A 72,089-nucleotide genomic window follows, 5' to 3' on the forward strand; every position below is an offset into this window, starting at 1 on the left:
ATCATCCTCGATGATCTGAGCGAGATGTCCTGGGAGACGGAGATGGAGGGAAATGAGGATGACCTGCACTGAAGGGTGCCAAGCAGCAGGCCGTGGATCTAACGGCACCACTGAGGGTGAGAATAACGGGGTCTTTGTTTTTGTCCCATTGACTTTACTAAACCCGAAACTTAAGAGGTTTATACACGCCCGGCCCTAATTGACTCGGGGTGTACGAGGGAGATAATTACTCCTAAGTTGGTGGAGGCCCTTGGACTCATACGAACCCCACTGCCCCATCCCATTCAATTCAAACAGATGGATGGGACTGTAATGAGGGGTGAACCATGTGTGGAGCAAACCCAAAGGGTGCCTGTGGGCATAGAGGACCATTGGGACACGGAACTATTTGTAATTGCCCCCTTGGCTTCCTTTGATATAGTCTTGGGTGTAGGCTGGCTAGCTAAACACGAGCCGGACATTAAATGGGAAGAGCAAACCATTGACTTTACAGACAACAAGTGCAAACACCACCAATGGGTGGGATCGTGGGGACCCGAAACCCCCCCCCCCCCCCCAGGAATGAGAAGATGTGTGTGGCGGTGGAGGAGGTCTGAGCCATCCCCAGGGAATACAGAGACTTAAGGAAAGTATTCAGTGAGGAGGAAGCTAACGAACTCCCTCCTCACCGGAGCACGGACTGTGCAATTGAACTCATTCCCGGGCAAGAACTGCCCTAGGCGAAACTATACTCCATGGGGTGGGCGGAAAAAGCAGAATGAGAAAGTTCATAGAGAAAAATCTCAAAAGGGGATTCATCCACCCCACAACCGCCCCACAAGCAGCGCCCATGCTTTTTCGGAAAAAGAAGGACGGGAGTCTTAGACTTTGCACGGATTTTCGGGGGATAAACGGGATTTCGACCTCCAATGCCTACCCCATTCCCCTGATCCAAGACCTATTAAGTACAGTCTCCGAAGGGACAATATTTGCCAAACTGGACTTGAGAGATGCGTATTTCAGAGTGCGGATTGAGAAGGGAGACGAGTGGAAAACAGCGTTTAACACCCCGATGGGCCAATTTGAGTACTTGGTGATGCCATTTGGGTTACAAGGGGCGCCCGGGGTGTTTATGAACTTCATCAATGAGGTCTTGAGGGAGTACCTATATCAAGGGGTGGTGGTGTACCTGGATGACATCATTATTTATTCAAATGATATGCAGTCACATGTGAAACTAGTGAGAAAAATTCTTTCTACTCTGTACGAACATAAACTGTATGCTAAACTGTTGAAATGTGAGTTCTACAAAACCGAGTTGGACTACCTGGGGTTTACAATGTCGGGGAAGGGACTGGCTATGGATCCAGTCAAAATACAAGCAGTGCCAGATTGGGCACCCCCGAGATCACGTAGACAGTTACAATCATTTATCGGATTCGCAATTTTTTATCAGACCTTCATTCAGGGGTTCGCCCAAGTCATGTTGCCCCTGATGGATCTCTTAAAGACCAAGGGGATGGAGCCAGAAGTGAAAAAAAACGGGGGCCAAACTAAAATGGAGTCCCGCATGCCAGCAAGTGTTCGATAAACTGAAGCGATTGTTCACGAGTGAACCCGTGCTGAGCCACCCCGATGAGCTCCGGCCCTTTGTGGTACAATGTGACACTTCCGATGTGGCCGTAGGAGCAATACTTATGCAAGCTGACAAAGAGGGAAGATTACACCCCTGCGCTTACATCTCTAAAAATTTCTCTCAAAAGCAGCGAAACCCGTCTGTGTGGGACAAAGAGGCGTTCGCAGTGACTTTTGTTTTAAAAACATGGTGATCCTGGCTGGAAGGGGCGAGGGTACCATTTGAAATTTGGACTGATCACAAAAACTTAGAAGCGCTAACAGGGCACCGAAAACTAACTGAGAAACAGATCCGGTGGGCCAAATTCGATTTCACTCTCAAGCACATCCCGGGCTCAAAAAACTTTTTAGCGGACGCCCTGTCCCGGCTGCCCCAGCATGACAGCCAAAAAGAGGAGGTGGTAGACTCGATAATCTCCCCCAATCACATAGTCGGAGTAGTCACCACTCGCTCGAGGAAGAAAAAGGAGCCAGCAGAGCCTTGGGGGGGGGGGAACCGACTAATAGAGGCGACCGAATTGGAAGGAGGAGAGAGACCAGAAGGGATTAGTAAAGGACCAGGTGGTTTCTGGTACCACGAAGGGAAGCTCTACGTGCCTAAGAGTCTCAGAAGGGAAGTGCTACAGCACTGCCACAATAGCAAACTCTCAGGCCATTTTGGGTATGTGAAAACCCTGCACTTGGTTAATAGGCAATTCTGGTGGCCACAAATGAAAAAAGACATTTCTGAATATGTTTCTGCATGCCCCGTGTGTATCATGGCTAAGAGAAGGGGGGGGACCTCCTGGGCTGCTGCAACCAACTGAAACCGCGGAGCGCCCCTGGTCCGTTGTCTCCATGGATTTTATTGTAGAGTTACCCGCTTCCCAAGGCAAAACAGTGATCCTGGTAATCGTGGACACTTTTTCAAAGCAGGCTCACTTCATCCAATGTAAAAAATTACCCAATGCAAAGAAATTGGCGTATTTATTTTTCCAACACGTGGTTAAGGTACACTAATTCCCTGACAAGGTCATTAGTGACAGGGGCCCACAGTTCGTTGCCAACTTCTGGCGGGAGTTCTGTAAATTATCTGGTATAGAACAGGGGTTGAGCTCTGCCTACCATCCTCAAACGGACGGACAGATGGAACGTGTGAACGCTTTGTTGGAACAGTATTTACGGTGCTATGTAAACTACCAGCAAACGAACTGGGTAGAGCTGTTACTTTTTGCAGAATATGGTACAATAATAGCAGTCCAACTGGGTGGATCTTTTGCCATTTGCAGAGCATGGTTACAACAACAGCATGCACAGCTCAACCAAGGCTTCCCCTTTTCAGATCGTGAATGGATATGAGGGGAAGCCTGTTCCTCTCCTGCCAAGGGGCGAACGAACCCGCGACCCTACATCATTTGAACAATGATGGGGAAAGCTAGGGAGTGGCTGGAAAGTGATCCAAGAGAATCTGGAGGTGGTGAAGGCAGCGTATAAAAGCAGTATGACAAGTCTCATGTACCGGTGTGGAATTTTAAGGTGGGGGATTCTGTATTTGTGTCAACCAAAAACCTCCCCTTGAACCAACCATCAAAGAAATTGGCCTATAGATTCTTGGGTCCTTTCAAGATCAAACGGGACCAGGGCTTGAACTCCGCCTACCATCCGCAGACGGACGGGCAGACGGAAAGGGTTAATGCGCTTCTAGAACAGTATTTACGGTGGTATGTAAACTACCAGCAAACGAACTGGGTAGAGCTGTTACTTTTCGCAGAATATGGTACAATAATAGCATTCACAGTTCCACTAAAACCTTCCTGTTCAAGGTCATGAATGGGTATGAAGGGAAGCCCTTTCCGCTACTATCGGGGGGGCAGTAACAATCTAACCCCTTCCTCGTTTGAACAATGGTGGGGGGCTTTGGGAAAAGAGTGGAAAGTGATTCAAGAGAATCTAGAAACTGCCAAAGAGGAATACAACAAAACAGTATGATAAAAAGCATGTGCCAGAGTGGGACTTCAAAGTAGGAGAGACTGTTTTCCTGTCAACAAAAAACTTGCCATTACCGCAAACCTCGGGAAAACTGGCATTCAAATATTTGAGACCTTTTAAAATAAAGAGAGTAATAAACAAGGTGACTGTGGAACTGAAACTACCCAAACTATTTAGTAAAATACATCCTGTTTTCCATTGCAGCCTTCTACAGCGAGATCCGGGGGCTACGAGCTGGCACCCCCGCCCGCTGGCGCCCAGTCCGATTCAAGTGAATGGTCAGAGTCACCATGAGGTGCAAGAGATATTGGATGCTAAAATAAAGAGAGGATTGCTTTACTTTCTGGTATAGTGGAAATACTTTCCCCCGAGCTGTGATGAGTGGGTGGAAGCAACCAATGTCCAGGCCCGGATATTGGTGAAAAGATTTTACCTACTGCACCCAGACAAACCCTGGGAAAGAACTTAGGGGGGGGGCAGTATGTCAAGCATTTTGTTTCTTTGTTGCGTCTTTATTACTATGCCTGTATTAATGACTGTTATTGTAATGTAGTGCACATCAAAGCCATGTAACCTTCCTTTAGTTCTCACTAGCAGCAAATGCAGGAATGTCCACTTTGAAGATAAGGCCTCCGGGAATACTTTCTCAGGCTCATGTTGGGAGTCTGAAACCCAGGATGTAGCAAACTGCAATGGTAGATAAAGTAGCAATTCCTAAGGTATCTTTGATGTGCCCCTTAAAGCTAGTATTCTGGAGTTACCTTGTATCACTTCCAATCTTGTGCCTATTCGAGCAACATGGATTATCAATAAACCAATACTTTGTTTCAAAATCAAGGACTGGTTATTTTGAAATCTAATGCTTGACACTAACATTAATGAGACCTTGTTGAGGCGGGCTATGTTGGGCTGGGCCATGTAAGATTAGGTAGCAGAGATATAAACTTTATAAAGGACACAGACAAACACAATTTAAAAAAAACATTAAAATAAAGCTGTGCAATTGAGAGAGCATGGCGAAGCAAGCTCTGCCCCCCTTCCTCTCCAAGGAAGGAGCCTCAGCCAATAGAGAAAATAAAGACTTTGCTCTGTAGCTGCTATGCTGTTGAGCAAACCTGGAAGGCAAGCTGTGATGGAGAAGGAAGCAAGAGAGAGGGAGAAGGAAGTAGATGACAGTGAGTTGCTCAGGGGCCTGATAGGAGCCCTCTGGGGGCCTGATTTGGCCCCCAGGCCATATGTTTGACACCCCTGCTGTAACATCTTCAACACGAATTACTTTTGAGCATTTGTGCATGAGTGAAGTAGAAATCTATTACAGGGAAGGGACAAGGATGCTGTGACGCTGTCTGAGAACCCATTCTCTTTCATCAGGCTGCAAAAGTATAGAGTAAGCAATGTGTATATCTAAAAATACAGACAAATCTGTATCAGAGTCTTGGGTCATATTTAAAAGAATAAATTATATCCTGTAAATGTTACAGTAAATGGCTCCTTCCAGATACCATAAGAGGGCACAAATGAATTTTGAATCTGTATAAAGTAAGGGGTCCCCTGCTGATGCCTTTGCTGGTGCCTGCCAACTGTTTTTGGAAAATTGGTGAGGACACGTTGGATTTTTGCTCAGCAAGGGTTCTGATAGCCATTGGAGATTAGCTTGGCTGTGCAGATTTGCTTTTTTCTTTTTTTTAATGTTGCTTTGGTAGCCATTCCACCAAAGCCTAAGGATCTTCACTATGTTACTGAAAGTAAACTGGAACAGCCATTTTGTGGCTGGACCCACCCCCCCCATGCCAAAAGAGTCCACAGGCTCAACAAAAGTTGGGAAACCTGCTACAAAGCAACAGTATTGTACCTTTATATGGACCAAGTAAAATGTCACTTCTATATCTAGAAGAAAGGCAAGGTTTTGCTCACAAATGTGCTGTCAGTGAAGGGGATGTCTTACATTTGTATACAAGTTACCAGTTACAATAATTTTAAAAAGCTTTTGGTATGTAACTTTTTAAAGGGGAAATCATCTTACATTCAGTTATCCTCTTATACAATGTTGTGTCTTGCATTTCAGTCCTGAAATTACAACACAGCAGACACTACGGAGGTGACCAGTGGAAGTCCACTGGTCCCCGGATGCAGCTCTGCAAATATGCTCCACCAATCAAGATCTGTGGCGAGAAGTTTAACTGGCAGGATTGGGCCTGAGGGTTGTTCCGGGGTATGTATATAATCAGGACCCGGGCCACGTTGCCTCACCTTGTGATGTACTCACTAATAAAGCATGTTGCCTTCAACACGTCTCATCACTCAGTACATTACAGTAGCGACGAAGGTGGGATTCTAGCCAGGTAACTCCCCAAGCGGGACTTCGCTGACCTGGCCGGAGACAAGGAAGGCACGCATTTGAGGGAGATGGAAGCACCCGCTGCCGCCATGGCTAACCCAAGTGGGACGACAGGCCACATTGCAGAGTTCGACCTCGCCAACCCTGATAGGTGGGAGACCTACACGGAGCGGGTCAACTGCTACCTACAAGCGAACATGATTACAGACGATAGCAGTAAGAGAGACATGCTCCTGAGTGTCTGTGGGGAGGCCACATTTGAGATCGCAAAGGGTCTCTCGGCTCCTGCAAAGATCACGGAGAAAATGTACGAGGAGATAGTGAGACTCCTGACCAGGCACTTCTTGCCCCAGCTTTCCATCATCGCCCGCCGATTCCTCTTCCACGAGGGATCAAGGGGCAGGAGAGACAGCCGCCGTCTACCTGGCCGCCCTCCGCCAAATTGCAGAGAACTGCAGCTTCGACAAGCTAGATGAAGCCCTGAGGGATTGCTTCGTCTGGGGCCTCCGAGATGAAAGACTGCAGCTAAAACTCTTCGCAAAGGAAGAGCTCACCCTCCTCACCTTCAACGAAGCCACCGTGTTCAAGAGAGAAACCAAAGCTTACAACAGCCCATGAGCGGAAGCCGTCCACCGGGAGAAGATGGCACTGAGCAACCCAAAGGAGGAGGAGGCAAACCAGCTACGTCGCCAACCAGGAATGGGGCCAAGAGCGCCCACGTGGCCACGAGCAACAGAGAGACCAGCCAACACCAAGTGCGCCAGCTGTGGGGATCCACACGAGCGCCGGGACTGCCCCTACTGCAATGTGATTGCAGGAACTGCGGAAGAGTGGGCCACATAGCGCAGGCTTGCCGGGCCAAGGCCACCCACATACGCCAGTGTCAGAACTTGTAACTTTCCTATACGCTGTTAGTCTAACCGACTCCATATTGAGAAGATTCCAGAACAGCAACAGGCAACGGACAGCCCATACCATACCAAACCTTTAACAACGGACAGCCCTTTTCCAGCGTCACCCCACCACGAGGAACCAGCCACCCCGCCAGCCACGGCGGCCGCTCCAACTCCCCAAATAACCCAGAGGGAACGCAGGGCACCAACCTACTTGAAAGGCTTCATGTCTTGAACTAGGGGGGGGGAGGAGTGTTGTGTCTTGCATTTCAGTCCCAAATTACAACACAGCGGACGCCCCAGATGTAGCTCTGCAAATACGCTCCGCCAATCAAGATCTGTGGCGGGAAGTTTAACTGGCCAGGATTGGACCTGGCCAGACTGAGGGTTGTTCTGGGGTATGTATATAATCGGGACCCGGCCTGAGTTGCCTCGCCTTGTGATGTACTCGCTAATAAAGCATGTTGCCTTCAACACGTCTTGTCACTCAGTACATTACATACAATAAGTTGCATATTGTAGAATTTTTCAGGCTGTTTAACAAAATAAGACAGATATTATGGATGGGGTTGCCAGCTTCTAGGTGGTGGCTGAAGATCTCCCACTGCAACAGAGATCAGTTCCCCTGGAGAAAATGGCTGTTTTGGAAGATTGATTCTATGGCATTATACCCCACTGAAGTCCCTCCCCTCCCCAAACCCTGCCCTCCTCTCACTCCATCCCCAAAGTCTCCAGGTATTGGCCAACCTGTACCCAAGGCTGGCCCCAGGGCACATGGTGGCCCAGGCAGACTTACTGCCCATGTGCCCCCAGGCTGCCCCCTCTCCCCTCTTCTCCGCACCACTCTGCCTGCCCCGCTGGCATGCTCCGCTCTGCCCCCCGTGCTCTTAGGAGAGTAATGCCAGCTTCAGTGGGCATCAGTAGAGCGCTCTCTTTTAATAGAGAGCAGAACGAGGCTTCGTTCCCCCCTCCCTTCCTGTTCCGGAAAGGAGGGGTGAGCAAAGCCTCTTCCTGCTCTCTATTAAGAGAAGGGTCTATTGCGATGCCCGCTGAAGTGGGTAAGGACAAGACTAGCATCACTCCTCTGAGTGCGCTGGGGGAAGGGCAGAAGGTGGCCCACTGCCCCCTCTCCCCAGCGCACTCAGAAGAGCGACACTAGTCTCGTCCTTGCCCACTTTGGTGGGCATCGCAATAAACCCTTCTCTTAATAGAGAGCAGGAAGAGGCTTCGCCCACCCCTCCCTTCCAGAGCAGGAAGGAGAGGGGGAGCGAAGCCTCGTTCTGCTCTCTATTCGTTCCCCCCTCCGTTCCTGAGACCTCCCTGCTGCACGCAGACCACAGCTGGAGGCTTCTGTTGCCAGGCAGCTGAAACCACCTGAGAATGGAAGCTAGCCCTGGGATCTATGTGCAGCAGGGAGATCTCTCCCTACTGTACATAGACCCCAGCTGGAGGCTTCTGTTACCGGTTGGCTGAAACTGCCTGACAACAGACGCTGGCCCTGGGCTTTGTGCACAGCAGGGAGGTTTCTCCCCACTGAATGCTGAGTGGCTGAATGGGGAGGGCAGAAGTCAGGAGGGCTGAGTGAGGAGGCAGGGGCGGGTGCTGCAGGTTTAGGAACTGTGCTCTGGGGTGCTCCTGCTCAATCTGACCCCTGGTCACTACTACCCAGGGTGCCCACTGCTTTTACCTCATTAACCAGTTCTTCTCTGTTGGTGAGAATTAAGTCCAAGATAGCAGATTCACTTATTTTCCTCTGCACTTTCTGGGAAATGAAATTGTCAGCAAGACAAGTCAGGAATTTGTTTGATTTTTCATTGTTTGCAGAATTGGACTTCCAACTGCTATCTGGGTAATTCAAGTCTCCCGTGATCATCATGTTCTGTCTCTTTGTAATCTGTTCTAGGAGTCTCATCAAGTCCTCTGCCTGGCTTGGTGGTCTATAGCAGAACCCCACCATAATGTCACTATTATTTCTTACTCCTTATATTTTTACTCAGAGACTCTCGACTGAACCTCCACACTCAGATTCATGTAGTCATGTAATGTGACTCCTCTGCTCTTTAGGGTTGCCAGGTCCAACTCAGGAATTGTATGGAGACATTGGGGGTGGAACTGAAAGACTTTCCCATTCCCTAAAAATAAATAAATACATAAATAAAAATACAACAATGCAGTTCCCCTGAATACAGTCTTCATTTCCTCCTCCTCTTGTTTGTATTCAATGCGTTCCACAGCAGCTGCACTTCAACTAAAATGAAAGTGAACTCACACACACACTCACAAAATAGCCAAAATAAACAGTTTGCATGCCCACATTTTTGTGATCTCCCTGGGCAATGGCATAGACAGGGCTTTTTTGAGCAGGAACACCTAGGAATGCAGTTCCGACTGGCTTGGTGTCTGGGAGTGTGGCCTAATATGCAAATGAGTCCCTGTTGGGCTTTTTCTACAAAAAGCCCTGTGTGAAACAATGGTGATGCCAGGGGTGTGTGGCCTAATCTGCAAATGAGTTTCTGTTGGGCATAGATATCTACTCTTTACTTACCAGAATTGCAGAATGTAACAATCTTCTGTATTTCAACCAATTTACAGAAAGAGAGGCCTAGAGGGTGGAGATTATCCCACACAGGTTCTAGTTAACTCTTTGCTATCCCTTTTACTACACAAACAGCTTCTAAAAGGAATGTAAACCAAACAGTGGGATCTCTCTCTCTCTCTCATATGTGGCTCTTTCTGCTCACTGCTCCCGCAACTTCAGTCTCGCCATGATTCAAATGTACACACACACCCTCCAAAATAGAAGCCGCTGCAACTTTCTGAACCCACCTGAGATCTAACAGCACTTCCTGGCTGTTGGGGCAGGGTTTCCCCCTTCCAGCCACCTGGCTGGCAGCAGGGTGGAGCCTGCAACACCATGGAAATTCCCCTCCGAAACCTGGGGACTGGCAAGTCTACTGCCCTTCCTTATTTGTCTGTCCCTTTTAAATAAGCTATATCCCTCAATCCTAATATTCCAATTGTGAGTGCCATCCCACCAAGTTTCAGTAATACCTATAGTCCCCTTCCTTTATTAGGACTTCCACCATGAGCCTTGAGCAAAGCAACATGAATTGGGTTGCCAGAAGAGGAGCATTCTTAACAAAGAGCAAAGTGGTAACAGACTGGGCGGGCCTGAGATGTGGTGTCTTCTTATTTCCTCCCCATAAACTATAATTAAGTACCATGATGACCCATCTGCCTTCTCTGTCTCTCGGTACCTCCTCTTTTATCTGATCTGGCTGACTGGTGAGCTTGACAAATGTAGGCTTGGGCCCAGCTTGGGTGGGAGGAATGAGGAATAAGAGAAACTTGGCAGGTAAAGCCAAAGGTGGGGCTTTCAGCACCAAAACTACTGCAGGTATGTAATAAGTGAAGATGGGCACAGTAGACAGAGGAAAAAAGAGTCATAGGCTGCATTTCTGAGCATACTGACTTGGGAGCAAACATGGACTACTGGCAATAGAAAGGAGGTGCTTGTGGAATTACTTGCTGCAATTTCAGCAGTGGATTTACAGCAGCTTGCCTAAACCAGGGACATTAGAATTTCAAATAGTGGGGAAACCCACTTGAAGTAACATGTATTTAACCATCCTTCTCTGTGTGAACTGGGAGGGTGTGGAGGAGCATGTGTGAACCCAACAACAAGCCAAGTTTGTGCATTTTTTTTAAAGCTTGGTTGCATGTGATGTCTGAATGCAGCCACAGCCCTCCTATTTGGTTTTTAGTTGTCTTGGGAAATGCAGTTGTAATTCTAATTTATTTTCATTTTTTTTTCATTTCCATTTTATTTAGTTTATATCCCGCCCTTCCCACCAAAGCAGCTCAGGGCGGCTCACAACACAAACGTTTTAACATAGGATTAAGTTTTAAAATACATCAATTTACAACATTTAAACAATAAACCAGTAAAACCAGTAAAACAGTAAAACAAAGTGGTGGTCCCCCCCCCCCCCCAATCTTTAGTGGAAGAAGCTGGAAGATACAAAGAGTGACAGACAGGCAGCAGCGTGAGGCCATGGGAGAGATGTGAGATCTCAGTCCATCCATCCATCACTGGAGAAGAGCCTTGATCACCTGATTGTCAGTCGCTTCCAAGGCAGTGAGTCCGTCTGGTCCTCTCACCGTCTTATCCGCACCCTTTGAGAGGAGTAGCTTCACACAAGACATGTGGTCTTCTCGACTTGGCTGCGGCCTGTGATGAGGGCGGCGGTCACAATGTCGGACAAAGAGTTCATGTGGGCCCTCAAGAACGGCGACCTGGATGAGGTGAAGGACTACGTGGCCAAGGGTGAAGACGTGAATCGAACTCTGGAAAATGGGTGGAAGCCTCTTCACTACATGGCGGATTGCAGGCAGCTTGAGATCCTGGAGTTCCTTCTGCTAAAAGGAGCAGATGTTAATGCTAGAAGGTAGCCCTGACCTGGAGCTGATGTTAATGTTAGAAGGTAGCTCTGACCTGGATGGCCCATCTCATCAGATCTTGAAAGCTAAGCAGTGTCTACCCTGGTTGGTATTTGGATGGGAGACCACCAAGGAATACCAGGGTTGTGATATGGACAGCAGCATACCACCTCTGAATGTCTCTTGCTGAAAACCCTATAGGTTTGCCGTTAATCGGTTGTGTCTTGACTTGATGGCACTTCCCACCACCACCTCCAATTTAACAGTTTCCTACTCGAGTGTTCCATTAATGTTCTTTTGGGAAGAATGGTGGTGATTAGGTCAGCAGCAGAGTGATCTGAGAGACTGCATATTCTCCCACTGATTTCTAAATATTGCCCCCTTTTTTTAGTTGTTTTTTCCTGACTTATCTGTTTGTCCTGTTTAGGTGCAGAAGGGCACTGTTTGTTTATTTTATGTTACTGAGCATATTTGTTGGTCACTTTTCCATTCCAAAGTACAGAAGCGGGTTTAGCACAGTATATTTACATTATAAAATTAATACAGAATAATATAAAATCACCATTCCAATATCGGTCTCATGAAAAGAAAGATCTTAACTTTAATCCAGAAAAACCTCAGGGTTGGTGCCAATCTCACCCGCAGGGTAGCCTCCCAATTTGGAGGGCCCGTATCATCTAGCAAGTGACTCCCCTGCTCCCCCTCCCCATTTGTCCTGTAAGGTAGAATGAGGTGAGTTACAGTGCCTTTCTACCCACACATGGGTACGTGGCAGACCCAGATGGTAATCTTTACAACACCCCTGGTAGGTGGTTTTCTTTTATTATCCAATGTGAAATGGACTCAGGCTCATTGGGGAAATCCATACATACATTCTTATGGGCTTTCCAACAGACCAAATAATGCCACCCAGGACCAGTTCATTCTCTTTGGGCTAAGTATTCTGTCCTCTACATCCCATGGGCTCTTGTACTGGATTTTATTCTAGGGTTGCCTGAATTGCCTGGATACACTGTCGAGGGTTGCCTGGATACACTTTCCAGGATTGCCTGGATACACTTTTAGTGCAACCAGAGTCAGAGGTGAATGCTAGAGTGCCATCCTGGAGTGATTATGTCGTTTCTGGATTATACTGGAAGTGACATCATGGCACCAGGACACTTCTAATCGCCCCAGCCCCATTTCTCCCCATGTTTTCCCCTCACAGAAGAAGCGAGAACAACCTGCAGGGGACAAGAGGACTCCCATTTGTTGCCCCCCACTCCCCTCCCCTCCCTATCAACTCATAGTAGAATACAGGAACTGGAAGAATGCTTGCATTGACAGAGATATAAAAGAATTACTTTTGTTTCCAGGCAGAACTAAAAGAGGCACAATGCTCAAGCAGGGATTTCTGTTTAGCAAGTGTTTGTGTTGGCTTAGAGACATGGTGTTTTGGAATTTTCAGTCTGAAGGAATAAAGGAATGGGAAGTCTTGGGGGAGGGGTCACAAAGAGAGAGAGAACATTAAATTTTAACCACTCTTTCAACAGAGACTTTAGAAAATCAATAGTGTATGTCCTGAGCCTTCACTGTCTGTCTCACTCAATTTCATTGCAAATGGCTGCGGTTATGAAGTTTTTCCTTGTAATCGGTATCATATCCATCTTCATTCAAAGGCAGTATGTCTCCGCTTTTGAAAGGTAGGCACTTATTTTCTTGGGGGGGGAAAGCTTTTCACTGCATGAATGTGTCCTCCCAAACGGCATCTGAACCAAACATAATACTGCTATATCCAAGTAAACTTACTGCTTTCAAACTAGATGTACACTCACTAATCTAAAAGATGTGGGGGACCTGCTGCTATGTAGATTAAAAATACCTTGGGGGTGGGGTCAGAAATAAAATGTACGTTTCTGCAAACCTGGGGGGGGGGGGTTTGTGAGCATGGGAGGGGAAATATGGAAACTTCATGTAAGCTTTGTTCAAACATTAAATATTTTTAAAGAAAAATTTGCACGAACCTGGCTGGTTGCTGGGGTCAGGCACACACTGTGTTCCTTCCCCTTTTCTACTTGCTTGCTTCTTTCCTTAAAAAAAAAGGTTAAATACTAACCCTTTTCCCATGATGTACAAATGCAGGTATGTGGTTAGCCAGAGGTTTTTCCCTCCCAATAATTGGGGTGCTAAATAAGTGTTTAATCCAAGCTTTAAATTCCAGCAAGTGGAAGGGGACTGACTAACTGCAATTAACCTACAGTTTTGCGTTTGTACATGACAGGTAACTGGGCAAGCATTTAACCACAGTTCTCAAACCCTGCTTACGTGAACACATGGACATTGTGCATGTTTGTAAGAAAGTGTCAGGCATAGGTTCATTGAAGCTCACAAGTAAGCAGACTTTGGTATTTTGAAACAAAGTTGTCTTTATTGGATACTTCAGAGTTACTCCAGCATGGCAGTTATTGGAACTGATGGAGATCAGCTCGAACTATTGGCATTTAATCTTCTACATCAAAGAAATGGTTTCTACCCCCTGATTACCAAAACAAAAGGTTGCTTTGCATGTGAGACTTTTCCCAACGCTTCCCCCCCCCTTATCTTGTCCGTTGGTGGTTACAATTCTCAGAGGCAATGTCCTTGGGCCTCCGGAGAGGAGGTGAGAATTTGGCACATACTGTATGCTTCAAAGGGATCTTGGCAACCTTTGATATTCATGGGAAGCGGCCTCTACTCTTCCCCCCTCCCTCCTGGTTGTTCCCAGCTTCTATTTTAGTTAGCATTTCTATGCAGCATTGAATATGGTTAGTAACAGCATTTCTTAATATCATAAATGAACAGAGCCTGACAGAAAGAGGCAACATGTGTTAACTTGACATATGAGACCGGGGACCAATACCAAGATAAATGTATGATTTCAATCACACATCCCCTGTACAGGCATTTCACTTAACATGAGAATTACTCAACACATGTGAAAGGAAAAATCAAGCATGCACTGTACATGGATTGTGCATGGGTTCACCGTAACTTGTGAACTGGGCTTCAAGGTAAGAGGGAAAAGTATGCCTGCAACTGGAGGCTGAACGCACGTTTCTTGAATCAGGGCTGTGTGTATTATTTGAATGTAGCCATAATGCATAACTTGGCCAGATTTAGATGAGATAGTACATCTCAGACCACTAATATATCTGTTACAACTGAATGCTCACCATGCCTACTACTGAAGCTGCAGGTTTCAAGTTCTTTGTGTGTATCTGTGTGTTTGTGTGTGTGTGTTTAGATCAAAAATATTAACCCAATCATCAGTTTTCTCAGCAACCTGGGCATTTATGTAATAGTAGTAGTAGTAGTTGTTGTTGTTTTAAAAACTTAATTGGTTAAGAGTAGGGAAGAAAACTCCAAATTCATAGTTTCTTGGGAAATGTAATTACATTGCTCTTGCAGCAATTCTCTATCATTGCTGCTATTCCAATATTAAGAGTGTTCATACCCTTCAAGGGAAAAGTGCCATCATCACAGGCAACTTATGCCAACCTCATAGGGTTTTTAAGGCAATATACAAACAGAGATGCATTTCTCCTCAAAAGTGAAATAAAGTAATTTGTTAATTTTGAATTATTATTATTATTTATTTATTATTCTCATTCTCTTGTACACTATTAACAGACAAGGACAAAAGGATTTTAGTCAGTTCCCTAGACTGGGTCAGCATATATCTATATACATTTAAACAACTGGGTGGGACAGGCAAAGGTCGTTTGACCACAGCCTTCATGGTGTAAGGTTTTGCCCAGAATCTATCACAAGACTTGAGAAAATGCAGAAGAAGCTTTAATGTGGAAACATATAGCAAATACTTGTACCATATATACGCAAGGCTACTGCCTTGCCAGACTGATATAAAACAAAACTTACAATCCAAATACAGGTTAACAGCCCATCACACCTCTCACCTAATTCTCCCACTTAAAAGTCTCTGAATTATTTCTAAAGCTGCAGTGTTACTTTCTCCAAGGTCACATTCCAGCTTACAGACATCTTCCATTGGTACCTATCTTTCATTACTAGGGAGACGAGATTAGGCTGTGGTTTACCCTACACAGTGGCCTCCCTTGTTACCATACTATTCTACATCAAACCTTAAAAGAATACAAGGAGTATCTCTCTATCAGTGAATACTGATATTCTAATACATGAGTTAGTACATATATGTTGTATATATACATGTAGTTATGCATATATAACTGCAAACAATACAGTTGTGGATATATGTATGAGTATACTTTGAATAAATTGCTCTTCATCGGCAGTTAGGAAAATCAGCAACCACAAGCTTGAAACAAATCCTTTTCAGGGACTTGTACCTGACACATGGGGAGGAATGGGGAACCAAACTCGGTTCCCCAAATTAGAGTCTGCTACTCTTAACCATTATACCATGCTGGTAAGTAATACTAAAAGGGTAGCAAAATAAAGACGAAGTCCAGTGGCACATTAAGGACTAATGAAGGAACCATTTTCTCCGGGGGGAACTGATCTTTGTAACCTGGAGACCAGTTGTAATGCCGGGAAATCTCTAGGTCCCACCTAGAGACTGGCAACCCCATTCTGAAGTCTGCAAAGATGTTAGACTTTCCCGCCTTTCTTCTTCAATCAGCGGCCATTTCTTTTTTATTCTCTTTTTTAAAAAATTAAACTTTTAAAAACGATATACGTGCGGTGAAATATTCACAAAATACTTAACCCTTGAAATCGCCCCTCCCCCCCAGACAAAAACCTATTAACAACACACCTATACCATTATCCTAGAATCCGAAGTTCAAGAGGTAGATACAACAACAGGTGAAGTTCAAGAGGTAGATACAACAACAAGACAATATGATCAGAATAAAAAGCTGCATAATAAACTCGCTATACGGAGCATGCACACTGGCAGAGTTTAAAAGAGCTCCGCTTATAGAATGCACTGGCCCTGGGAAAGAAGCTGGTGACATTATCACAGCTGAGCAGAGCTACAGTGAAAGTATTTTCTACCCTTGCCCTCATGGCCGGCCCTAGACTATCTGGCACCCCAGGCAAGGCTACCTTCTGGCACACACACACACCCCTCCTGCACTGATAACCAGTTTTCAAAAACAGATGAATTGTGGGAGAAACAAAAAGCACAAAACTTGAAACTGCTCCCTGACCTGGATAGCCCAGGCAAGCCTGACCTTGTCAGATCTCGGAAGTTGAGCAGGGCCAACTCTGGCAAGTATTTGGGTGGGAGACTTCCTTAAAATAACAAAGTTGGGAGGGCAGGCATTTAAAGGAATACAGAAGTTGTTAACAAAAAGCACATACAGATGAATTGTCCAGCTTCATGTCTGTCTGTTCCTATTGCATTAAACAAGCATTCACTTTTGATGCTTAAAGGAGTCACAGAGAGATCATCATCTTCATCAAGTATAATTAGCAAACCTGCAAATCATTAATAGAAGTGCAGAGGTCTTATTGGACTTCAAGCACCAATTGCTCTTCTAGGACCTCACAGAGCATTTTCAAAGGAGCAGCAGTGAAGTGTAGCAAACATGTGACAAATACAGCTATGTTTCCACTCAGCTTATTTCATTGAGCTTGGCACTGAAATAACTGGGATAACCACATATATACTGTCTGTTATAGTTACCAGTATCCATAGGGAGTCACTACAAAAGAAAATATTGTGAGGCTTTTCAATTGAAAAAAATCATAACAGCAGTTACTTGTAGTTAAGTAATTATGTTTCAATAAATCTGCCAAGCTATCCAAGCATCAGGCCACTATTCACAACAAAAGAAACCTCATTAGCACCTGCCAGACCCTCACAGCAAGATGGAGTCTGGCAACTTGCTATTCTTTTAATCTGCTAAAGCAATTTTCACTATTTTGCATACTAGTTCATTGCCCATTCTCTATAAATGTAGGACTGCTAATTCTATCCCATATTGTTGTCTGATGAAGTGGGCTTTTAGCACATGAAAGCTTACATTCTGAACAAAACTTTGTCAGTGCTGCTGGACGCCAACTTTGTTCTATTGCTTCAGACTGACATGGCTGCCCATCTGGATCTATGCCCTTGGAAGTATTTGATCTTTGGCACAGAGCAAATGGCACAAACACACACTCACCTTAGATTGACCCAACAATAGAGGCAAAGGCAAGAACTATGGTGAGATGAAAAAGCGGAGACAGTATCTTACCAGGGACATATCTAAAATAACATGTTCCCAGCATGACGTCTAGGGCTAAAGAGATATCAGCATATAAGGCTGCAATCCCATGAACGCCTCCTAGAACGTAAGCCCTCTTGATCTTGCACTTCCGAACAGGGCAAAAATCTTTAAAGCAATCTGCACCCTTTCTCTTTTTCAGTCTTTCCTTTCTCCCTTTCCTCCTCAGCCTTCCTCCCTCTGTTCTCAGATCTCTTCATCTCCCCTCCCTCGTCCCTCCTTGCTTATTTCTACATGGAGCTGAGGTGTCATGATTCAACACCCCAGCAGAGGATTTACCTGCAAAAGCAGTAAAGGGAAAGGTCTGATTCTGATTGGTCTTAAAGTGCCACTGGACTCTTAAGTTTATTTTATTGCTCCAGACTAACATGGCTTCCTCCCTTGATCTCCTTTTTGTGTGCATGCATGTGTGTGTGTTTGTAAAAGCCAACAGCTACTGACAATATCAAAAGTGAAGTTCCACTTGCTGGGGAGGTGGGGGGGGAGGCAAACATAGAACAACAAGACCCTGCTTCTCCCTTGGAAGATGATCTGCCTGGTAACAACTAACACATGGTAGCAAACCTCCTTGATCTATGCTGTTCAAATTGACAAAGGACCACAAATCATTCCCCCTCCCTCTGGTTTTAAAAGTGCTATTCCCCCTCCTCCCACCTTGAAAATTTCACAGAGGGAAGGTGGACTCTGGAAAGGCAAAGCAATGCCTCTCCAGCATTCTGCCCACTGCACTTCTTGGCCAATGACCAGTGTTGGGTATAGGGATGAGCTTGGCCCACCCTCTGGCAACAGCAGCTGTGGGGGGCAAGCAATCTGGGGGAGGCCTTGGCCTCTTGGGAGGGGAATGCAGCCCTGAGACCTCAAGCCAACCTGGGGAAAGTAGAGCTCCACAGGCCTCTTCCGACTGCCTGCTGCCCCACTGGAGAGTCCTGCTGCTGCTCAGGGCTTGCAGCAGGACTGGGCTCCAGCAGACGGGGAGGGACCAGAATTGCCTACCTCAGCCCCACACCAAGCACATGCGGGAGCTGCCAGCGCTCTCTTCCAAAGCCAGGAGGGAGGGGACACTCTGCTGGCTGAGGGTTGGAGTCTGCCCCCTCGTTAACACAGGCTGGGCGGTCCATTGGCACCTCGTGGTAGAGTCTCCTCCTCATCTCAGAAGAGGCTGGCTCCCTCCCATCCACCCACCACCTGAGCAAGAAGCCATGGGCTAGCTGCCCCCTCTCTCCACCTCCCAGAGATACTTCTCAAGCTGGAGGAGGTGCTGCCGCCATCATCAGAAGGGCCCAACCAGAGACCCACTTGCTTGGCCAATGATGCCCCCACCCCGGATCTTCTAACCCAAGTGGCAGCAGCCCGGCCTCTGCACAGCTGGCCATGGCACCCCTCACGGTGGAAGGCCCCCACCCACCTGTCAGCCAATGTAACTTTGCTGGATGAAATGCTTAGCTGAACTGTAGCCATCTTTAAACTCTGTTACTAACCATGAGAAAAGACCTTGCATATCAAAGTAGAAAATGCAGATGTTACCAATGCTCAGTGTGAACCTTTCTTTCCCTTGATACTAACAAAGGCAGAAATTCCCTTCTTTGAAGATAAGGCACCTCCAGGGACAGCTGCTTGGCTATCCCCAAAAGACTAGCAGCAACAATGAGATAAGAGGAAGAGACCGTGTGAATCTTTGCACCTCACCTCGACAATGTTTAGAATTGTGGCTCTGTATAATTCCCTTTGATGTATCCCAATATAGCCAGCCTCCTAATGCTACAATGTATCAGTCTCAATCTTCCTTCGTTCAGATACTTATGGATTATTGAATAAAGCCTAACTTTGCAACAATTCAAAGACTGGTTGATTTGAGATCCCATCGTCTGACACTTTGAGACTGATCCCTTTGAAGGCTTATCTGAACCGGCCACTTTTAAGTCGGATGGCTGAAAAAGTTCCGGATAACAGAGAACCTGCTGAACCTTTAGGGAAAGTTAAAACTCCCCCATGGCACATCACTGGGGCTCGGGGAACCGGAGGGTCCCCCCTCCACATCCAGATGTTGTTCATCACCCCGCAGAAGTGGCAGCTGAGAACGTCGACCACCCTGATGGATGAGGCCCCAGGGCTCCACGAGAACTTACTGACCAGACCCGGCCAGGGCGGGAACCTGGGGAGCAGAGACAACCCGAACCGCGACAACGGGGAAAAGATCCCCGTCGGGTTGGACGAGGAGCGGGGTAAAGGAACCGACTCGGAGGGGAAAAATGGAAGTCCCCTGAAGGGGGAAGAAATCATGGAGAAAATGAGAAAGGAGATGAGAGCGGTGCAAAGGGACCTCGGGAACGAGATCCACGCGAACACCGCTTTCGTGACCCGGGAGGTGCAGAGGCAGATCGACTGACTGCTGCTCCGCGACTTCGGGCGAGGCAAGCCATGCTGCTCCAGTACGAGGACCCTCTACAGGAGGCTCTGGCCCTCACCGCCCTGCGCGACATGCAACAAGGGTCGAAATCGGTGAGGGAGTACACAGCGGATTTTAGGGCTCACTGCGCAAAAGTAAGGGGCTGGAGCGAGATGATGAAAATTGAGGCTTAGCAGCGGGGCCTGAATGCCAGCCTCCTGGATAGGGCATTCCACCAGGCCCGCCCCACCACACTATTGGGGTGGATGCAGCTGGCAGGAGAGGTCAAGACCAACATGAAGCGCATAGCCCTGCAACGGCAACAGCAGCAAGGGGGGAAGGGGGGGACGTGAGGCTCAGTCAGGCACCAAGACTGAAGTGAAAAAGGCCCCTGCCCAGGGTGGGACCCCCAAAGTCACCACGGGTCAGAAGTGCTTCAGATGCGGCGACCCTGGGCACCTGGTGGCCAACTGCCCGGAAAAACCTTGAGCCCCCCCCCGAACCTGAAACCGACGGTGGTGTGAGGAAAAGCCCCCTACTTTTCATACATGTGAACATCATGATCACCAGCATGGTTGCCAGGGTGCCTGGAGATTTGACTCTCACACCTCTGCTCTAAGAAGTGGACTTTGCTTGCAGTTTCTGGCTTATGTGGATACCATAAGCCTCAGCTTTGCATTCTACGTCTCTGAAGACATGCTCCAGCTGCTCCTTGTGTGCCCAGTCTTGGCCACTGCCGTGGAAGAAGCAAGGCCACCATGTTTCCAGCCTGCCTTCATGAATCTAAGGCTAACAACAAGCAGAATCCATCTTGCTTTCCTGATTCCATCTCAAGCATCTGCTTAAGCTTTTGCATAAGGCAATCAAGCTTGTCCAAGCACACCCTAGCCTGCAAGCAACCCATTAACTCATGAATGGATTAATAGCTCAACTGTTGATCCTAATTGCTCAGCAATACCAGAACAATTACTCTTGCCCAGCAGAAGATGAGAAAAGAGGAAGGACATCTCCTGTCTTCATCAAGTCTTTTGTCTACACCGGGTGGTACCTAGGCCATGTATTTTATTTCCTATTGTCACCCTCCTAGTTAATCCCATTTAAACTTAAGTACCCAGCCATTCCCATTCTCACTCCAGCCTAAGTACCCTGGGGCCAACCCAGGCAATATTGCAGCCTGGAAATTTCCAGGTCCACTGGACTAAGGTGAAGTTCATTGGCCAAAGCAGGCATCCAATTAGGTGTCAGTAAGGAATGTCCAGCCCTCTTGAACCTCCCATCTCTCCTCCCTTGGACCTCCCAGTCCCAAGGGTCTGAGGAAGCCTATTTAACCTCTGACCCAACTCCACTCATGTGTGCTTTCTATTCAGCAACCCCTATTACCCGCTGTCTAGATCCATCCCCAATTCTGGCCACAGTTTTGGGTCCATTTCCCCTGTCCTCTCATGTCGCCATTGGAACCTTCCTGGAAGAACTACGATGGTAAATATTACCCTGTCTGTTTATCCATATATGTTCCCCTATTGATCTATCTATATTTCCTAGACCTGTGTGAATGTGTGAGTGTTTTGTATTTTTACCTTGTATGAAAGAAATATTATTCTAAATAAATTACAATTGATTTTTACTAAATTAGAGTCTCTTATTGAGCATTGACTCTCTGAACGGTTGAGCCTGGTATACAATTGATAACAAAGATTCCGTTGTGGGGCTAGCTGTCTCTCACTCTAATTCCCCAACTTTATTTTGAGAGCAGTTTCCCTAACAGAAATTGGTGGAGAAAGCGTTGGCATTATCCTGTTTGTGTGAACACACGCGTGTCTTCATACAAACAGACGTAAGGTTGCACCGTTCAAACAGTCTTGCTAGGGAGGCTATTGTGTGAGTGATTGAGTGAATGAGTTCTGTGTGAACGGCTCTAGCGAGCATCTCTATATAATTGTGGGTTGGGCTACTCCCATTTCTATCATTCAGCGTTGGACTTCTCAGCCGCCCCGAGGAGGCCAGACACCTCGCAAGAGGACTGAGCCCGATCGAATGCAAGGGGGAAGTCCCGTGAAGCCTGGCCGCCGTCCCGAGGCCTTTCTAAACGCGTCTATCGTGGGAGGGAATGTCAGGATAGGTCAGAGCTGTTAAGATCTGGATAGAGCACCCTTCCCTTCTCCCTGTTCTTTAGAGCGTAGTGCACACACACTACATACACACTCAGACACTTGCACACACACACCCAAGTCCTTACACGAGTCTAGGCCAAGGCTAGTCTAAGGCACCCGACAGTCAAGAAGGCAGGCGGGTCGTAGGACCGCTGCAATCTGACTGCTGGGCAACTTTTTATTTTGTTCGCCCGAAGACGCGATCGTTGGGTCGGCTCGTGGCTCCCTTCTGCCCGAAGACGCGACCGTTGGGTCGGCTCGTGGCTCCCTTCTGCCCGAAGACGCGACCGTTGGGTCGGCTCGTGGCTCCCTTTTGCCCGAAGACGCGACCGTTGGGTCGGCTCGTGGCTCCCTTTTGCCCGAAGACGCGACCGTTGGGTCGGCTCGTGGCTCCCTTTTGCCCGAAGACGCGATCGTTGGGTCGGCCCGTGGCTCCCCTTTTCTGGCCGAGACGCAATCATAGGATTGGCTCGCTGCCCCCTAAACCCAAGCCGAAGTGCAATCAGAGATTGGCAGTAGGCAAAACAAAAAAAGGGAACATAAGTAAAGTTGCCAGCCCAGGTGTAAAATAGCACATAGGAGCCAGGAAGCATCTGGAAATATGCTGCTAGTTCTTACACTTGGCTGTGCCTTTAAGAGAATTTAGTGGAAGGAGCAAGAAGCTCTCCCTGGGGGTTAAAAATTTCTCCCGGGTCTGAGGAGGTAGGAACTCTTCTCAGCCGAAGAATTTCCCTTTTGCTTAGGGCCAACTGAGGAAAAAGTTCAGGCTCTGAGACTTTTAAAACCTTTTGGTGAACTCAGAACTGCCCCACTAAGGAAAGGTGCAGGCCAGTAACTTTTGATTTGTTTGGAGGCAGAGGCTAGAGAAAAGCCCCTCCTGAGGAGCTCAACAATGTGTGCAAGGCCATAAGCCCATGCCACAAACATTTGTTAGTGTTGCAGAGAACTAAGGAAGGTCCTGCAACTCCCTCCTTTACTTGTGAGGCACACAGAGGTGTCCTGCAAGTTCTTTGCTCCCCAATAAGCAGGAAAAGTGCCAGGGAAAGCCCCTGCATCAGTTAATTTTGGTGGCCTGTGGTTAGGCACCTAACAGTGCAGGAAAACCAGCCCTGCAAGTAAAGTTAGAACTTTGAGAGGAACTAAATTGTAAGCTATGGCCTTATTTGCCAAGAAAGAGCAGGAACTAGAACAAACTCTTAAAAACCATGCATCAGTGCTGGAGCAGGAGTTTCAAAGCCATGTGGCAGAGAAGAAACTCGTGCTCCAGGCTCATGCAGCAGAATTGGAGCAACCCCTTCAAAGCCATGTGGCAGAGAAAGAGCAGATCCTCATGAGTCACGAGGCAAAAGTAAAGCAAATGCTAGAGACTCATGAGAAAGAAAGGACAAGATTGAGTGCAGAACATGAAATACATGTCAGGAGGATTATGAAGGAGAATAATAGTCTGAGATGGGAGATCCAAAATTTAAAGGCAAAGGTGGACGATCTTAGAGTGGAGAAGCATGCTCTAGCTTTAGCACAGCAAGACACGCTACCTGCCCTAAAAAAGTCCCAAATGCAAGTAGCCACCTTGGAAAAAGAATTAGAACAAGCAAAAGCCCAGAATAATAAATTGCAAAGTGCCATGGAATACATTTCCGAGAAAACCCGGAAGGAACACGAAGCAGCTAACCATGATTTGTGCCAAAGAAAAATAGCTGCTCTTAAAAAGAAATTAGAAATTAAAAAGACACTGATAGCAACTGTGTCGGCCTCCGCTCTCTGTGACTTCTCCTCAGACGAAGAGAGTGAGGACGAGGCAGTTGGGAAGTTCAGAGCAGAACAGCCAGCCCCAGTCCGTCCTGTGGTCACTAAAAAGACCACAGCCAGAAAACAGAATGGAGCTGAATCTGTAAAGGTGGTGAAGGAAACCAGATCTTGGGAAGCAGAGGACATTAAAATGGCTGCCAGCTTCCTTGGCCCCTATAACATAGACACCTCAGTGTTGTGGATGGCCAGCGCTAGAATTCACTACAAAGAAGCCTCCTTAACTGAATTAAACCATGTGCTGAGATTATGCGCCTCAGGCCCTGAACTAGACAAAGTAAGAAATGTAATGTATTGCCTGAACCCTTCTAGTGCCACCATCTTAGAATGGATGGCTGAGGTACTATCTTACACGTGGGATGGAGAGGATATAAAAGATCTCTACCATCAGACCTTACAAGGTCATGATGAGCATCCAGTGAACTATCTAATAAGGAAGAAATTCCTAGCAGAAGCAGCTAAAGTAGTATTACCCAAAGACAATGGGGAACCAGACTATGAGAATCAAAATTTCATATCTGATGTGATCAGAGGTCTCAATATACCCACCGTGAAGTGCTATGGCATAACAATCATGGCAAAAACCACCTGGAAAGATCTAGAGGCTAATCTCTACAACGTTGGCAAATTTATGGTAAGAGAGAGTAGAATGAAAGCTGACTATGCAAAAAGGGAAATAGTTCATGAAGACTACACAGCTAGATTAAGTGCTCATGAGAAGGAGATAGCAAATTTAACCCACTCTCTCCATGAGGTCAAATGGAGACTGGAGAATGTTTTAAAGCATGCCCAAGTCTCTGAACAAAGAGTGGCTGTTTTAGAAACACAGCTCACTCAGGCACAATATAATCAAGAGCAAGATGGGCATGGAAAAGAAAGCCAGAACTGGAAGTTCCAAAACAATGGCCTTGGTTCCAGCTCTTCTTGCCATCCCCAGCTTGTCCCAAAGGTTCCCCTTCACAAGCAGGCTTATGCTCCTAGGCAGAGACAGTCAGCCCCTGAGCAACCCTGTCCTCCCGCGGCCCAGCGGACCCCTCGAGACAAGGTCAGAATGGCAGCTTGGTCCCAGCTTAGAGCCACTGGAGCAGACATGAAGCAATTTGATAAGAAGCCCACACATGTGCTACTCGCTGCACTTTCAGAAGCCATGAAGCCACCAGGGCACATGGCTCCCAGAGCCACAGAGTGTGCAGAAAATGGAGATAGCTTCCCCAAAGCTACTGCTGTGGAAGATTTCCCTAATAAGGAAAGGGTAGGGAAACTTACAAATCCTACTCATGAAAAGGATTTAGAAATCCAAAAGCTTGCTGAGAAAAATCAGGAACTTCAGCAAAAGTTAGAAGCTAGTAGGAAAGAAAAGGAAACTGCCAGTCTCCTGCAACATGTCCTGGAGTCTTGCAGGGCCACAGAGAGGAGATTGGAAATTCTGGAAGTGCAGGATAAAAGGAAACATGGCAGGGCAAACCCAGCTGTGCAGCCCCAGACTTCTTTCCCCCATGAAAATGAGAAAACAGTCCCTATTTCAGTTCTCTCACCCCAGAATCATGAAGGAGATGTGGTCTCTGAGCCTATGCAGAGTTCCACAATCATGGCACAAGGTATTCATTTTAGCAAGGACTTGCTCCAGACCCTCCTACATGAGCAAGCCTCAGCCCTTTACGCCAGAAATTTTCTGTCTTTAGCTCATCCCATTTGGGGAATTTGAAAGCCAGAATTCTGTGGAACTCAGAGAATGGTAATCCCACATGGGCAGGCAAGGTTCCTTTGTCTCTGAACCTCCCCCCACCCAAAGGAAAATCTAACTCCTAGACTTGAATGTCTCTTAAAACAGAGAGATCTGGCCTTATTTAGGTTTAAAGGTAACAAGGGCACCCTTTCCCTTGACTAAATAAGAAAACATACAAGCAATGACTTGGACTACAATTAGACCAGGCCATTTCTCCAGGTGAGGCCTGGAGATCTCCTGGAATCCCAGCAAGGGTTCCAGCCTGCAGTTAGTTTCTCTGCAGGGTAATGGGAGCTTGATGTAGTATATATATTTAGTTTAACCCTTTAAAGATGCCAGCATCAAGTACCTGAGAAAGAGAGACTGCACTAGTTTTTGTTAATTCAAAACAATCAGAGCAAAATGTAAGAAACTGACTGTTTTAGCTTTCAAATTGGCTGAATGAAAATCTGTGAAACTCCCAAGTTCATCTTCCTCTCTCTTGCTTATAAAGTCAGAAAATATTTATTGCCTCAGTTCTATGAATTTTAAATGGTATAGCCTCTGAGCTTGTACAGAGTGCCTGCAGATTGGCCCGAATAGAGCTGGCTAAAGTATTGCAAATGCTCAGCACTCTTGCTATCAGGAAGAAATGCTAATTGTTCTCCCTCTTGCTCAATGGAAATCTATAGCAGTAAAGATTTGATAAGTAACTAAGGCAAAGGAATAGAGTTTTAAATGCATTGCCCTGAGAAATTAAATTTTTGTTTATCTCAGGTCTTCTTAAGGTACAAGCAACTCAGTGTCTTTGAGAGAAAGCCTCATTTTCTTATAGACCTATAACTAGCCAGTGGCAAGAGGAACCACAGTTTTTGTTTGCCACCATTCTTGTAAAGAACTTTTTGTCCCAGTATCTTCCAGTGGATGGCTGGCTAGGAAAGTTTTCTTGCAGAGCCTCAGAAGAGATCAAATTCAGTGTTTGTAATATAAGAGGTGTTGCCTCTCCTTCTCAAAGGTCACAGCAACACAAGACAGCTAACCTCAAATGGGCAAGTCTGTCATTTAAATTTGAAAGTACAGAAAGGAGAACCTCCAGCAACAACTAATGTAGTACTGATTGGCAAATCTCATGCAGACCCTCTTGAAATAAACTCAGCCAAATTCAGCTTGAGTTAAAGAAACTGGAAAAGAGTTACAATTTTGAGCCCCACCCAGGCAGAAAGCTCATTATTTTCCTCCTCCACCTTTCTTTGTAAAAACTTATCAGGGTCAGATAAGAGAGTACTGGCCAGATCCATTGTGTCTGTTTTAGCCTTTTGTTAAGCTAAACTTCATGCAAGAGGGAAGGAATTTTTGGTTTGTCTGTTAAAACCCTCCCCGCCTTCTTCATCTAGGGGGGGTGGAAATACAGTTGAGGTATTTTTTTTGTGCTGTTTTGAATTCTCATCTCCTGATTTTGGGTCTAAAAAGATATAATTTCAAAAGTTTTTCATTACAAAACCAAACTTTTTTTATATTGCAGTCTCTCACAAAGACAGCCTCTTCCCAGCCAGAGAAATACCTGGATGGAAGATGTGCATACTACTGTGTTTTTGTAAGGTCACCAGTCTCCAGGTGGGACCTGGAGGTCTCTCCCAAAATCATAGCCTTTCCCCCAGTACATTGAGGCTAAGCCTCTGGAGGAAATGAGTGTCCAAGGACATGGACTGCATGCCTTGTGATCTCCAAATTTGACCCAAATTTCTAGAAATCTCCAGCCTGGAGCTGGCATCCCAAAGCTCTGCTTACAGCCAATCGTTCTCTGCTAGAGAAAATCCTCTGCCTGTAAACTGCCCTAATACTAGGAGTTCTCCTAGATTAGAAGCTTTCTTTCTGTTATTTTTGCTGTACCTTTTAGGTCTTAAAATATTTTTTCTAGTGACTGGTACCAATCTCTCCTATACTTAGATTTTGTAGCCTTAATTTTAAGGGAAACACTTTTAGGAAATTGCTCCTCAAAGTCTATTGGGCATTCCCAGTGCTTTGTAGTAAAAGGAAAGTGCTTTGCAATCTATGGGCCCTTTGCTGGGCATTAGAGCTAAGAAAATTTTATCTCACAAATTTTGGTTCCTACAAGAAGTATAGGACATCTGTACACTTCCTTGGGGTAAAATTACCCTCTCCCTGTGCTTTTTCTCTCTTAAGCCTCAAGAACTAATACTCTTGTTTTGGCAGAATTCCTGAAAGTTCTTGGTCTCCATTAGAAATCTGGTCATTTGCTCTCTGAATGTCATTTATAGCTATGTTCCATCTATGATCAATCTTCCCTTTTAGCCATTTGGTGAATCTTGAGTTTTAACTCTAGTTTAATCCAGTCTGCCTGTGGAAAAAGGTATCCGCATGTTCTTAAAAGGCCCCACCTTGTGGGCTCAATATCTGTGTTTGGTCTTAAGCAATATAATGACCAATGGATGGTTCTGCCTCCACCTATAATATATATCTTGTTAGAGCTAGACTTTCTCTGAGCGAAAACCCTTTTCTATTTTCCATGTTCTCAAGGAAATGAGCAATAACCTGTTAGATTCTTAATGTAGATTCCTCAGGGTCCATTTCTGATCATGATTTTCTTCTTGCTACTAAATGTCCTTTGGTGTTATTTTTGCATCTATAACCAGTTGGCTGGGCCTATCAAGGTTTTCCAAATTAAGTCTTGTTGTATTATGCTCAAATTTTGGTCTACTTGGTATTTCTGACAGCATGTTGCCTTCCAGCAACACATTCTTTGCACTCTGTGTATGCACAGAGGAAAATCATTCTCTGGCACAAGCCTTAAACCTGGAGCATTGTGCCATCATCCTAGTTTTGCCTTCTACTCCATAAAAGGTTTCTTAAAGGGATATGCTTTCATGTCTCAAGTTTTTTTTTTTTCTTTTGACTTGTCCTTGCAACAACTCAGCATTTTCTCTTGGTACTACAAATGCCCCATCTTTTCTCTTTCTATGAATTGTTTAATGTGTTTGTCAAGGTGAATTAACCATAATTTGATTTCTAGGATGTTGTAACTGTTTTGTTAAGTTTGCTCATCTTTTCTTTCAATATAGATGTGCAGGGAATCTGGACCTGCAAATCAAGTCTAATGCATGCTCAGTAGTTCTAATTGTTGATAGTCCTGTTAAGAATTGTTTTATGTATGTGTAACCATTATGTTGCTTTTCAGAATTCTTGTTTGTTAAGTTTTTGTTGAAATCTATGCTCACATGTGAGACCCCCTTACCAAGATCGTTTTAGCTGAACTAGCCCAGAGAAAAACTGGATTTAGTGGGACCTGATCAGCTCACTAATGTCCAGGTTTTTAATTTCTCTGCTCTAGCTCACCTGTCATTTTGGGTATGATCCCTCTCATATAAAGCTAGCTAGCATTGTTCTATTGAGGCCTCAGTTTTTGTTTTTGAAGTTTTTATATTGTTTTGACAATTTATTATATTCCAAAGCTATAGCAAAGGTTTTCTTTTGTCTCTTCTTTGTGGAACTATTTTCATCATATGGGGGACGCCCCAAACTATGGTCAGTTTCCTGGAGCGCCAAGCTTGTGCACAATGTTTTGTTTTAAGTTTTATGTTGCAACAAAGTATATTTGGGGTTGTGTTTTCTGAATTGTGTATGTTACTTCCCTTCCTTGACAAGGGAAAAGCCTCCTAAAGTCCTGAATGCTTAGTGTAATAGGCAAACCTGCCCAATGCAGGCCCCTAACATGACATATGTAAGCTTGTGACGTAAAAGCTCACTGGTCACCATACTTTGGACAGGAGGACACTTCACTAATAGCTTTTTAAAACTCCTTTCTTCATGGTTGAATGTATGCATTTTTGATCTGCTTTCACTGCTCCCTACAATGGTACAGAATCATATCCATGTGGTCATGTGTAAATGTTTTTGGTTCCTTTTTGGTTCTTTCCTCAAAGCCCACTGTTGCTCTATGGACCATCAGTGATACAGGCAGAAAAGCACCATTGCCAATTACATGCTGGGTTACAGGAAGACTCCCTTTTAGCAACAATAAAGACAGATTTCGCTGGGTGCTAGGGGGGGTGGGAAGACTCTTTAGTTCACCCTCCACTAGGACTTTCACATACCCAATAGGTACATGGAAGAAGATCCTCTTCAAACCCCAGTATAAGAAGCTTATCAAGGGGGGGGAGAAGAAGAAAAGAAGACTCAAGATTAAGATATGGATTCACTTGTAACCATGAATTCTAATGTACCTGTGTGTTTTTCTAATCAATTATTGTCATGATTGTGTGTGATTTATAGATCAATTCTTGTTATTTACCTGGTTTAAATAGCAGTAATGATTTTATGAACTCAACTTTTATTTCAATGATTGTAACCCTGTGTTTTAATACTGTATGCCCTACAACGTTGCCAATGCCTGTTATCCCTGCATCATAGTATTCAAAGGAAGGAACCTTTGGCCTATTGGAATATTTTTCCAAATTGATTTTTGAGTAGTTTAGATAGTGGCTCCAACCTTTTTAGATAGACGGTACACCCCGGTAGACAATTGAAGCTACGTGGACTCGCCGCCTGTCAACTACAGATATGGACATTGTGTTATTGCAAGACCTCGCCACCAGATGGTGACATAGGTCTTGAGGGGGGGAACTGTGAGGAAAAGCCCCCTACTTTTCATACATGTGAACATCATGATCACCAGCATGGTTGCCAGGGTGCCTGGAGATTTGACTCTCACACCTCTGCTCTAAGAAGTGGACTTTGCTTGCAGTTTCTGGCTTATGTGGATACCATAAGCCTCAGCTTTGCATTCTACGTCTCTGAAGACATGCTCCAGCTGCTCCTTGTGTGCCCAGTCTTGGCCACTGCCGTGGAAGAAGCAAGGCCACCATGTTTCCAGCCTGCCTTCATGAATCTAAGGCTAACAACAAGCAGAATCCATCTTGCTTTCCTGATTCCATCTCAAGCATCTGCTTAAGCTTTTGCATAAGGCAATCAAGCTTGTCCAAGCACACCCTAGCCTGCAAGCAACCCATTAACTCATGAATGGATTAATAGCTCAACTGTTGATCCTAATTGCTCAGCAATACCAGAACAATTACTCTTGCCCAGCAGAAGATGAGAAAAGAGGAAGGACATCTCCTGTCTTCATCAAGTCTTTTGTCTACACCGGGTGGTACCTAGGCCATGTATTTTATTTCCTATTGTCACCCTCCTAGTTAATCCCATTTAAACTTAAGTACCCAGCCATTCCCATTCTCACTCCAGCCTAAGTACCCTGGGGCCAACCCAGGCAATATTGCAGCCTGGAAATTTCCAGGTCCACTGGACTAAGGTGAAGTTCATTGGCCAAAGCAGGCATCCAATTAGGTGTCAGTAAGGAATGTCCAGCCCTCTTGAACCTCCCATCTCTCCTCCCTTGGACCTCCCAGTCCCAAGGGTCTGAGGAAGCCTATTTAACCTCTGACCCAACTCCACTCATGTGTGCTTTCTATTCAGCAACCCCTATTACCCGCTGTCTAGATCCATCCCCAATTCTGGCCACAGTTTTGGGTCCATTTCCCCTGTCCTCTCATGTCGCCATTGGAACCTTCCTGGAAGAACTACGATGGTAAATATTACCCTGTCTGTTTATCCATATATGTTCCCCTATTGATCTATCTATATTTCCTAGACCTGTGTGAATGTGTGAGTGTTTTGTATTTTTACCTTGTATGAAAGAAATATTATTCTAAATAAATTACAATTGATTTTTACTAAATTAGAGTCTCTTATTGAGCATTGACTCTCTGAACGGTTGAGCCTGGTATACAATTGATAACAAAGATTCCGTTGTGGGGCTAGCTGTCTCTCACTCTAATTCCCCAACTTTATTTTGAGAGCAGTTTCCCTAACAGTGGTGCAACCGAAGAAGACCCCAACCAAGTCCAAAGAACCCAGTCGGGGTAGCACCGCCACATCGATGGTGCTTGACGAGGATACTATAATTGTTGACAACTTGAGTGAGGAATCGTGGGGGTCCGAGCCGGCGGGAAATGAGAGCGACCTGCACTGTTGGGTGCCGGAAGGCAGGTCGTGGATTTAACGGCACCACTACGGGTGAGAATAATGGGGGCCCTATTCTTTGTCCCTTTGACTTTACTGAACCCCAAACTCAAATGGTTCATGCATGCCCGAGCCCTAATCGACTCTGGGTGCACTCGGGAGATTATCACCCCTAGGTTGGTAGATGCCCTCGGACTGTCTCGGACCCCGCTACCCCACCCGATCCAGTTTGAGCAGATGGACGGGTCTGTAATGAGGGGAGAGCCATGAGTGGAAGAGACTCAGGGCCTACCAGTGGGGATAGAGGAAAATTGGGAGGTGGAGGTTTTTGTCATTGCTCCGTCCTCCTCCTTTGACATGGTGTTGGGGGTGGGCTGGTTAGCCAGACACCAGCTGGATATAAAGTGGGGAGCACAAACCATAGACTTCACCGATAAACGGTGCACCCACCACCACTGGCTAGAACAATGGGGGCCCAATCCTCCTCCCCAAAATTAAAAAAATGTGTGCATCAGTAGAGGAGATCAAATCGATTCCAAAGGAATACCGGGATTTGCGCAAGGTGTTTAGTGAGGAGGAGGCCAACGAACTGCCACCTCACCGCACTACCGACTGCGCCATCGAACTAATCCCGGGCCAGGTGCTCCCCAAAACCAAACTGTATCCCATGGGGTGGACAGAAAAAGCAGAGTTGCGAAAGTTCATTGATAAAAATTTAAAACGGGGTTTCATCTGACCCGCTATTGCACCCCACGCCGCGCCCGTCCTCTTCCGGAAGAAGAAGGATGGGAGCCTTAGACTTTGCATGGACTTTCGCGGGATTAATGGGATTTCGATGTCAAATGCCTACCCCATCCCCCTGATCAGAGACTTGCTGAGCACAGTATCAGAAGGGTCCATTTTCACCAAACTGGACCTAAGAGATGCTTCCTTCCGAGTAAGGATCAAGGAGGGAGATGAGTGGAAGACGGCGTTCAACACGCCCATGGGACAGTTTGAATACTTGGTGATGCCTTTTGGTCTCCAGGGAGCCCCAGGAGTATTCATGAATTTTAACAATGAAGTACTGAGGGAATATTTATATAAGGGGGTGGTGGTGTACCTGGATTACATCATTATCTATTCGAAAGATCTAGCCTCCCATGTCCAGTTGGTGAGGAAAGTGTTATCCACCCTATATGAACACAAACTATATGCGAAATTGTCTAAATGTGAATTTCACCAGACAGAGCTTGACTATTTGGGGTTCCGAGTCTCGGGGAAGGGATTAGCCATGGACCCGGCTAAGATACAGGTGGTGTTGGAGTGGGAACCCCCAAGGACACGTGGACAGCTCCAATCCTTCCTCAGGTTCGCAAATTTCTACAGGGGATTCATCCAGGGGTTTGTCCAAGTGATCCTGCCCCTAATGGACCTGCTTAAGACTAAGGGGAAGGGAACAGATGCCAAAAAGCCTGGCGCGCGATTAAGTTGGTCACCAGAATGCCAACGGGCTTTTGATAACTAAAGCGCCTGTTCACAAGTGAACCAGTCCTCGCCCACCCGGACGAGCTAAGACCCTTCGTGGTCCTGTGCAATGCCTCGATGTGGCTGTGGGAGCAATATTAATGCAGAGAGACGCAGAGGGGAGGCTAAGACCCTGCACCTATATTTCTAAAAAAATTTCACAAGAACAGCATAACTGGTCAGTCTGGGATAAAGAGGCGTTCGCAGTGACTTTTGCATTGAAGACCTGGCAGTCTTGGCTGGAGGGGGCGAGAGTTCCGTTTGAGATCTGGACAGACCACAAAAATCTAGAGGCTCTCACCGGGCGCCGGAAACTAACGGTCAAACAGATCCGGTGGGCCGGGTTCTTTGTCAAATTTGATTTTACCCTCAAGCACATCCCAGGGTCTAAGAACTTTTTAGCTGATGCTCTATCAAGGCTGCCCCAACACGAGAGCCAAAGGGAGGAAGTAATAGACTCCATCATTCCTCCCTCCGCAGTGGCTGGAGCGGTGACCACTCGATCAGGAAAGAAAATGAAACCCTCAGAGCCGTGGGGGGGGGGCAGTAAACTGATCGAGGAAGCAGAGAGGGAAGGGACGGCCAGACTGGATGAAGTGGTGAAAGGGGAGGAGGGATTTTGGTATTATGAGGGAAAACTGTACATTCTGAAAACCCTCTGCCTAGAAGTCCTACAGTATTGTCATTGCAACAAATTGGCCGGCCACTTTGGTTATGTAAAAACACTGCATCCAGTCAATAGACAGTTTTGGTTGCCGCATATGAAAAAAGACATTTCAGAGTTTGTAGCCTCCTGCCCCATTTGCATCATGGCCAAGAAACGGGGGGGGGGGGGGGGGCAAGACACCGGGCTTCCTCCAGCCTACTCCCACAGCCAACCAGCCATGGTTGGTAGTGTCAATGGACTTTATAGTGGAGCTGCTGGCTTCTCAGGGCAAAATGATGATTTTGGTAGTGGTAGACACTTTCTTGAAGCAAGCCCATTTTATTCCCTGCAAGCAGCTCCCCACAGCAAAAAAGCTGGCCTATTTATTTTTCTAACACGTTGTTAAACTTCATTCATTTCCAGACAAGGTCATTAGCGACCGCGGGCCGCAGTTCGTTGCCAACTTCTGGCGGGAGTTTTGCAAGTTGGTGGGCATGGAGCAGGGGCTAAATTCCGCCTACCACCTGCAGATGGATGGAAAGACGGAACGTATGAACGCTCTTCTCGAGCAATACTTCAGGTGTTACATGAATTACCAACAAATGAACTGGGTTGAGCTACTTCCCTTTGCTGAGTATGGATACAACAACAGTTTGCATAGCTCAACTAAAGCCTCTCCATTCCAAATTGTCAACGGCTATGAAGGAAAGCCTTTTCCCCTGCTCCCCAGCAGCCAAGAGACCTCGCCTCCTACTTCCTGCCAGCAGTGGTGGGGGGAAATCAGAAAAGGCTGGGCTATCATACAGGAAAACCTAGAGTCAGCCAAAAGAGACTATAAGACCCACTTTGACAAATAGCATTCACCCGAATGGGAGTTCAAAGTAGGAGAAACGGTGTTCCTCCCTACAAAAAATTTGCCTCTACCCCAAACTTGTAGGAAATTGGCATACAAATGCCTGGGTCCATTCAAAATAAAACAAGTAATAAACAAGGTGACAGTAGAACTGGAGTTGCCGAAACTATTTAGTAAAATTCACCCTGTTTTCCATTGCAGTCTTCTTCGGAAAGATCCTGGAGTTACGTCAGGGCACCCCTGCCCTCCAGAGCCCAAACCTATTCAAGTGAGGGGTCAAAGTCATCATGAGGTGCGGGAGGTGCTGGACGCCAAACTGAAGAGGGGGGTCTTATATTTTTGGGTGCGTTGGAAATACTTTCCCCCTAGCTGCGTTGAGTGGGTCAAGTCATCAGACCTAAGAGCTCCTCTCTTATTGAAACAATTTTACCTACTGCACCAAGACAAAACCCGAGCACGAGCTTAGGGGGGGCAGTATGTCAGCTGATGTAACTTTGCTGTATAAAATGCTTAGCTGAACTGTAGCCATCTTTAAACTCTGTTACTAACCATGAGAAAAGACCTTGCATATCAAAGTAGAAAATGCAGATGTTACCAATGCTCAGTGTGAACCTTTCTTTCCCTTGATACTAACAAAGGCAGAAATTCCCTTCTTTGAAGATAAGGCACCTCCAGGGACAGCTGCTTGGCTATCCCCAGAAGACTAGCAGCAACAATGAGATAAAAGGAAGAGACCATGTGAATCTTTGCACCTCACCTCGACAATGTTTAGAATTGTGGCTCTGTATAGTTCCCTTTGATGTATCCCAATATAGCCAGCCTCCTAATGCTACAATGTATCAGTCTCAATCTTCCTTCGTTCAGATACTTATGGATTATCAAATAAGTCTTAACTTTGCAACAATTTAAAGCCTGGTTGATTTGAGATCCCATCGTCTGACACCACCTGCTCGCTGCCAAGCTCACACAGAAAAGGCGGTGTGTCTGCTGGGAGCTGCTGCTGCAGCAGTTCAACATCCCCCGCACTGCCCCTGTGCCACCCCCACTTCAGCCTCCATGAGTCACATGGGGTGCATCCAATTTGGCGCCCCTGATGGCTGGCACCCTAGGCAGGCATCTATTTTGCCTAGTGGGCGAGCCAGCCCTGCTTGCCCTCAGTAGTTCAATGTTTTCATACTATCAAGGGTTCACTTTTCTTGCCTTTTGCAGGGACCAGGTTTTGTCTGCTCTTCCACAAACAGATAGAGAAGCTGAGGTCCTCCAGAATTTGACCAGCACTTTTAAGGTAATGACATAAATGTCTAGTAATTGTTCAGGAGATGTGGAGTACATTCCACACTGGGAATGAATGCATGAGCAGTTCCCAAGGGGAAAACATTGTGTGAATGGTTGAAAAATAGAATGTTTCTGAAGCTTTGAAATAAGGGCATGTCTGGACTATAGACTTGAAAATGTGTTCCTTCTCCTCAGAGAACTCTGGAGAATAGGAGTAGGGCTCGCCTAACAGATTCACCCAGAAGAATAGGAGTACTGCTCACCTCACCTAATTCACAGCATCCTCATTTGACTCCAGGAATTGCTTCTATCACATATGGTCTCTGTACAATTCATGTACAGAGTTACACTTCAGTTTTGCATATTTCACCAGGCCCACATTTCCTGTCCCTTTGACCCTGCTATTTTCCCCCATAACCTCATGTCTGCCTACTGATAACCTACCACATGTATCTGATTATGTGGGCTCTAGGCCCATTTTATTCTGTTAGTTGACTGTTTCAGAATGGTTCGTTTGAACACAGCCTGGAATAAAACTGTAGACAAAAAGCTTCTATCATATGAATCTGCTTGTTACTATTTGCACTGTGACATGCTTATTAGCCAAATTTTATTTCCTCCCCCCTCCCCCACTCCCTTTTAAAAAAATATGATAGATTGTTCTTTGGCAACCTGCCTCACCCAAGAACATAATGAAGAATGAAGAAGTCCACTTCTATGTAAATGTATCTGATGTAAGGGATGTGAAAGCCCAACTAAACTTCTATACCATTCAATACAGGTATAATTCTTTAATCCTTGCTACCTATGGGATGGAACTAAAACAAAAAAAATCTTTCAAACCTCTTAAACTTTTTGCTCTTTGTTTCTTATTCAGAGTTTTGCTAGAAGATGTCAGTGAGCTTATTCAGATGCAAACTGTCAATGATACCGTTATACCTCGTACTTCTGTGTCCTACTATGAACAATATCATTCCCTGAAAGAAGTAAGACGTTTTTAATTACTGATTTATTCCCAGCCTTTTCCAAATGCTGACAGTGAATTCCAGCAGATAATCCTAAATTTAAACTCTAGGGATGACTTCTAGCTAGGCCTCAATAACTGAACAAAAATGGTCACCATGCACAGGTATAGATTTGATTTACAGGGGAAGTTCATACAGGGCCACTGTTAAAAGAGAGCAAGCCCACTAACCATATTGATGACTTTGCAACTTGGTGGTTCAGCAGCCTCAGGGCCAAGCAAGACATTAATACCATTTTAGAGAGGAATTTGGCCATTTAAAAATGCTGTGAGGGCCCAGTTGTGAGCAGGGTGGTGATGTGGCAGGAGCAGATGATTGTGTGTTCCTCCACCATTGCATTTCCAAGTGCTGCTAACAGCTCATGCAGCATATTAAAATGGCTGGATTCTCTCTGCAGGTCAGAGCAATGGACTGTTTGATCCTCAGTGACAATCAGTGTCGGTATACTGATTGCCTCCTGCAGCATAGAACTGCCAACTGCCAGGTGGTGGCTGAAGATCTCCCATCACTGCAGCTGATCTTCAGGCAACAGAGATCAGTTCACCTGGAGTTAATGGCCATTTTGCAAGGAGGATGCTATGGTATTATACCAGTGAATTCCCTCCCCTCTGCAAATCCCACTCTCCTCGGGCTGCACTCCCAAAATCTCCAGACATTTCCCAACCTGGAGCTGGCAACCCCATTAGAGAGCCAGTTTGGTGTAATGGTTAAGTGTGCGGACTCTTATCTGGGAGCACCGGGTTTGATTCCCCACTCCTCCACTTGCACCTGCTGGAATGGCCTTGGGTCAGCCATAGCTCTGGCAGAGGTTGTCCTTGAAAGGGCAGCTGCTGTGAGAGCCCTCTCCAGCCCCACCCACCTCACAGGGTGTCTGTTGTGGGGGAGGAAGGTAAAGGAGATTGTGAGCCACTCTGAGACTCTTCGGAGTGGAGGGCGGGATATAAATCCAATATCTTCTTCTTCATTGCAGCAGGGCTTGCTAATGCCCATTGGCTGCGATCCAGAGCAGTATTTCTGTGGGCAAGGACTTCCACCCATAGAGTGTGATTTACTCCTCTCCCCTCTTCTGCTGCCACCCCAAGTGCTGCTATGCAACACTGCTTCTGTACTATTACCATTATTATTCCATCTGCTGGCATGCAACAGCATGATCAAACTGCCCAAATATTTACTACTTTCAAAATTATTTGTGTCAATGCAGTTCTGGACTGGAATTCAACATCAATAAAACTGATTTGTAAATACTGATAGAAGCACTTTATTATTTTTTAGATATACCGCTGGATGGAACACATAGTTTCAAAACATGGTGATCTCCTTCAAAAAATACACATTGGGACTTCCTATGAAAAACGGCCACTTTATATCCTGAAGGTACAATTTGTCAAGATCCCTTTGTTCGTAATCCAGCACTTTACGTAGTTTTCTGCACAATCTCCCATGGTCACAGGAGAGCTGTTTGCAGAGTTAGAAGAAGCTCTGGGCTAGGAGAACTTTTCAGTTTCATGGTAGATGAGTCAATCGCAATAACTGGGGAAAGAGATTAACTTTTTTTTTAACTGCTCTTGAGAAGCGGGATAAAATATCTCAAAGGCCTGCTTGCCTCACCTTAAAAAGAAAGGCCTGAGAAAGGAAAAGGATTTTCACCTGCTGCATAAAAGCTAATATATTTGGCACTAAGTACAATTCAAGTCCAGTAGCATTTTAAAGACCAACAAGATTTACAGAGTATAAGCTTTCGCAAGTCAACGTTTCTTCATCAGATATGAAGGCAGCTTTGACACTTGAAAGCCCCCAGCAAATAAAACTGCAATAGATAGAGTTGCCCTCTTGCTGGGTATAGCCAGATTGGAGATTGCCATGCACTGGAAGGACATGGCTCTTCCTTCAATGCATGCTTGAAGAACCTGATTGTGGGATTACTTCCTACTGAGTAAAACCTTCCTCTACAATTCTACCAGCCTGTCGGAAAGCGCTCAAGAACAATGTAAGGTCTTCTGATACCAAATAGGGAAATATCTTACTGAACATGATATTCCCCCCCACAAAAAAAATTGATTCCACCATATGTTCTCTACTTTTAAAGTGATTCACATTTTTAACTCAGGATTTGCCCTTAGTGAAACATTTCTGAAGACTATAAATAATTACGTTAGAGGCAGAGCTTTTTTTGACCAGGAATGCACAGGGACGCAGTTCTGGATGGCTTGGTGTCCGGGGTGTGTGGTCTAATATGCAAATGAGTTCCTGCTGGGCCTTTTCTACAAAAAAATCCCTGCCTGGAACTGTAATGGACGCTGGGGGAGCCTAACCTTTGCACACATTTTTTGTTTCCTATAATAATCACCATTGTTTGTATTCAAACTATTCTCAGCAATGGCCTTCCAGCAGAGGGTCATTACTTTGTATCTGATCTCCATTAAACCTTTACCATATTCATATGCGCTTGGATACTTTGGGTCAGTAACCGGCAAAACCTCACACCTTGCTCAGGTCTTGCAAACTGAAGGCCATGGCTTCAATGGTTGAGTCAATCCATCCCATGCTGGGTCTTTCTCATTTCCTGGTGCCTTCAACTTTTCCTGGCACTGTTGTCTTTTTCCAGTGAGTCCTGTCTCTTCATTATGTGATCAAAGTACAGTAGCCTCAGTTTAGTCATTTTAGCTTCCAGGGAGAGTTCTGGCTTGATTTGATCTAGAACTCACTTATTTGTCTTTTTGGTGGTCCACAATATCTGTAAAACTCTCCTTCAACACCACATTGCAAATGAACCAACTTTCTTCATTGTCCAACTTTTACATCCATACTTAGTAGTAGGGAATAATATGGCATGAATTTATTAAATCTTGGTCACCAGCAACATATCCTTACATTCAGGAATCTTTTCTAAGATTTTTTTTAAGATGCTACTGGCCTCAAATCATGTTCTTCTACTGCAGACATCATGGCTACCCACTTGGCACCAGGCAATGGTTTCTGTAGGGAAGGAGTCCAGTGTTTGAGTATCACTGCTCCATTTAGACAATTTGGTCCAATAAAAAAATTATTCTGAGAGTTAGAATGGTTTTCCTAAGGGCCTAACTATATTGTGACCCTGGGAATTCTATGAACAGAACACCCACTGTTTTATAAGAAAAAAATTAATGGCAGGCAAATTTCCCAATTCAGATTGGGAAAATGACTCAGGCTTTAACCCCCACCTTGATCTGTATTCCTGATCTAGTTTGAAGTATCAGTAGCGTTGTTCCCTTTCCCTTCCCTTCTATTTTGTACAGGCCTGGATGCGAAAAGGATACCCAGTGTGGAAGCCGGTTACCCAACTATGACACACCTATTACCTGGGTCACCTGCTTGGCAGGAAGGCCTACTATAAGTGTCACTTTTGCCAATAGTTTGCTGGCCATTGAGAGTTCAGAATTACTAATATATTATTCCAAATAGCATCTTGCAGGAATTTATTTGGAAACACTGTTCAGCAGAATTGTGTGAGTATCCTTTTGCCATTTAGAGAACCCAGGATATTTTCTAAAAACAAATTATCACTCTTTTGACATTAGGTCTCCAATAAAGAAGACACAACACACAAAAATACCATATGGATAGACTGTGGTATCCATGCAAGGGAATGGATTTCTCCTGCTTTTTGTCTCTGGTTCATTGGACATGTAAGTAGATGTATGTTTTTATACAGAGTTATAGGGTTGCCACTGCCAACCTCCAGGTGGTGGCTGGAGATCTCCTGGGATTACAACTGATCCCCAAGCCACAAAGATCAGTTCCCCTGGAGAAAACAGCTGCTTTGGAAGGTGAATGGTATGGCATTATATCTTAATGAAGTTCCTCCCCTCCCCAAATCTCACTCTCCTCAAGCTCCACCCCCAAAATCTCCAGGTATTTCCCAACCTGGAGCTGGCAACCCTAAGCCACATACACAGCACCATCAGTGTGTTCAGGAGTGTTGCTAGCTAAGCACTTACAAGTGAGTGGCCTAGCAAAAGGCAAGGCAGACAGTGGTGGTGAGCCCCATTGAAGCCCTGGGCCCTGGCAACTGCCTTCCCTCAGGGAGCACTGACCCTACTCCTGAACAGTATAAGACTACTAAGGAAGTCCTTCTTCCCAGCATTTTTTTACTACTCCTTTGCCGTTCACACTCTTTCCAAGTTTAAACTATCTACCCTCATACATTGTAGCTCATATATTGTAACTAGGCATGGGCACGAACTGAGAAAATGTTGGTTTGTGTTGGTTCATGGTTTATGTGATGGCCAAACCAGTGGTTCATATTGGTTCATTGGTTTGTTTGATTTCCCAAACTGGTTCATGGTTAATGTGGTTTGGGAGGTGGAGGACAGCCCTCTCATGAGTTAGAGATGCAAAATTCACCAGGAGTCTTCAGCAGGGTCTCATCCATACACCCTTCAAGTTTGACAAAGATTGGATTTGGAATGTCTGAGTTATAGTCCCCCAAAGCAGGAAAGCTCAGCTTCAGCTCTTGTGACACGTAACTCTTCTCTCTTCATGCTGCAAAGTGAAAGCAGCTGAGTCAGGGTGTCTGCTCCCATAGAGCAGAACAGGAGCTCCATGATTGGCTCCCAGAACTGCCCATCAAGCTATGGACAACTGCTATGGGTGTTTCTAGGGTTTCCAGAAGTCCAACCCCAGCATTGCCTAGGAATTGATTGAATCTATGCCAAGCTGTCTGGAAACACAAACTGCAAAAATGAACCAAACAAATCACCAAAGGAAAAAGTAGTTTGTTTTCCAGTTTGGGCATGGTATGACCAAATAAACTGGTTTGAAATGAACCAGAGTTCACTTTTCAGTTTGTGCCCATCCCTAATTATAATGATCAAATCCACCTGATGCCCTAAATTCCTTTCCTTGCCCTTTACATGCTCAAAAGACAGCTAATATCAAACAAGTTCTTTCACTCACTTACCCCAATGCTATATCAAGAGATGTTGCTGATTATGAGCAACCAAGGGTAACTCCCAAATTGTTAGTTATGGTACTTCTAAGAGATCTAGGCTGAGGAAAGTAATCCTTTGTGTCACAGGTTTTTCTTCTCCAGCGGCAACTCCATTTAACGGCCAAACAGCTTGAAGTGCCTTTGCGTTGCAAGAGTCTGCCATTTAATATTTTTAAAAAATATTTTTATGGGATTCAGGCTGACTTCTTGACATTCTTTGATAATTGAAGTTTATAATGAATTTAGTGTAAAATATCTAGGTAGCTGGTATCACTACAAAATGGCTACTAGAGAGTCTGGGAGGCTCTGAGCCAGGTGTCCTCTTAAGATGGAGGTAGCTGTTTGAGAACAGGAGATCCTGCGGACAAAAAGATGATGGCTCCTGGCTGGGTTTTTTGTGTAGAAACAGACCATCCAGAACTCATTTGCATATTAGGCCACACCCTGATGTTACCACTGCTTTACACAGGGCTTTTTGTGTGGAAAAGCCCAGTAGAAACTCATTTGCATATTAGGCCACACCCTAATGGGTGCCAGGATACACATCAGCAGGTGTCATGGTGTTCATGAGCAGCATACTGGGGATCACTTATCTATACTAGCCATAGCCCGGTGTTCCATCTTCTTTGTCACACTCAAGAGTGCCAAAAAAACCAAAAGACAAGCAACCAGCTGAGGAAAGGGGGCATGTCCCTCCTAATCTGATATCTTGGATGGGAGGAGAAGAAGGGGGCCATGCAAACTCTGGAACAGAAGCATCAGTCAAGGAGCTAGCTTTGAAAAAGAGAAAACCTCATTAAACACTTTCCCTTAAATTTCATTTCTGCATTTTATGTAGGTGACTCATTACAGACAGAGAGATCGGGTTATGGCACGACTTCTGCAGCACTTTGACTTCTATGTCATGCCAGTCCTAAATGTGGATGGCTATGAATACACATGGACTTCTGTAAGTGCAAGCTCTCTACATATATCCTGATGCAGAGAGAGGCCCCTCTTTGCCTAGGCCCCACCAAAATCTGGAACCAGTCCCAAGTTTTTGCTTAGAATTTAGTGCAGAAGAAAGAAGCCCGACTTGCCAGTTCTTTGACTGGCACATCAGCCCAAGTTTTCTGAGATATTCCAGAAGGACAGCTAGCAAAAATGCAGCTCTAATAGTGGGACAGCATGAAAGCCACAAAAGAACTGGATCCTCCTCTTGTCCCCCTCAGTATGGAATACAGGTGGGGAAAATATGTCCTTATTTGACTGGAAATATGTCCCTTATTTTCTAGGGAATGTGAGTGACTCACATTCCCTAGAAAACCTCAAGGAACTTACCTGGGAGGCCGGTGCACATATAGTTCCTACAAGAAAAGTCTAAAATTCTCTCTGCAACCTCATGGTGTGGTGAACACTGATAAATGCCGGAGTGTTTCTTCTCCTCAGTGAACTCCTTTTTCCTTTTATCAGCTAGCTTCTTCTGCTTATCTAACAAGTTGTTACTACTTAGTTGCCTGGAGGTGGGTCTTAGTGCCTTCAGGGCTCTGATCTTTCAGCAGAATGTGGCAACCTTCTGAATTCAGTGCCGTTATATGCTACAGAGAAGCTCTGTAAGAAGTGGACTGATGGGGGTCAGATGAAAATCTTGAATACAGTGTGCAAAGTTCTCTCTGTGTTGTTTTCACAAGCAGGATGCCTATCTCAGAAAGAAGTGCAGATACCACATCAGAGTGGCATTCTGTTTCTTTACCTCATGGCTATAACAGTGTTTTTAAATCACATTTAAAGAGGATGAACCCAAAGAGAACAAAGTCAGTCTCAAAATATTTACCGTTTTCACACGCAGCTTACCTCGCAGTCACAATCCTGTTCCCTCCGCAGCGTCTGTCAGATTTCCCACCATCTGCGCCAGAGTTACAGGAAGTGCCACAGCTTTTGCGTAGCAAACGTAAACTAGGTATGCAAAAGCTGCGGACTTCCTATAACTTCGGCGCAGATGGTGGGAAATCCGACCAGACGCTGTGGAGAGAACAGGATTGTGACTGCGAGGTAAGCTGTGTGCGAAAATGGTAATACTATGTTCATAGAGAAGCAGGCTCACATGCCATTGCAGTGAGGAGATGGAAGAAGGGCCCAAACCATTTTTTATCATTTCTAATTATATCAGTGAGACAGATTTCTGTCAAGAGGGAGTTCTCCATTCATTAACAAAACAGCTGGATCCAGCAATCTGCTCATGTAAGAATTGCAGATTTTCCCTCCCCATAACAGTCCTTTCTTTAGGGTTGCCAACCACTGACCAGCAGCTGGGGGGAGAGGATGAGCGTTGGCACATCACTTCCAGAAGCAAACACAGAATTATAGTTACCACATTAGTGTAATTATTTAGGATCCCCCAAAACTCTATGATTGTACCATAGAGCATTGAGTGCATTCTAGAGTGTCTCACTGACACAGTGATGTCACTTCTGGGTTTGTGGTGAAAGTGATGGCACAATGACACCTTCCCAGTCCATTTATCCTCTGAGCAGAAGTGGGGTCAGTTGGCAGATGAAGGACATTTCCCGCCACAAAGGGAGACCTAGTAAGCTTACTTATGACTCCAGGAAAAGTTACAGGACTTATGCAGAGTAATAGCCATGCAGGTCAGTGCATTGCAGTGAGGAGACGCAAGAAGGGACAAATCATTTCATTTTCTCTCTTCCACTATCACAGTTTCAGTGACAAAAAAAAGGAAAGACAATTTCACTCCTTTCCCACTTCTCATGGCAGTTCACTGACCTGTGTGGCTGTTCATATTACCCTCAGATATTCTAGTTCTGTTCATGGGCACACACTATCTTGGAGGACTGGGAGCCAGCATTAAGATTCAGTCCCCAAATTCAGTTTCACACATACTAAGAAGTCTTGGGGGAGGTCACAATTTCTCAATTTTAGTTTTGGTACATCCAGGAGCATTTGAAATTCTGACATGAAATATATCTTAGCAACACTGTGATCCTAGGTAGTTACACATGTGTCAAAGTCTTGCACTGCAAGGCTTTTGGTACTGGTACTAGTGCTAGCTTCAAGGAAAAGGCTGGAGCAATCAGATGGCAGTCCTGGTTTCACTATTCTCTTAAGCTTCCTAGTTTCACTAACATCTTTTCTGTTTTGATTAACTGAAGTACGCTCATGTACCTCTCCAGAACAATTTGCTACACTCCTATAGCATGCAGGGATTTGGAATCTGTGTAGTTTCTGGGGATGGTTCTTCTTCAAAGGCCTAGACTAGATGACCTTTTCGGATGTGCAATTCTGATACTTGGGTAGTTTTTAATGTCTGTCTGTCCATCTAGAATTCTGTTTGTCTGTCTACCATAAAGCCTTTATGTCACACCTTTTTTTGTGTGTGGGTGCATCTACAGAAGCGGATGTGGAGAAAAAGCCTTTCTCGAAATGGCAACAGCAGCTGCCTTGGTACAGACTTGAACAGAAATTTTGATGCAGGCTGGTGTGGTAAGAGGGATGTTATCTCACTGTATAATATTTGTTTTGTTATTATTTACTTAAAATGTCATGTGATTAGGATGCTGATGCTGTGTCCTCAAAAGTTACAGTTCAAAGACTCACTATAATAATTGTGCCCATTGATGGTCATAATCAGTGCAAAGCTTATTGATTCCTTCCTTACTCTCTTGCTGTCCTGATGACTGGAACTGCCTCCCAGAATTATTCTGTGATGCCACACCCCCACCCCTCACTTCCTATAGATTCTCAATACCCACCAATGTTCCCTCTAAGCTGTGGAGTCATATGAGTAGAAATTTTACTTTGTGAGCTCCTGGCATTAAAGTTATGAGCTGCTGGCATTAAAGTTGTGAGATACTGCATAAATTAGTTTGCTCTGGGACCATTTTTCCTGAGCTAGGAGAAAAATGTGTGAGCCAGAGACTAAAAAACTGTGAACTAGCTCACACTAACTCAGCTTAGAGGGAACACTGATACCCACCTTTTCTGTGAAGTCTTTGGCACAGCCCCTGCTGGAACTAAGCACATATTACTGGAATGAATGTATTCCCTTCCATCTTCCTTCTGTTGTTCCTTTTTATTGAATTTTAGGTTGTAACGTTCTTGGGGCAAAGACCCATCCTTGTGCATTCTAAAACAACATGTGCATTGATGGCACTATGTCTACAATAACTAGTAATGTTTAGATAAATGGCTTAAAAATAAGGGTTCAGGCAGACGCGTTTAACCACAAAACTAGAAATTCAGAATTCCATCAATGGCTGATTCCACACAGAGAATTTCCTCTGTTTCTGCGGGGGTAGTTGTGCAGCTTTTTGTTTTGTTTATACACAACATCATCCTCAGTTCATGCTCAAATTGTGAACAGCCTGCATTTTCCTCTAAAAGCTCCACAAAAAAAGCAGGAAAAAATATCTTTCCTGGCACAGTTGTGTTGGGGAGATCTTTTTAAAATGTGTCTGAAGGGTGAAGGTCAGCCTTGGGTTTGAATGGAAAGAAACACCACCTTCACACCCTTTTTTGTGAGCATCCTCTCATTTGTGTCCTAGTACTTTTATTACACTAAACAGTGCAAGGCAAATATTGCAGACTGATAGAGTGCTCTAAGTCTCTGTGGGTATTCCTTTTAACAATCTTTCAAACATATTTCTTCATACGTTAGGGGGTTTGTTGGGGTGGGGAGAATGGGTAGGATGAGTTATCTGAACCAGTGCAATGTGTCAAATGAATTCATCCCCACCCCCGGCACACCACAGTTCAGATGAAGAGAAGGGGTTGACAAGGTGAAAAGTAGACACCATCAGGAATTACCATCAGTGTTTTGCCTAGCGCTGATATATAGGGAGGAACAAATTCATTAACCCATGAAGGGCAGGGGCGGGGGACATCTCTACTATTGTGCCCTTTGGTAGAATGGAGCCTAAAATAGGAAGAAATTCATTACTGGGGGGAGGGTCACGAGTGGTGTTGTGCCGCTTTGAAAATGATACTAATTCTTCTCAAAAGGGAAGCTTCCTCACTGAAGTCTCAATTTGCGCTCACGAAGTGCTCTGCACCTTAAATGGTAGAAGGCGGCCAATTTGTCATTTCATTGTTGATGGCCAGGAGACATTCAGGCTTTCAGCAACTAGCATAATCATAACACTTGCCTTGTGCCTCCAGCAAACTATATCCATAGAAAAGCAAACAGATTCTGTAATGCAGTGATTGTGACCTGGAATGTAAAAAACTTTTAAACATGGGGTAAAAGAAATGAGATCCTGAACTCAATCATGTCAGATCTTGGAAGCTAAGCAGGGTTAGTCCCGGCTAGTATTTGAATGGGAGACCACCAAGGAAGTCCAGGGTTGCTATGCAGAGGAAGAAAAACCACCTCTGAACATCTCTTGCCTTGAAAACCCAATGTGGTCAACATTAGTCAGCTGCAACTTGATGGCAAAAAAAGAGGGGGGAATGAGACTGTTTCTTTTTCAATAACAAAAGCAGCCCCCAAATAAGAAGTTTTTCATTATTCTTAAGCAGCCCTTTACAAGAAGAAAAGATTGGATTTATACCCTGTCCCTCACTAGCCAAAGGAGTCTCAGAGCAGCTTACAATCTCCTTTCCTTTCCCCTCCCTACAACAGACACCCCGTGAGGTAAGTGGGGCTGAGAGAGCTATCTCAGAACTGCTCTTGAGCAGAACAGCCTTGAGAGAACTTGTAACTGACCCAAGGTCACATCAGCAGGTGTATGTGGAGGAGTGGGGAATCAAACCTGGTTCTCTCAGACAAGGGTCTGCACACTTAACCACTACACCAAACTGGCTCTGGATGGTTTAAAAAGGGGGAGGCCGTGTTGCACTATTCCTAGGCAGTGCTACATATGCACCCAAACATTGAAAAGGTAGGAAGAGTGGGTAGAAATCAGAGGTGTGCATTTGGTTTGGCCAAACAAAATACAACCCCCCCCAAAAAACAGCTGATTTGACTGAATTCGGGCAATAATACGTCAGATAATTTTATTACTACTTTGATGGTTGTACATAGTTTTATATTGTTATGTTATATTTTAGCTTGGTGTTGTGTTGTACTGTTATTGATGAGTTGTTGTTGTTGTTGTTGATTGGCCTAGAGCTGCAATAAACTGACTGACTGACTGACTGACTGACAGATTCTCTGATTCCATAGAATGAGAACCCCTGGTCCAATCTTTTTGGAACTTGGGGGCTCCTTGGGGAGAGGCTCCTGTAGCTACACTGCAAATTTGGTGCCTCTCCCTCAAACCTCCTCTTCCTTCGCACCATGGGGATATTGACACTTTTTGACACCATGGGGATATTGACAGGAAAATGGGGAATGACAGGAAAATGGGGACCTTCTTTGTGTGCCCCTAGAATTAGACCCCCTGGTCCAATCCTTTTGAAACTTGGGGGTTCTGCGGGGGAAAGGCTCCTGCAACTGTCCTGCAAATTTTGAGCCTTTACCTCAAACTCCCTCCCTCAGCCATCATTCATTATGTCCTATTTTGCCATTGACTTCAGTGGCCCATAGGGTATAATTGTCAAGAGGCCTTGCCATTTTTCTATTTCTGAAGGCTGGATGCCGTAAGATGGGGGAGGGGGGGTTGCACAGTGCCCGCTTTACCTTGGCTTTGCTCTGTCCATTGTAACAATCATACATATCCATTTCAGCCGCGCAGAAGGGAATAAGTCTGTGTCTTGAGGATGTTGGTGGGAATTTGTATTGCTTTACACCGTTTTTTTGCGCTGTAGTTTTGGCGTGCTGCATAATGGCCTTAGATAAGGTATAAATAACCAGTTCTGATTTTGTTGTTGTTCAGTCACACAGTCGAGTCCGACTCCTTGCGACCCCACGGACAAAACCACGCCAGGCCCTCCTGTCCTCCACCATCCTCCGAAGTCTGCTCAAATTCATGTTTGTCACATCAGTAACACTGTCCAGCCATCTCATCTTTTGCCATCCCCTTCTTCTTTTGACTTCTGTCTTTCCTAGCATCAGGAACTTCTCCAGGGAGTGCTCCCTTCTCATTTGGTATTTGAGCTTCAGCTTCAGCATCTGACCTTCTGGGGAACAATCAAGGTTGATTTCCCTTAGGACTGACTGATGGGATCTTCTTGCAGTCCAAGGGACTCTCAAGAGTCTTCTCCAGCACCACATCTCAAAAGCATCTATTCTTCTGCACTCGGCCTTTCTTATGGTCCAGCTCTCACAGCCATACATTACTACTGGGGATGCCATCTATAGCAGTGCCCGCCTCACGGTCTCACTGGATCTCTTTTTCTTAGTCTCTTCGGGGTATTTTACTTTATTATCTGATGAAAATATAATTCACTTCACAGGGGACCACAGCAGCTTTGTTTGTTTTTTCCCAAAAATATAGGCTCTCGAGAACTTTAACTCAAACCACAGATTTATTATAACACAAAGTCTTTAACTTGGGGATATGGGAGATATTTACACAGGCTAACACGTTGTTCAGTTGTTTCAGGCTTTACACAAACTTTTTCTTGCTTTAAGTCTCTCAGTTTCAGTTCACAGTTTCCCTATATCTTGCTCTCTCCACCTCTAGCAAAGGCTGGCCTCTTGGGTATGATGTGCCCAAGTCTCACTAGTCGACTGGAGACACCACTACCAGCCCTTCAGACTTCTTAGACCCACATCTACTCCCTCAACCACCTTTCTAGTTCTTCTGAGAAGTATATAGGTGTCTGTGACCGTCCAGGTCTTGAATAACTCACACTTGTTCCTCACACACACAGCCCTCTTAGCTGGTTTGTCGAGCTTGTAGTCTCTGGAAGACTTTCCCGCCACTGTCTCAAGCTCCTTCACAGAATCAGCTGCCCTCTCAGCCTTGGTCAGGCACGAACTGACCCACTCAGTCTCTGTCAGGCTCCAACTCTGACAGACTTCTGACAGGCACCAACTCTGTCAGACACCAACTGACTGCCTCAGCAGTTTCTGTCACTCAACCACTTTCCCTCCCTGAGAGCTCTGAGCACTTTGCCCCCACCCTCAGGTCACCTGACGCAGGCCCTGTGCGTCTTCAGTTTCTGCTTAACCCCTAGCTTTCCGTCACACCATCGCTTTGACTATACAGACTTTGTTGGCAGGATGATGTCTCTACTTTTTATTATATTGCCCAGGTTCACCATAGCTGTCCTCCCAAGGAGCAAATGTCTTTTAATTTCATGGCTACAGTCACCATCTGCAGTGATCTTGGATCCCAGAAATGTGAAGTCTGTCACTACTTCCATGTCTTCCCCTTCTATTTGCCAAGGTGTGATGGGGCCGGATGCCATGATCTTAGTTTTTTTTTATGTTGAGTTTCAAGCCTACTTTTGTGCTCTCCTCTTTCACCCTCAACAAGAGGTTCTTTAGGTCACTTTCTGCCATTAGAGTAGTGTCATCTGCATATCTGAGGTTGTTGATGTTTTTTTCCTGGCAATCTTAATTCTGGCTTGTGCCTCATCCAGACCAGCATTTCGCATTATGTACTCTGCATATAAATTAAATAAGCAGGGTGACAATATACATCCTTGTCGAACTCCTTTTCCTATTCTAAACCAATCAGTTGTTCCATATCCCGTTCTGACAGTTGCTTCTTGACCCTTATACAGGTTTCTCAGGAGACATGTGAGGTGGTCTGGTACTCCCATCTCTTTAAGGACTTGCCATGGTTTGTTGTGATCCACACAATCAAAGGCTTTAGCATAGTCAATGAAGCAGAAATAGATGTTTTTCTGATACTCCCGTGCCTTCTCCATAATCCATCGAATGTTGGCAATTTCATCTCTAGTTCCTCTACCTCTCCGAAACCCAGCTGGAACTTCTGGTAGTTCCCGATCTACGTACCGCCAAAGCCTAGCTTGTAGGATCTTTAACATGACCTTGCTGGCATGTGAAATGAGTGAAATGGTGCTTCAGCTTCAGCATCTGACCTTCCAGTGAACAGTCTGGGTTGATTTCCCTTAAGACTGACGGATTGGATCTTCTTGCAGTCCAAGGGACTCTCAAGAGTCTTCTCCAGCTGCATTGGGATTGGAATATAAACTGATCTTTTCCAATCCTGTGGCCACTGTTGCATTTTCCAAATTTGTTCACATAATGTGTGCATCACTTTAACAGCATCATCTTTTAGGACTTTGAATAGCTCAACTGGGATACCGTCATCTTCGCTCACTTTGTTGTTAGTAATGCTTTCTAAAGCCCATTTGACTTCACACTCCAGGATGTCTGGCTCAAGGTCATCGATTTCACTGTCATGGTTGTCTGGGACATTGAGATCCTTCTTGTATAATTCTTCTGTGTATTCTTGCCACCTCTTCCTGATGTCTTCTGCTTCTGTTAGGTCCCTACTGTTTTTATCCTTTATCATGGCCATCTTTGCACAAAATGTTCCCTTGATTTCTCCAATTTTCTTGAAGAGAGCTCATGTCCTTCCCATTCTAATTTTCCTCTATTGCTTTGCATTGTTCCTTCAGGAAGGCCTCCTTATCTCTCCTTGCTGTTCTCTGAAAATCTGCATTCAGTTGGGTGAATCTTTCCTTTTCACCTTTGCCTTTCGCTTTCCTTCTTTCCTCAGCTATTTGTAAAACCTCATCAGACAACCACTTTGCTTTCTTGCATTTCTTTTTCTTTGGGATGGTGCTGATTGCTGCCTTCTGTACAATGTCATGAACCTCCGTCCATAGTTCTTCAGGCACTCTGTCTATCAACTCTAGTTCCTTAAACCTATTCTTCACTTCCACTGCATATTCATAAGGGATGTGATCAAGGTCAAACCTGAATGACTTCCCCAGTTTTCTTCAGTTTAAGCCTGAATTTTGCGATGAGTAGCTCATGATCTGAGCCGCAGACAGCTCCAGGTCTTGTTTTTGCTGACTGTAAGGAGCTTCTTCATCTTTGACTGCAGAGTATATAATCAATCTGATTTCTGTGTTGCACATCAGGTGATGTCCATGTGTAGAGTCACCTTTTAGGTATTTGGAAGAGGGTGTTCGCTATGACCAGCTTGTTCTCTTGACAAAACTATATTAGCCTTTGCCTGGCTTCATTTTGTTCTCCAAGGCCAAACTTGTCAGTTTGACTTCCTACTTTGGCATTTCAGTCCCCTATGATGAGGACATCTTTTTTCGGTGTTAATTCTAGAAGGTGTTGTAGATCTTCATAGAACTCGTCTGATACAGACGTGTAATGCTACTGTTTCTATCTATCAATAAAGCCAGCTTTCTGACCATGCTGGAAGCCTACTTTAATTAAGGATAGTCCCAGAGCAGACAATAATGGGGCCATATATCCGGGAATAGTCAACTATCTCCCAAATCAGATTTGGCTACCGAATGTGCTGTTTAGGGATATTTGGTCCCTTGAATTTTTTAGCCCTGAATACCCTCAAATATGAATTTTTCTGGTTTTTTGCACCCCTAGTGGAAATCATGATGGTGACTTAATAACAGTACAGGGAAGGGTGGAGAGATATAATGCACATTCAGTGAGCAAGAAAAAACACGGGTAATTATGGCAAAAAATGGATTACCCTGCACCATGTGGAATCTATGTTGCAAGTACAAATTGAGGAACAATTGCACCAGTCACAAGACAGCCACAGGAAAAACTCTGTTCTGGAATCTGCCCATGTGAATCCCATAATAGGCTTCCTTCCTCAGATTAATAGGGCACAGAAAACTGGGAGTTCGTGAGATCTTCTGCCGGAGTTTCAGAAACGGAGGTTGTGAAACTCCTGGAGGTTTAGGGATGGAGCCTGGGGAGAACAGGGACCTCAGTGGGGTACCATGCCCCAGAGTCCACCCTCTAAAGCAGGGTGGCCAAACTTGCTTAATATAAGAGCCACACAGAATAAATGTCAGATATTTGAGAGCTGCAAGACATGAACAAATATTGCAAACACATATCTTTATTAAGACTCATAATACTTTGCACAGGTACTGTATGTATGCACTCTACAACACAACCATGCTAGATGGAGACTTTTTTAAAATTAAAAAGCTGGGAATGACCCCCATAAGACAAGCATAGGGAAAGGTTAAGGAATTATTTTTTTTGGCACCAGTGGCAGAAAGAAATGTACATGTACCATATAAATCACTGACCACTATTCGTATAATTTTGCATCTCTCTTTGCCTTGACACCAAGGTTAGTAAATACAGCTCCCACATACAGCTATGCACAGCCCTCTTTAATTCCATCCCTCCTTCTAGAGCTCCCTCAGTTCTTGCACTCTCTTTCCGTACTCTAGGTCTCTGGGTGACCTCTGTGGTGAACAACTGGCAAGCCTGACTATTTTCCCTTCCTACCCCACTTCACACACAGCAGAAATAGTTGCGTATCTTTGGGTCAGTGCTCAGAGGTTGAATGAGGTCCCAATCCTAAGCAAACTTACTTGAGTGTAAGCCTGCATTAAGTTCCTCCTTGACCTCTGGGAACTGTGAAAGAGCTGCACGTGGCTCCCAGGCTGCAGTGTGGCCACCTCTACTCTAAAGCATCCATTTTCTCCAGGGGAACTGGTGTCCATAGTCTGGAGATGAGCTGTAATTCCAGGAGATCCAAAATTCCCACCCAGAAGCTGGCATCCCTAAGGGAAATCACAGAATTTGTTTCCTGTAGTACACAGGCAAATTTGATCTGAGTCTTAAACTACCAGAAGAAATAATTGTATACATTCACTGATTTAGAGCATTTCTAACGCACCCTTCTATAGTTCCAGACTCCAGATAGTTTGCCAGGGGATTAGAGGACCCCTTGAGTTTTATGTAAGCTATTTTGATTTTTTAAAGGTGAAGGTGCCTCTGAGGATCCCTGTGATGAGACCTACTGTGGACCTTACCCTGAGTCTGAACCAGAAGTGAAAGCTGTGGTCAACTTTCTAAGAAGGCATCAGAATCATATAAAGGCATATATAACAATGCATTCGTATTCACAGATGGTGCTGTTTCCATATTCCTATACCTTCAATAGAAGTAAAGATCATGATGAGCTGGTAAGAGTCTTGCTGTTTTAAGTATCACACAGCCCTAGAGCTTTGCCTTAAAATAGATTTTGGATTTGGAGCATACTTTAATTTCTGGAGGAGTGCAAGAATAAATTTCCTTTGTCCCAAATGAAAAGTATTTGGAGGTATCTACTCACAGACTGGATAGAATTTCCTTATTTTTTAATTGTAGATGCTTATTAAGGGAATTGAGATACTATGCTCACTGTGCTACCTAAGAATGTTGCAGGTCTGAGTGCATTGTGGTATATTTAGGGTTGAACAGCATGTGAACCACTTTGTTTCTTGAAAGCCTTTGAGGAAAATATTCTCTCTTGAATTGCTGCCTATAGAATATGTATGTTTAGCTTATTTGTTGACACCACCAGAAAAATCAAATCCAGATTCTTATGCCCAAATGTTTTCCATCAAAAGCAGCTTCCTATAGTCATGCAGAGGTAATTTTTGCATCAGTTTTTTACAAGAGGTATTTATGAGTTTTCTTCAAACCTGGTGTCACAGGAGAATACTGTTAGCTTTTATCTTTGTAATTTTTTAAACTAAAAGTCATAATTAGTTCTTATGCTTTATAGTTTAGTTTCCCCAAAACTATCTTTGAGTCATCAAATACATAAGGCAGACAGTGAAAGTGGGCTCACAAAAATGAACACAATTGGCTCAGTTCAGACAGAACTATAATTTAACTGTGGTTGACCAGGATTCAACTCACAAATGATCATTCACATGCTGGGTTGCCTGAACAAGTTCTGGATGTGTTGCGTTTGTTCTTTCCACCTCCTCTCCAATAGTGACCCAGTTGGTCTTCTGACCTGCACTGTGCCAAGGATAGCACTGGGGACTAAGCCAGGACTTTTGTATGTCATGCAAAACCAAAGCTAAACCAACTTCAGCCTTGGTTTTAGACTTCTGCTTGATCTGCTCTAACTAGCCATAATTAGTGTGGCTATATTCAGTTAAGTTAATTTCACTTATCATGAAGCTTGGAGTGATCCCGGGCATGGAGCAGGTGCATCTGGGGGTGGGGGGGGGAGATATTTGTGAATTTTCTGCATTATTGCAGAGGGTTGGACTAGATGACCCTGGAGCTCCCTTCCAACTCTGATTCTAAACCATGATTTCATGTGATATCTGAATTGAGTAACTTTTGAGAAGAACATGTGGTATAATTTCTTTAAATTCTATGCTATGGGCTGGTTTACTGGCAGTTTGCTTATTTAAACAACTTTGCAGCAATGATTACCTTAAGCACTTTTGCAGCACTGGCCATCTATGTGTGGACTGAAAACATAGTATTGATGCTCCCCAGGGCTACCATCAGCGTATCTAATGCTCAATATGTCCAAATCTGTGGATACTTAAATTCAGAGACTGATGTCATGAATAGATAAGAAAGATCTTTCTAGAACCTGAAAGGAACCAGGTTCACAAAAAGAAAAATGAAATCTAAAAATAATACATTGAGGTGGGGGGACTGTTAACCTCCCCAAATAGAAAGGGCATGTAGTTATAGGAAACAAATCACTTGCCATTTCTAGGCAACCACAACAGTATCACCAGCCTCCAAGCCCTGGTTTCTGACAGGAAAAGAGTGCTAGGAGGGGGCAGGGCCATTTCCAGGGCTGTAGAAGGCCAAAACAGAGGGAGGACTCATTTGGGCCAAGCCTATGCAACTTGCTACCACATGACTTGCATGACTCACCCAGTCCTGGCTCATTCTGACTGTTCAACAGCAGCCATTCCACAAAACCCAGTAGGGTGTGGTGGGCAGAGTTTTAGATTAGGGCCTGAGAGACTCAAGTTCAAATCTCCACTCTTCAATGGAAGCTCACTTGGTGACCTTGGGCCAGCCGCATATTCTCAGTGTAACTTACCTCACAGCATGGTTGTGAGGGTAAAATGGAGGAGAGAAGAATGATGTAATCCACTTTGGGTTCCCATTGTGGAGAAAGACAGGGTATCGATGAAGTAAATAAACAATAAATATAACTGAATTTAGGGGGGCAAGATGAAAGGTAGGTTGGTACATGGGAAGCAGAGAAAGTTGAGGATGTGGAGGCTGCCAGAAAGAGGAAAAGAGGAAATAGTATGAGCAGGGGATATAGAAAAAGTGCAAGTCACTGCACATTTTCCACCACACAACTAGGCTGGGCCCAGCCCAGTACCCAGAACTGTGCAGAATTTTCCCAGGGGGAGGCTGTTGGAGGAGGGAGGGGAGGAAAGCTGAAGATAGGGCAGATAAATGTAGACTGACTGGCAGGTGGAAAAGGAGAAGAGGACACAGGAAAAGGAGACCGGGGGTGTTTCAGGGAAGGGAAAGAGGAAATAGTGGGAGAGGGAGAAATTAGATGGCCCCACAAGTCCTTGCATGTCCTCCATTTGTCCCTTTAAATGTAATGTTTTAAAACAGGTTCCATTTCTCAGTAGTTCCTATTTACTTTGCAAAGCCCATGGCATTCCTGAGTAGATCCTCTTGTTCTGTGGGTGGAATATTTTAGCTTTCAGCTTTTCTCCCTGCAGATCATAATCATGCAATTGCAAAACTATGATAATGAAAAATAAAAGAACATTAGTGCCAATCACTTTGCTTTTTCCATCAAGAGAAAAGCCATAATTAGAACCTGTCCCCTCACTCACTGAAACTAATTAAGGATCAATTCAAGAATGCTGTGGCTAACCTGCGGTAGCAGGAAGCAAACAAAGAGAAGCACACATAGTCACAATTTGAAAGAAAATAATAAATTATATTTAAAAAGTCTATTGCAGGGAGAAGCAAATACATAGTAGGTCATTGCTCATGAGAGTTACTTTTATACGGGGAATATAGCATTTTCTTAACTGCAGTGCACAATCCCAGACTCAGTTCTGCTGGCTGCTAATTACAGAAAGCCATCCGTCAATGTCTAAAAACAAAAACCTCCAAATGGAACCAGCCCAGGTCTTCAGTCCTTACTTTTTAACTTCTTTCCCCTACTGTAATGTTTTTAAACCAATCAAAATACTGATTCATCCTTTTTTCTTTTTTTGTTACATCTGAATGCAGATTATTTTAGTGTAGTCACATCTGTTAAATTGTACTCCTGATTGCTGTTGTTGCTGTGGAGATAATAAAATGCTAGTGAAATTTTCTTTTCAGCTATTGGTGGCAAATAAAATAGCCCATGCTATCGAAGTCAACCACTGGAACCGCTATCGAGCTGGCCCTTCAGCGGAAACAATTTGTAAGTAACTGCATAGTGAATGTAAGACGCATTTATGAATAGGCCATGGACAAGGGCTTAAATATATGGGTTTGGCTAATTATTGTTTCTGATTTCCCCCACATAGATTTAGCCCCAGGAGGGTCAGATGACTGGGCTTATGACCTTGGGATTAAGTACTCTTTCACTTTTGAACTTCAGGACAAAGGAAGATATGGATTCATGCTTCCTCAGAAATTTATTAAACCAACATGTTCTGAAGCACTCACAGGGATCAAAATAATCGCTTCCCATATCTTAAATAACCAGTGAGCCCCCGTGTTCCATTTCACAGGCAGCAGCCGGAGAGCCTGGTTGAAGTTGTTTGGTACTTTAATGTCAATAAAAGCAAAATTAATTTTTGTCCCTGTCTGTCTTTTATAACAAGGCTAATTAGCAGGGCTGGTACTTTGTAATTCAGATAAATTGTCAAGGCAGCTTTATCATCAATACTGAAATGCAGAACATCAGATTTCTCCAACCCTTAAAAAGATTTATTCTCTTAGAGCCCCGTGGCACAGAGTGGTAAAGCTGCAGTACTGCAGTCCTAAGCTCTGCTCATGACCCGAGTTCAATCCCCGGTGGAAGCTGGGTTTTCAGGTAGCCAGCTCAAGGTTGACTCAGCCTTCCATCCTTCCGAGGTCGGTAAAATGAGTACCCAGCTTGCTGGGGGAAAGTGTAGATGACTGGGGAAGGCAATGGCAAACCACCCTGTAAAAAGTCTGCCGTGAAAACGTTGTGAAAGCAACGTCATTCCAGAGTCAGAAATGACTGGTGCTTGCACAGGGGACCTTTCCTTCCTTTCCTTTTCTATAAAGCTCAAGACAGCATCCAGACTCCTAAAAAGACTCATTAAGACAATAACATCATGCCAATATCATAAAAAGCAATACGCTATAGTATGCAAGTCTGTACTGAACAAGGCAGTGAATGAGAGGCATCCAGCAGAGAGCTAGTATCAGTTTCTAGAAGCCATAACTCCAGACCAGCAAAAATCCCTGTAAAAAAGCATGACCATGCAGTCACTGAATGACATCAACAGAAGTGCCTTACGCACTTCTACTGGTAGACAGTTCCACAGGGAGAGGTAATTCTGCAGGTCTGAGGGCACCCGAAAATGTTTCCAAGAAAAGTAAAAGCACCCTGGATTGATCCCTGAAGCATAAAAGCAATCAATGTAGAAGTTTGGAAACCAGAGTTTTTTACAGCAACTCACACAAATGATTGGTAGCCATATTTTGCACTGATGGGAAGTACTGAATAATCTAGTATTAATCATTCATTAACATTTGTATATTTGTAAAATGAAATGTATGAAGCAGAAGACTTTTTACCATTTTTTAAATAGCCAGCAGCATTAAATGTGTTAAACAATACTATCAATAAAGAGGTGTTTTTTTAAAGAAACTACTGAATAGAGATGCGCAAAAAAAATCCCAGCATTTTTTGGGGTTGGGTACATTGAACCAGAAAAAACAGCAGTATTTCCTGATATTCCTGAATTGCAATACCGATATGGTATTTGGGTTCAAGAAACATTTGTGATTCCTGAATTATTTCAGATCCAGTGGACCTGAGAAGAAGAAAAATGAGAGGATCAGCTGAGGCAGTGGGAGCTGAGAGCTCCCCACCACTCCGGCTGATCCTCGGCTGCCTCCTCTTTGCAGCTTGGTGAAAGAGCCCCAGCTGAGGCTTCTCCTTGCAGGTTCTTCTGGGCAGCCCACTTTAGACCAGCATACCCAACAGAACCCACCCAGGAGCTGACCCTGTGGGGAGAGTTCTCCCTGCAGTTGGGCAACCTGGCTTAAAACCGACTGCTCAACAGAGCCCCCCACCCCAATCCTCCATCATTTCCAATGAAGGGGGAGAAGGCATTTAAAGGCTTGGGGGATTTTCTGAGGTGGCCATGTTTGAACAGCTGAATCAGTGGGCCACTCAGTAATCAGTTAAGAAGATACCTGATAAATACTGATAAAGTATTGATCGGGAGGGGGGGGGGTTGGCTCAGTTTATACTGATCACACACCCTACTACTGAATTGTCCATTCTGAGATCTTGGGAAAGGTAACTCTCACCAATTGCTCAGGGACGCAGAACTCAACTTCCAGTCTCCCAGATGGGTGTCTCCCTGGCCCAGTATGCTTCCTGCCTTGTAAGGGAGTGCAACTTTGGAGCAAAGCTCATTTTACTTGCTTATCTCTTGCCTTTCTCTTATAGCAGGGGTGGCCAACAATAGCTCTCCAGATGTTTTTTGCCTACAACTCCCATCAGCCCCAGCCAGCATGGCCAATGGCTGGGGCTGATGGGAGTTGTAGGCAAAAAACATCTGGAGAGCTACCTGTCAAGTCTGCAGATTCAATAACGAGTCGATGTAGATACAAAGAACTAGTTTATTGATGCTGGTTACTTGCGGCCTTGGCCAGAGCTTGAAAAGACTAAAGACCGTATAATAGATACATTACATATAAGGAACACTTCAAAGGCATTCCTACGGGCCAGGGAATCTAACAAAGGAAACATTCAAACATAGATGTTACTAATACATTGTCATGATGATTAGAGGCCCATGGCCTTGGTACTCCCAGGCTTCCTGTATCTCCCGAGCCTGAGCTGAGAAGGTTCAGATAAGACTTTTCACACATCACCATTTCAAAGCAGGGACATTCTCTACGGAAGGGAGGGGGGAACAGGGGAGAGTTAGCTAGCAGCATTTGGTTACACTTTGGTTCTACCCAGCATGCTCTTTGAGTGAGCCAGAGTTAAAGCCAGACTTGACATACTGCCCCCTAAGCCGCCTCTACCGCCCTGGTGGAACATTTCTGATGGAACTTCTTGATTAAATCGGGGGCCAATATATCTTTTTCTGCCACCCATTCATTTTCGCTGGAAGGGAAGTGTTTCCATTTTATCAGATAATACAAGACCCCCCTTTTGACTCTAGAGTCCAGGATTTCTTGGACCTCGTGGTGGTTCTGGTTCCCAATCAAGATGGGCTGGGGGGCTGGTGCTCAAGGGTGCCAGACCGAAGCCCCGGGGTCTCGACGGAGTAAGCTGCAATGAAATACAATATGCACTTTACTAAACATTTTTGGCAGCTCTAGCTCCACCGTTACTTGATTTATCACCCTTGAGATTCTGAACGGCCCCAAGAACTTGTATGCTAGTTTCTTCGAGGGTTGGCTAAGCGGCAGGTTCTTAGTGGATACAAATACTGAGTCCCCTACTTTGAAGTCCCAGGCTGGAACATGTGACTTGTCATATTGTTTTTTGTAAGTTTTTTTTAGCCGCTTCTAAGTTTTCTTGGATTGCTTTCCAACTCTTGCTTGGCCCTCGCCACCACTGTTCAAATGGGGTCAATTCCAGGGAGGGGTCCCCCCCCCGGGCAGGAGTGACATGGGTTTTCCCTCGTATCCGTGGACGGTGGAGAAAGGGGATGCCTTGGTGGAACTGTGCAGGCTGTTATTGTACCCATATTCAGCAAAGGGGAGTAGAGCCACCCAGTCGGACTGCCGGTGGTTAGTGAAACAGCGTAAATATTGCCCTAGAAGTCCGTTTACACGTTCCGTCTGTCCATCCGTCGGGGGGTGATAGGTGGAACTCAACCCTTGCTCCATCCCTGCTAGTTCGCAAAACTCCCGCCAGAAGTTGGCAACAAACTGTGGGCCGCGGTCGCTAATGACCTTGTCGGGAAATGAGTGAAGCCAGACCACGTGGTTGAAAAAGAGTAGGGCCAGCTTCTTTGCGATGGGCAGTTGGGCGAGGGGGATGAAGTGAGCTTGTTTGGAAAACGTGTCTACTACCACCAATATCACCCTTTTCCCATGAGAGGGCGGTAGCTCCACAATAAAATCCATTGACACCACTGACCAGGGGTGATTGGCCGTCTCTAGGGGTTTCAATAGCCCCGGAGCTTTACCGTCCCTTCTTTTGGCCATAATACAGATGGGGCAGGAGGCTACGAATTCTGATACGTCCTTTTTGAGGGATGGCCACCCAAACTGTCTGCTGATTAAGTGGAGCGTCTTCACGTAGCCGAAGTGCCCTGCCAGTTTGTTAGAGTGGCAAAACTGCAGCACCTCCGCTCTCAAACTCTTTGGGATGTAGAGCTTTTCCCCTCTATACCACAATCCGTCCTCCCTTTTCTGAATGTCTCTGGGGCGGTCGTCCCCCTCCTTCTCAGTTTCCATGGCCAGTTTCCCAGTGCCTAATTCGCCCAGGTCCCTCCTTTTCTGCGACCGTGTAGTTACCATGGCCGCTACCTGTGAGGGCGGAACTAAGGAGTCTACCACTTCCTCCCACTGGCTCTCGTGTTGCGGGAGTGGGATAGAGCGTCCGCTAAGAAGTTTTTCGCCCCTGGAATGTGTCTCAAGGTAAAGTCGAATTTGGAGAAAAATCCCGCCCACCTGATTTGCTTTTCTCTCAGCTTCCTCTTGCCCGTAAGGGCTCTGAGGTTTTTGTGGTCCATCCAGATTTCAAACGGCACCTTCGCTCCCTCCAGCCAGGACCGCCATGTTTTCAAAGCAAAAGTTACAGCGAAAGCTTCCTTGTCCAACACTGACCAATTCCTTTGCTCGCCTGAGAATTTTCTAGAGATATAGGTGCAAGGTTTAGTCGCCCTTCCCCGTCCCTTTGCATGAGTATGTCTCCGACAGCCACATCGGAAGCGTCGCATTGCACAATGAAGGGGTGTTGCTCATTGGGGTGGCTCAGGACTGGCTCACTTGCGAACAGGTGTTTTAGTTTGTCGAAGGTCGTTTGGCACTTCGGGCTCCAATTCAGGCGGGCTCCCGGGCGCTTCACCTCTGGCCCCTTCCCCTTGGTTTTTAGCAACTCGGTTAGGGGGAGGGCGATCTGGACAAACCCCTCTATGAAGATCCTATAGAAATTTGCAAACCTGAGGAAGGATTGGAGCTGTCTACATGTCCTCGGAGGAGCCCACTCTAGCACCGGCTGCACTTTGGCCGGGTCCATTGCCAGCCCCTCCACCGACACCCTGAACCCCAAGTAATCTAGTTCTGTCTTATGGAATTCACATTTAGACAATTTGGCATACAGTTGGTGGCTCGTCAGTGTGCTTAGCACCTCTCTCACTAATTTCACGTGAGATTGCTCGTCTTGCGAATAAATAATGATGTCATCCAGGTACACCACCACCCCCTTAAACAGGAACTTTCTGAGTACATCATTTATAAAGTACATCATTTATAAAGTTCATGAACACCCCCGGGGCCCCCTGTAGTCCGAAGGGCATGACCAGGTATTCAAATTGTCCCTTAGGCGTGTTAAACGCGGTCTTCCACTCATCCCCCTCCTTGATGCGGACTCGGACGTACGCGTCTCTCAAGTCCAGTTTGGTAAAAATCTTGCCCTCAGACACTGGGCTCAACAAGTCCCAAATTAGGGAAATGGGGTAGGCATTGCTTGTTGAAATCGCATTAATCCAGCAAAAGTCTGTGCAAAGCCTAAGCGAGCCATCCTTCTTTTTCCTAAACAATACCAGGGCCGCATGGGGGGCGGTCGCCGGTCGGATGAATCCTCTCTCCAAATTCAGGTCTAGGAATTTGTGGAGCTCCTTCTTCTCCGCCCAGCTCTGGGTAGAGTTTCCCTTGGGATTAGCTCTATGGCACAGTCGGTGTTCCGGTGGGGGGGGGTAGCTGGTTCGCTCCCTGCTCACTAAACACCCCCATCAGATCCCGATAGGCTCTCAGGACAGTGTGGGTCTCCTCCACCGACATGCAGGCCCTCTCTTTGGCCACGGGAGCCCTCGGCCCCCAGGTCAGGTCCCAAAGGTGCTTCTGGCATAGGGGGTCTATGAATCGGATTTTCTGTGCTCCCCACCTTATACGGGGTTCGTGCTCTTCTAGCCAGCCCACCCCCAGTACTACGGGGTAGGAGCAAGAGGGGGCGATGACGAAGGACTCCAAGTCCCAGTGTTCCTCAATCCCCATGGGTAGGACCTGAGTTTCTAATTTGCATGGCTCCCCCCGCATCACCGACCCATCCATCTGCTCGAACTGCATTGGGCAGGGCAGCAGAGAGCTTTCGAGTCCCAAGGCTTCTACTAAGTTGGGGGTGATCAGCTCCCGGTTGCACCCTGAGTTTATTAGGGCCCGAACTTGCATGAACCTTTTCAATTTAGTGTTCAGTAGTTTCACCACCACAAAGTACATCCGTCCCGTAACGCTCACCCTCAGTGGTGCCGGCTCCTCCTTGACCTGCTGGTTGGCACCCTTCAGAGCAGGTCGTTCTCGTTTCCCGCCGGCTCGGACACCCAAGCCAGGTCGCTCAGCTCCGTCTTCAACAGCACGTCTTCCTCCGGTTCCTCCATCATGGCGAGGCTGCTCTTCACCACTTCCTTAGGGTGGCTGGGCAGCTTCTTAGGCATCGGGGTGCTCACCTTCATTTCCCCAGTGGGGGCCTTGGGAGGTGCTGGGCAGTGGGAAGTGAGGTGGTTCGGGTCCCCGCATCGGAAACACTTGCGGGGTCCCACCGGCACTCCCCCTCCCGTAACCTTCTTGGGCTCAGCCTTGGTGCCTTTCTGCCCCTTCCCGGACTGGTGCTGGCGTTGCATCGCCACCCACTTCATGTTGGTTTTGACCTCCCCGGCCAGTTGTATCCACCCTACCAGGGTGGTGGGTCTGGCCTGGGTAAGGGCCCAATCCAGGATGCCCGCGTTCAGCCCTCAGGTGAAGTGTTCGATCTTCATCAGCTCACTCCATCCCTGTACCTTGGCTGCATTGGTCCGGAACTCCGCCGCGTACTCCCGAATGGACCGGGAGCCCTGTTGCATGTCCCTCAGGGCGGCCAGAGCCCGGGTCTCCTGGACGGGGTCCTCATATTGGGCCAGTAGAGCCTGGAGGAAAGTCTGCACATAGTCCAGCTCCGGGCTCATGGCCTCGTACAGGCTTACGTACCACCTCTTCGCAGCCTCTTTCAACTTCGAGCCCAGGTAGTTGACTCTGCTGAACTCATCCGGGAAGGTGTTCCCCCAGTAGTACATGTAGCTGTTAGCCTGAATGGCGAAGTACTCCACCTCCTCCGGGCCCCCGTTGAAGGTGATTCAACTCCATGCCCCTACCCCCATCTCTTGGGGCAGGGGCCACTGGAGCACCCGGCCGGGGTGCTTGCTCCACCGCTAGTGGCCGTGCCTGTGGAGGTTGGGGGGCCCTCCGTGGCACGGTTAGGCCCATGGCACGGGAGATTTGGGCGTTCATAGCCTGCATCTTGTCTTTCAGGCCCTTGATCGCCCCATCCACTTCCTTTCAGATCATGGCCCGGAACATGTGGGCATCTTCCTCAGGCATGTCTTTCGACAGCGGCTCCTCTCCCTCTTTTTCTTCACCCTCGGGATTCTCTCCCTGACCTTGGGTCTCGAGGGCAGCCTCTGCTTCGCCCGACTCCAGGGAACCCAGGTTGCTGGGTTCCGCCTCAGCCAAACGCACCCTTCTCATATGGCGGGTCAGGATCGCATCCCTCCAAGCAGGCGCCTCGTCCATGGTGGTGGTTGAGGTCCACGGCCGATACTGCTGGGGGGTGATCACGAGCTGAAAAGTCGGAGGGGAAACCGCGGCTCGCCTGGCGTTTATTACGTGCCAAGGTGCCGCCAGCTCTTCCTCCAGGTAGGAAAGTTCTCCGTCTCCTGGAATCTCTTCAGCCATCAGGTTACAAAGATGCCAGGATGGATGAGTTCCAAAGGGAGTCTTTTCAAAATGTCAAGTCTGCAGATTCAATAACGAGTCGATGTAGATACAAAGAACTAGTTTATTGATGCTGGTTACTTGCGGCCTTGGCCAGAGCTTGAAAAGACTGAAGACCGTATAATAGATACATTACATATAAGGAACACTTCAAAAGGATTCCTACGGGCCGGGGAATCTAGCAAAGAGAACATTCACACATAGGTATAACTAATACATTCTCATGTTGATTAGAGGCCCACAGCCTTGGTACTCCCAGGCTTCCTGTCTCCCCCGAGCCTGAGCTGAGAAGGTTCAGATAAGACTTTTCACACATCACCATTTCAAAGCAGGGACATTCTCTACGGAAGGGAGGGGGGAACAGGGGAGAGTTAGCTAGCAGCATTTGGTTACACTTTGGTTCTACCCAGCATGCTCTTTGAGTGAGCCAGAGTTAAAGCCAGACTTGACACTACCGTTGGCCATCCCTGTCCTATAGTAGTTTCATATCTGAGGGAGTTTCCTAACCTCTCCAGCCAGTCCCTCTTTCACGCCTCCTCTTTGCTCTTCATTTCTCTTCACAATTTTTTCTCTTCTCCCCCCTCCCCCTCCTTCTTTGGAAGAAAGTGGAAAAAAATGGTTCAGCAGCAAGTCTCAGATGCTCTAGAAGCCTGTAAAACAGACAAACTGACCTCTGAAAAATGGCAGAGATGCTCTCCTCCTTCTGTCTCTTGAGCCAAGAGCTCCACCACTGAGTCAAACGCAGAGCAGCCTAGGAAAACTGCAGAATCCCAAACAAAAGTGCTTAAAAGGAGCCACAAAAAAGCATGAAAATGGCTCCTCAGGCACAAATGGCACTTTCAGTTGCCAGTTCAGCCCTTGGAGGTGATGATGGCACTTCAGGCTTTGTTGGACACCACCCGACTCTTTCAGCTCTCAGTTTGGCCCCTAGAGAGCTACAATGCTATGCCAGGATCCTCTTTGGACAGACCCTCTGCTGAACCAGAGGGACTCCTTGACCATCAGAGCAGATCTTCAAGGGGTAAGGTGCTTTTTTCTTCCCCTTCTGAGGTTGTGGGTGGGTAGAATCTTTGCTGAGATTATGGAATCTTTTAAAGAGAGTAAGAAACCTAAAAGGTTAATATGCAATTAAAGGGCCGAACATTAAAAACAAAGTGTAAAAAAATCATAAATCAACATACATGTATTTATTGTTGAAAGCTAAAACCATTTAAGGGCCCATCATAAGCCTCTCTCCTATGTAAAATCATAAAACCTCAATGGGAACCCACTCAACTTAACCTGATGCATTTCAACCTAGATTGGTCTTCTTCAGAGGTCTTAATACAGAACAGAATAAAACAATGGAACAATGCTGGACCACAAGGAAATTTCTGTAATATAAAAGAGAAAAATTATAAATTTGTAAAAATATTTAGAATTAATTACTTATAGTGAAGTGACAAAGGCTTAGAGATATTCTTGAGGCCTCTTGTTCTATAGCCTTATGTCTTAATCAAGAGCATACCTATAGCATTTAATGATATCTCTTTAACAGAAGCACTCCCTCAGCACAGGTGTAAGCTGTAAAGCCTTAAGTATTTATAATCTTGTTGATTTGTGTCTTGTCACAGTGTTGCTGATAAGTAGTTTGCTTCAGATAAACTAAGTGTTTACCACCTGGATCTTGTCTGGGTATTTTTGCAACCCCTGCTGGACATTACATGGTGTCAGAAGAATATGGACTTTTTTTTACCTCCACCTCCATTAGTGTTACAAGGTAATTTGGATGAGAATTGGAAGTGTTGGGAGCAAGTCTTCAAATGGCAAGTAGCTATCCTGTTGCATTGTGCAGGAGAGGAAGCCTTGTCAGTTTATAATACATTTGTTTTTTGCTGATGAAGAGCCAAAAGATACTGAAGAGGTTCTTCAACAGTTAAAAAATAATGCACTCCTAGGAAGAATGTGATATCTGAATGTTACTCTTTTTGGAATCACATTTGGAGGCATGAAGATACTATTGAATAGTTTGTGACTGAACTCAGAGCTTGCTGTTGTGAATTTGTTTTTAGTGCAGCAGAGAGACTAACGAAAAGACTCTTGAAGGAATCTGATCTTACTCTTGAGAAAGCGGTGGAGATATGTCAACTAGCTGAAGTAACTACATAACAATGGGTAAGATCAATGCTGACAGACGTTAATGTCAGCATTGTCAGTTCCCCTCAGTGAAAGCGGCCCAGACCTTTTTTGCAAAATGGTATCTGGTACTAGATAAATTAGCTGATCCCAAATACGTCAATTCCATCAACAAATGTTCTGTGTACAAGAGCATTTTATTGTCACAAGTGATAGTTATGGTCCAATTATAATCCCTATCCTACAGTAGTATTTATTGTTAGTTTGAATCAAGTTGTAAACTATAATTGTCATGTTGATCATTATGTATATTGGATTATTGCTTACTGCATTATCCTGTTCTTCCCTCTATTAATTAATAAAAAATGTTTGTGGGAAAAAAACCTAGCTGAAGTAATAACTCAGCTACAAACTATGACTATATTATCAAAGCAATTGTGTGAAGTGTCAGCTATTGATAAAGATTCTTTGGAGACTTCTCAGGCATTTGCACATAGGAAGCCATACTCAAAGTGTAGACACAATTATGTTAGAGATAAAGGATGTTCTCAGTGTTGCAGTGTGCATAAGCCTCAAAAATGCCCAGCATTTGGAAACATTTATTATAACTGTGGTTAAAAAAAATCATCATGCCAAATTATGTGATGTGAAAGCAACAAATTGTAATGAAGGTCAATAGAGATACCAGGTTCATGATTTGGGATATACATAGCCCCATGGATAAGCGTGGCAAAGCTGCAGTACTGCAGTCAAACTCTCTGCTCACAACCTGAGTTCGATCCTAGCAGAAGCTGGTTCAGGTAGCCGGCTCAAGGTTGACTCAGCCTTCCATCCTTCCGAGGTTGGTAAAATGAGTACCCAGCTTGCTGGGGGGAAAGTGTAGATGACTGGGGAAGGCAATGGCAAACCACCCCATAAAAAGTCTGCCATGAAAACATCATGATGCGACGTCACCCCAGAGTCGGAAATGACTGGTGCTTGCACAGGGGACTACCTTTACCTTTAGTTTGTTTATTGGAGTATCATCTCACAATGATAATGGTTCTGTTGCAACTTAAGCCCCAAAGTGGTATGTAGATATAACTTTAAGAGGATGTGTTGTAAAGTTCAAGTTGGATACAGGGGCTGAGAGAAATGTAAGTTATTTAACAAGTTGCCAGGTAAGAAAACATTAAGCGTGAATCAACTCTTGTAGTTTATGGTGAAACAAAAATAAAGCCACCAGGGACTATTGTCCTTGAAGGTTTTACTTCAAAGGGAAAAGCTACACTATTGTTTTGTGCAACAGAGACATCAGCACTCCCATTACTGGACAGAGGCAGCCTATGAGAACTTGGATTTTATTTGGTGAGTTGATGTTAGATGTCCAAATGAATCTCCATCACAGGAACAATTGTTTACAATGTACACTGATGTTTTTGAAGGTCTTGGGGAAATTTGATGGCCATCATCATTTACATATTGATCCATCAGTTCCCCCAGTTATTCATGGTAGTATGAAGATACCTTTTGCAGTATTAGACAGATGAAAGGAAACCTTAGGTCAAATGGAAAGAGCAGGAGTAATATCTAAAAGTTGTGGGGCCTACAGAGTGGGTGAGTAGTTTGGTTTTTACAGAGCAAAAGAATGGAAAGTTATGCATATGTCTTGAGCTGCATGACTTGAACAAAGCAGCATTACACTATTCCGACAATGGATGTTTTGAGTGATTCAGTGGAACAATTTTTTTTTACTGTTGTCGATGAATAGGATGGACATATTGGCAAGTGAAATTAGACGAAGCATCGTCACGATTGTGCACATTTAATATGTCCTGGGAAAGGTATTTTTTTCATCAGTTACCATTTGGGGTCTCAGAGAACTGCTCTTGCGAGAACAGCTCTGCAAGAACTGTAGCTGATCCAAGGTTACCCATCAGCTGAATGTGAAAGAGTGGGGAATTAAACTCCATTCCTACAGATTAGTCTGTGCGCTTAACTGGCTCTCTGACAATGTCTGAGATGATAACCCTTTTCCCTCTGGAAGCTCCCACATTAACAAAGACTTATCTTTTCTAACTCATTTTGTTCTATCTAAATAAAATAATAATGCCCTAACATCAAGTATGTGTAACTTTCTTTCTGAGTCAAAACTCGGTGATAGGAAAAATACCAGTAAAATAATCTTGTGTAATATGAAACTTCCATACCACCTTTGGAAGACATTCTAAACTTGGTCTCATCACAACTCTTTCTTGGAATATTTTAAGAAAAGAAATGAGAAGCACTGCCAATTCACAAATCTTGTTGATGTCACTACCACAAAGAAACACACTTTAATTGATAAAAATTCTAAAGAAATTGTTGCCAAAAACTCAAATGATTAAGGCATTAAGTCATTGGAAAAAAGTCCAGAAAAGCGCAACTAGAATGATTAAAGGATTGGAACACTTTCCTTATGAAGAAAGGTTAAAACGCTTGGGGCTCTTTAGCTTGGAGTGACATGATAGAGGTTTACAAGATTATGCATGTGATGGAGAAAGTAGAGAAAGAAGTACTTTTCTCCTCACAATACAAGAACTTGTGGGCATTCAATGAAATTGCTGAGCAGTCAGGATAGAACAGATAAAAGGAAGTACTTCTTCACCCAAAGGGTGATTAACATGTCAAATTCACTGCCACAGGATGTGGTGGCGGCTACAAGCAAAGCCAGCTTCAAGAGGGGTTTGGATAAAAATATGGAGCAGAGGTCCATCAGTGGCTATTAGCCACAGCATATTATTGGAACTGTCTGGGGCAGTGATGCTCTGTATTCTTGCTGCTTGGGGAGGGGTGGTGGTGGTGAAGGAGGATATTGGAAAGAGCTTTTAGATTTCTGGACAAAGATATATTGGAATATAGGGATCAATAGAAACAGGCCAGGCCGGACATGTCTTGACTTACTTGGTTAACAGACTGTTTTGGCTCAGGCCTATTGACCTGGCATTTTGGCTTAGCTGAGCTTAAGATATATAGAAATAGCAAGATAGCTTGGTTTAGTTCAGGCTCCCGACAATAGTATGTTGGCTTGGGCCTGCTCAGGTTTTGCAGGTGATAGAAGCAAAAGGAAGCAGAAAGACTTCCCCACAAACAGAAAGACCAAAAACCACAGAAGAAAGTTGCCTAGGAAACGGGTGGACCAGAAGGGGTTAGAAGAGGAACTAACAGGGGACCGAAAGGGGAACATGTTGTATAAACATAGCATGTTGTATAGATGTTGGCTTTTGGTTTTTTGGGTTTGGGCTCTTGGGTTTTAGTTTATGCGGTTTAACTGAAAGAAGTCAACAGTTGAGAAAATGGTATATAAGGGCCTGCGTGCCCTGTGGTCTTAGCTCAGACTCTTGGGTCTAAAGCCCGTGTACAGGGCCCATGTGCACGTTAAATAAAGAAAGCTGTTCTTCCTGACTTCGCCTCCTGCTGCCTCTGTTATTGATCCGGCTGAAATTGGTAATGTATAAATAGGGTTTTCCCGCTACAGTGGCAAAGTGGAAGGGCTTCTAGCCCCACTTGTGAACCTCCTGATGGCACTTAGGGTCACTGTGTGACACAGAGTGTTGGACTGGATGGGCCACTGGCCTGATCCAACATGGCTTCTCTTATATTCTTAACCATTGATGAATCACAGAATCATAGAATTGGAAGGGACCTCCAGGGTCATCTAGTCTAGCCCCCTACACAACGCAGGAAACTGACAAATACCTCTCCCTAAATTCAATATAGGTTGAATATAGAATCAATATAGATTTTACAGCAGGGATGTCAAATGTGCAGCCCACGGGCCTGATCCATCCTTCACAGGGCTTCTGTCCGACCCCTGAGGTCTGCCTATGGTCTGCTTTCTTCTTTCCTCTCTCCTGCTTGTCATCACTATTTTTTTCTCCATGGGATTGAGACAACCAAGCAAGCAGCCTCTCCTCACTCTTTCCCTCCTCAAGAGGGAGGGAGGAGCTTCAGACATTGGAAGAGCTTGGCTCTGTAGCTCTGCTGTGTGAGACAAGAGTCTAGATGGATGTTTGACTTAAATACTGTCATCCCATTTGGCTTGAATCAAGCTTATTATTTATTGTTATTGAATCAAGCTTATTATAAATAACACTTTGCAGTGTTGACTGGCAGCATGTCAGACAGAGTGCTTTCTGTTTTGCATGAGGATGCTCCAAGAGATCTGTGAGTATACACCTTTAATGCAGAGCCCAGCTAATTATGATCAGGGCTTTATGACCTTGCATTTTGTTACTAGCCAGAATTGGTGAATGCTGGTTAGTGAATGAAACATTAGACATGAATACAGATGGCAGACTGATATATAGATAGATGTAAGTAGGAAATTTTGAATAGAATTTTGAGAATTTTGTAGCTCATTGCTTATTTTCAGTTTTGTAGAATGAATGAAACAGTGATATATGAGTTGTAAGTATAGACTGATACATAGATGCATATTTTGACTTATTGTATAAAATGTATTCGTCATTTTGTCATTTGTGATGTTTTCTAGCATACTTCTTGTTTCCAGGTTTGCCGAGGTCCTGCTGGAAGAAGTGTGCACAAAACAAGTTCTTAGTTGACTCCTTGTTTGGGACTTGGGATTTATTCATTTCTTCAGAGTTTTTGATATCCTATAAGAAAATCTTTAATACTAATTGAACTGTGGGATTTATTCCCTTTGGATGGCATTTGTGGTAAAACCTGAAAAGGACTTTTGTAGTTCTCCATTTTTTGGACTATAAAAACATATAGGACTTCGATCCTCTCAAATCAATATCCCCTTTCCTACATAGGTGTTAAGACTGAAAATAATGTTAGAAGAACCACCTACTCCTTCACAGCAAACTGAGGGAGTTAGGGTGCCTTGGGAGGAAAAGACACAACAGTGCCAATAGGCATACAGTGCCCCCTAAAGTTTCTACGCTAGAAGATTGTGCGGTTTGTAGGCCTGCACATGTGCAGCCCCCAGTGTGTGTATGAACAGAACATAAAGATGAACCTTGTTTACTCATTTGTGAAGGTTACTTCTGCTTGTCCCCACCCCTCAAAAAAGAACAGGATCACGGGTCTGACTAATTGTATGTGGTCGAGTTGCAAAGGAGGATACCTGCTGGCTCTAATCTTTCCTTAATCCTGCTCTTCTCTGGTTATTGTCTTTTACTGCTCCTAAAGGAGACTTACCTGTTTGAGCT

At 45.1% G+C, this 72,089-nt stretch overlaps 1 protein-coding gene across 1 annotated transcript; it reads left to right on the forward strand.

Moving 5' to 3' along the window:
* Positions 1–12,809: 12,809 nt before the first annotated feature.
* CPB2 (carboxypeptidase B2) lies at positions 12,810–57,445 on the forward strand. The gene is made up of 11 exons (XM_060233037.1): positions 12,810–12,935; positions 35,784–35,859; positions 36,506–36,630; positions 36,727–36,835; positions 38,147–38,248; positions 40,432–40,539; positions 42,682–42,792; positions 45,233–45,323; positions 53,632–53,834; positions 56,980–57,064; positions 57,171–57,445. Exons 1-11 carry the CDS (start codon positions 12,853–12,855, stop codon positions 57,353–57,355), a joined length of 1,278 nt encoding a protein of 425 aa, XP_060089020.1. The 5' UTR covers positions 12,810–12,852; the 3' UTR covers positions 57,356–57,445.
* Positions 57,446–72,089: the final 14,644 nt, after the last annotated feature.

This window comes from Heteronotia binoei, chromosome 1, assembly GCF_032191835.1.
Source record: "Heteronotia binoei isolate CCM8104 ecotype False Entrance Well chromosome 1, APGP_CSIRO_Hbin_v1, whole genome shotgun sequence".
Taxonomy (NCBI): domain Eukaryota; kingdom Metazoa; phylum Chordata; class Lepidosauria; order Squamata; family Gekkonidae; genus Heteronotia; species Heteronotia binoei.

Bases quoted from the DNA above. Each gene is read 5' to 3' on its own strand.
- CPB2 (XM_060233037.1), top strand. From the start codon at position 12,853: ATGGCTGCGGTTATGAAGTTTTTCCTTGTAATCGGTATCATATCCATC. The intron at 35,860-36,505 runs GTAATGACATAA...AAAATATGATAG, and splicing joins ATTTGACCAGCACTTTTAAG to ATTGTTCTTTGGCAACCTGC. The intron at 57,065-57,170 runs GTAAGTAACTGC...TCCCCCACATAG, and splicing joins CCCTTCAGCGGAAACAATTT to ATTTAGCCCCAGGAGGGTCA.